At 38.1% G+C, this 67,863-nt stretch overlaps 2 protein-coding genes across 8 annotated transcripts; both read left to right on the top strand.

The window, feature by feature from the left end:
- Window positions 1-21,637: 21,637 nt before the first annotated feature.
- On the top strand, window positions 21,638-31,739 carry DUSP19 (dual specificity phosphatase 19). 2 transcript variants are annotated; one of them, XM_036421496.2, is made up of 4 exons: window positions 21,638-22,032; window positions 26,266-26,312; window positions 28,439-28,473; window positions 31,397-31,533. In XM_036421496.2, exons 1-3 carry the CDS (start codon window positions 21,807-21,809, stop codon window positions 28,469-28,471), a joined length of 306 nt encoding a protein of 101 aa, XP_036277389.1. In that variant the 5' UTR covers window positions 21,638-21,806; the 3' UTR covers window positions 28,472-28,473; window positions 31,397-31,533. The 2 variants fall into 2 exon arrangements, with proteins under 2 accessions (XP_036277389.1, XP_036277388.1); XM_036421495.2 differs by having other exon boundaries at window positions 21,643-22,032; window positions 28,321-28,473; window positions 31,397-31,739.
- Window positions 31,740-34,187: 2,448 nt separating this feature from the next.
- NUP35 (nucleoporin 35) lies at window positions 34,188-60,150 on the top strand. Of its 6 annotated transcripts, XM_036421492.2 has the most exons (11): window positions 36,123-36,240; window positions 38,324-38,405; window positions 39,501-39,671; window positions 42,923-43,050; window positions 45,694-45,751; window positions 45,865-45,876; window positions 52,273-52,414; window positions 55,299-55,368; window positions 56,800-56,928; window positions 58,169-58,333; window positions 59,514-60,150. In XM_036421492.2, exons 3-11 carry the CDS (start codon window positions 39,512-39,514, stop codon window positions 59,589-59,591), a joined length of 942 nt encoding a protein of 313 aa, XP_036277385.1. In that variant the 5' UTR covers window positions 36,123-36,240; window positions 38,324-38,405; window positions 39,501-39,511; the 3' UTR covers window positions 59,592-60,150. The 6 variants fall into 6 exon arrangements, with proteins under 6 accessions (XP_036277386.1, XP_036277383.1, XP_036277384.1 ...); XM_036421493.2 differs by lacking the exons at window positions 36,123-36,240; window positions 38,324-38,405 and adding an exon at window positions 34,188-34,209; XM_036421490.2 differs by lacking the exon at window positions 38,324-38,405 and having other exon boundaries at window positions 36,093-36,240.
- The last annotated feature ends 7,713 nt before the right edge of the window (window positions 60,151-67,863 follow it).

Genomic DNA, 67,863 nt, shown 5'->3' with positions numbered 1-67,863 from the left:
GTCATTTTTAAATCCTTGTAAAAACTGTATATAGCCGAAACCGGTTTGGCTCAGTGGATAGAGCGTCAGCCTGCGAACTGAAAGGTCCCAGGTTCAATTCTGGTCAAGGACATGTATCAATACATTGGTTGCGGGCACATCCCCAGTAGGGGGTGTGTAAGAGGCAGCTGATCGATGATTCTCTCTCATCGATGTTTCTAACTCTCTATCCCTCTCTCTTCCTCTCTGTAAAAAATAAATAAAATATATATTTTAAAAAAAAAAAGACTGTATATAGTTAGACAGTTAGACTACAATGTATACAAAGGGACCAACTTGGGCAAAGAACTATGGGAAAAGACAATAGAAGATTTCACTGTTGTTTAACAGTGGTCATGGAAAGGACAGGCAATAACATATGTACTACATCAGTCCTTCAAGTTCTGTTGTCCTGCATCCAAAGACCTCCAGATATGAAAATTTACTCCACTAAGAAAATGGTTAGGAAAGACAATAGGGAAAAGATGAAGCAACATTATCCCAGGGCCTGTAGTAAAAGAAGTAAAGAGTTCGGACTCAGCCAGAGATTGCAACTTGGTATTGCAAAGGAGTCAGGAGGACAGGCCTGAGTGAAATGTAAGATGTTTCCAGTAGTCAGCAGAAGCGATATCAGAAACAGAACCAATCCGAAAAGTCCAAAAAGGAAACAATGAAAAATTAATTACAGTCTTGATCTTGACTGTTCACATCCAGTTAGATTCATCGTTGAGCCTGCCAGGTCTGATAATGCACTTCACACATGTTCGATTGCATCTGCTCTGCAAAACTAAAGATAGGTTTATCTTTCCTTGTAAAGTCACTTAAAGAACTTCCGCTTCTCTGCAGAGAAATACTAATGTAATGAACAATTTCAGCTTATGATTGGTTTAAATTCTTAATTTCCTTACGCACTCTGAAGGCCTTTTTTTTTGTTTTTGTTTTTGTTTTTTGTTTTAGAAATGAATTGTCCTTTGATTTATACTTAAATGGTAGACGATGGAAAATGATATCAGTGTATGCAAAAATTGGTTGACATTTTTTGTTTGCTCTTAAGTCTTTTTTTAAATATTAGAACGCTACATGGAAAATTGGCAAAATCAGTGGTAGAACACAACCTGAGTTAGAATAGGATAAGCCTAGGATGACAGTCAAGTTCCAGTTAGACACGTAAGATCCATTTACATTTTTACATTTACCTGGTAGTCTACCCCAAAAGTGAACAATCTTTCAAAAATCGGAAGGATAGTGAATACTGTATACTGAACTCAGCCTCCAAGTAGAGGCCCAGACTGGGAATACAAATGTGGGATCATCAGAATATGGATGTTATTTTAAGCCATGGGAATGGATGAGATCATTTATGGAGAGAGGACTTTTTAAAAGGAAAACAAGTTCTAGTTCAAAGCCCTAAGGAATCTAATTTTTAAGGGGGTGGGGGAAGAAAATGAATGCAGCCAGCGAGTGAGACTGAACAAGACTGTGAAGAGGACTAGAGACTGGTACAGTAGCTGGAGGGGCTGGGGGGTGGTCAGTGAGGGATTTTTGTTTCTGTTCCGTGGTCGTTGTCAGGTTATACTGCAGAGAGGGAGAGATTTATAACAGCACAGCGAGAGGGCATAACCAAAGCGGCAGAACCCTTGGTAGAACAGGAAGAAAAGAGATGGAGGGGAAGCAGATGATATTATATATAACCAGATTGATTTTTGATTGTGGGCTGCAGGGAGGGACAAGATAATGATACTGGAGAATTTTATTGAGTACTTGAAACGTATCATGTCCTGTTCCAAGTGCCTTACATGCATTAACGTGTTTCATCTTCATAATAAACTCTTGAAGTAGGTACGTTATCATTCCTACTAAACACATAAGGAAGTTGGGCCTATCATGACAATTGGTAAGGCACATAGCACAGGCTGTTAACCGCCTGATACTGACATAGATCAGTAGAATTGATTCGGGGGAAAATAAAGTTTTCTCACATTTTCTCTATTCTCGATGAAATAGAAATAGTTCATCAGTCTAACAGGGAGGTGATTTGTCAGGAAATGTTAAATGTCCACTTGAGCTTGGTGTCATGTATTAAGTGGTTAAAAGAAAAAAGCCTAAGCTCTGGGGTCAGAATGACAGAGTTCAAATCCTGGCTTTGCCATTCATAGCGGTGTGGCCTTGGACATATGACTAAAGCCCTCTATCAGTAAATCTCAGTTTTTCACCCTGAGTAGAATAATTGTACTTCTCTGACTAGATTGTTGTGAGGAATGCTTACAATAAATTTTAGCATTGTACCTTATATAATGCAATGGGTATAAATGTTGCTTAGCATTGTTATTATTATTGTTGCCATATTCTGCCCAACTGTGTGATTTTTTTTTTTACATTGGTTCATGGCACAAAAAAACATGAAGGGTTGCAGATTTTTCCTTTTCTAGACAAGTGCAATAGGAAGAGTGACGAAGTGCTTAGAGAATAATATAGCTAATTCATTGTGTTTTAGCTGCATTCAACCAAAAAATATATATATTTAAAGCCTACCTAATTATATTAACATTGCTTTGCTTCGCAAACTCCTATTTCAAAGTAATAATTCTGAAAATGACTTTTTTAGACACACACCATAATCATTAAGCTTTTGAGTGTTGATTATGTGCAAATGTGAAGGATAATAATTTTTTCTTATTATAAAACTAGAGGCCCAGTGCATGAAATTTGTGCCAAGAGGAGAGGGGTGGCCCTCAGCCCAGCCTGCACCCTCTCTAGTCTGGGATCCCAGTAGGATCAGGCCTAAACGAGGAGTCAGACAAACCTCTCACCATCCAGAACTGCTGGCTCCCAACTGCTTGCCTACCTGTCTTCCTGATTACCCCTAACTGCTTCTGCCTGCCAGCCTGATCACCCCCTAACCACTCCCCTGCCAGTCTGATTGCCCAACTGCCCTCCCCTGCAGGCCTGATTACCCCTAACTGCTCTCCCCTGCAGGCCTGGTCCATCTCACCTGCCCTCCCCTGCAGGCCTAGTCCCCTCCAACTTCCATCCTTTGCCGGTCTGGTCACCCCTAACTGCCCTCCCCTGCAGGCTTGATTGCCCCCAACTGCCCTCCCCTGCTGGCCATCTTATGGCAGCCATCTTTTGTCTACATGGGGGCAGCCATCTTGTGTGTTGGAGTGATGGTCAATTTGCATATTGCTCTTTTATTAGATAGGATAAACATTATGCTAAATATTAAAACATAACTAAAGTTTAAATGTTTATAATAAGTCAGGTGTTCACTGATGCTTAAATTCAACTTTGTATTTCCACTTAAATTTAAAACCAGTGTTACTTAACCTCCATCAAAGCTGCTACTGTCAAATTGTTTATTTTTGCTTTTAAACTATGAATATAGAATGGCCCCACCTAGGTTGTTTGCATGTTAAAGTTTTATCATTTCTTCACTTATTTCTAATTACTTCAACTGATTATTCTTTTCACAACCAAACCTTAAAGTCAGAATTTATTTAAATTTTCTAAAATTACTTTTTGTATTTATCCTATTCCTGATTGTCTTTATTTGTATAATATTTAAAATGATACTGTAGTATAACAAATAATTTTCAGTTTGTGAAGAGAGAGAAATCATGCTTCCTAACTAGTTTTATACCATTTAGTTATTTAGTATAGTAGATTCTACATTTACAAATTTAAAAGTATATTAAATCAAATGTTAGCATAGATATATATATATATATATATATATATATATTTATATAATATGTACATATGTATGTATGTATAAATACTTTCTTCTGTCAGGTTTTAATTATAGAATAGTTTTTCTTGAATTGTAAACATATAAGTCAAGTTAGACAGAAAATAGTTGTGTCATCTAATAAATTAACATTAAAAAATGCTAGTAGTCCTGTTATCTAATATATTAGCTAAAAATACAACCAATATGAAATAAATAACTTCCCAGACAAAAATTTTTTTAAAAGGCTAAAGAAATTTATCACCACCAAAACAGCACTGCAATGAGTTAAAGGGACTGCTGCAATAAGTCTCAGAAGGAAGGTGGGGAGGATGGGTGGGAAGAAATCAACCAAAAAACTTATATATATATATATGCTTAACCCATGGGCACAGACAATAGTGCAGTGAAGGCCTACAGGGATAGAATGGGGGAGAGGAGGGGTTAATAGGGAAAAAAGGGACATCTGTAGTACTTTCAATAATAAAGATAAATTAAAAAAGAAAACACAGCCCTATCTGGTTTCGTTCAGTGGATAGATTGTCGGCCTGCGGAATGAAGGGTCCAGATTCAGTTCAGGTCTAGGGCATATACCTGGGCTGCGGGTTCAGTCCCCAATAGGGCACATGCAGGAGGCAGCGGATCAATGACTCTCTCGTCATTCGATATTTCTATCTCTTGCTCTCCCTTCCTCTCTGAAATCAATAAAAATATTTTTTAGCCAAAACTGATTTGGCTCAGTGGATAGAGTGTCGGCCTGCGGACTGAAGGGTCCCAGGTTCAATTCCGGTCAAGGGCATGTACCTTGGTTGCAGGCACATCCCCAGTGGGGGATGTGCAGGAGGCAGTTGATCGATGTTTCTCTCTCATCGATGTTTCTGGCTTTCTGTCCCTCTCCCTTCCTCTCTGTAAAAAATCAATAAAATATATTAAAATATATATATATTTTTTAAATAGAAAAGAAAATGCAACCAATAGATTGTAGAACTTCCAAACATTAGAAAAAGAACCTTGGCTATGCAATCAATTTTGGAAATAACACAGAGAGGATGAGAGAGCATCAGAAGAAAGGAATGAAGTGGACAGCTCATTCCCTGCTCCCCACCCCCACCCCAGGGAGTCAAAACAGAAACGTAAACAAATCTGTGATCATGTTTTTCTTCCCATGTTGGTCTTTATAGGCCAAATTAATTCTCCATTCTTACAAAAAAAGCTTTAGTTAGTTTTGGATCGTGGACCCCCATATAAATGTAATGAAGCTGTACATCCTAGCCACAAAAATATACAAAATTTTAGAGTAATTTTAAAGAGTTTGTGGTATCAATAAAGCCTTTCTTATACTCCACAGACTCGAGATTCAAAATCATTCTGAATTGCAGTAAGTCCACCGCAAAAGGCACAGTAGGAGCAATTGTATACCCAAGCAATCCTGTGCTAACTGTCCAGATTTTAACCTGGCATAGCTGTTTAAAAAACACACTTTTTAGACCATCGTCCAGAGGTGTAAAAAGTATCTCTTTCCTGATCAGTCCAACCTGTAACAACCAACTCTAGGGTAATCTTTCACACAAGTGATAGGGTAACCTTTATAACCAACATTTTATCATGACTAAATATCCCACTGTAGATACACTGCTCAAGTTCTCTCTCTATCTGCCTCCTCTGGCGGCCACACCTTTGGCACCTCCAGCAGATGATGGGAAGGAGAACTGAAAGCAGGAAACTCAAGTTGTTTTGCTTTAGTTTCAATTGAAACCTTGACTAAATAGTTCAGTGCAAAAGAAAAATGGAAATTGATGTTCAGCACTAAGCCTTTGAATTGTGTGCACGTTACCATTTGCCTACATATCCCTTTCTCTTGTTGCTGTAAGTCAGCAATTTTCAACTTTTTTCATCTCATGGCACACATAAACTAATTTCTAAAATTCCGTAGCACACCAAAAAATATGAATTATATTTTTTGCCAATCTAACAAAAAAATTTTGATTCATTCACACTGGACAGCTATTGTTGTATTGGCTATTGTCATTTTTTTTTTTAATTTAATCTAAGGGAAAAGAGATCAATTTCCCTAGCTAGTCAGGTATAACATTTTAAAAATTCTTGCAGCACACCAGCTGAAAATCACTGCTATAATGCAGGGTTGGCTGCCTCCTTAATGAAATGCACAGTGCATTAAAGAGATCCTGTGACTTTTGCATATTACATAAAGCAGTTAGTCTGCTTCAGAATAATCGCAGAAAAATGGTAAATTTAGTTTTAGAAACCTGCTGCCAAAGTAGAGCCAGCCAGTTTTTTAGCTTTCAAAGCTGCTATGTATAAAAACAGCACATTTGGAAATCTGTTGCTGGTACATTCTATTCATAAGAAGTAAAACTAACATGAGGAAGAAAGAGACATAGAATATATGAAAAAGATCACAAAAGTGGAAGAAGCAATGAAGAACAGAAAATCCAGTATTGGTTACGTTTTCAAATACCCAGACATTAGTATGTCTTTGAATGATGACAATATACTCTTGTTAATGAAACAAATATATTGACAGAAGGGCAGGTGGAAAATCCCCACTCTACCAGCAGACAATTGACCCTATGTTGCACACTGCTGTTGCTTTTCCAGGTAAGGAAAAAGTAAATATTAATTAAACACCACCACAATCATTTAACATTTCGGCACAAGGCAATAGGTTTAACTACAATTATCAGTTAGGTAAGCTACCTCAAATTCTTTGTGGATGAAGTCATATAAAAACATAATCAAATATTAGAGATTTTCTTCCCTCCATGGGAGACAGACTAGTTTAATTTATGTGAAAAAATTATTTTTATGTCTCTTTTATTTCAAGAGGTATTCCTATCTTTAGTAGAAAGGTTGTTTTTAATATTCTCTTTTTATTAAAAACTGTTTCAAACAAAAGAGTAGAGAGAAGACTATAATTGCCCCCCATGTACACATTAAAATGTAAAGGATTTTAATCTGTCTTAATCTAACCCAGAATTTATTGTGCTATAAATAATAAATAATTCAAATATAAATAATACGATGTAAATATAACCAGCAACTCTTGAAAGAGATCACTTTGAATTATCTTTTAAAATATATTTTTATTGATTTCAGAGAGGAAGGGAGAGAGAGATAGAACCATCAGTGATGACAGAGAAGCATGGATCAGCTGCCCCCGGTGAGCCCTTTACTGGGGACTGAGTCCCAAATCCGAAACCTGCAGTCAGGGCACAGCCACTCAGCCATGTGCCCTGACCGGTAACCAAACCTCAGTCTCCTGGTTCATATGTCCACACTCAACCACTGAGACACACTAGCTGGGCTGAATTATTTTTTTAAAAACAACTATTGTTTCCTCAGAAAGGACCTGGAGTTACAAACCATGCTTTTAACAAGGGGTTCATTTAATTTTCTCATTTCTCAATGGTGATTTTTAGCAACATTTTTAAAGAGGAGACTTAGAATAAATATCAAAGCAACATGCCTAGCAATAGCTAAATCAAGGGGTAAAACTTATTAAGGTCAGCAGCATACGTATGTCTCTATCAAACTGAAGCTAAGCTAACAGCATGTGATAATATCAGGACTGTGTGAGTAGTGCTTCCAAAATCTGGTTTCTTCAAGAAGCAGATGAAGAATGCACCCAGTGCTTTCGCTGTGCTGACTCACTGGGTTGAAAGGGAGAAAGATAAACCACCTACTGAACAATCCACATTCTTTTCTTCCAGGTGAATCACAATTTTTTTTTTTTTCTTTGAGGACTGACAGGCATGAAGCCGCCACCAGGCCTGCGCTACCTGTCCTGTCTATAGTAATATCACCCAGTGCTTGCTACATACATTATGATCTCAGGCAGTTTGATCGTGGGAATTTGATTATGTAAAAAGCTCTCCTTCTGGTATGTGTGAGTGAAACAATTTTTTAGATCAGGATCATAGTGGAGTCTTTTATTGACTAAAACTTTTTCAGTTAGTATTAAACATTTGTTAGATATTTACCCTAACCGGCAAGAAAAGTTTCAAAATCATTTTCATTGACTCAGTAGTAAGTATAGTTCTTCTTTTTTATTTCTAAAGAATGATAGAAGAGTGATTTTGGTAGTTTGGGCTGTAGCATTGGAAAATTTAACTTTTTATATAGACAGGCTTGATTAATATGCTCTTCTTGCCTGGCTGGCATGGCTTGGTGGATAGAGCGTCGGCCTGTAGACTGAAGGGTCCCAGGTTTGATTCCAGTCAAGGGCATATGCCTAGGTTTTGGGTTCCAGCCTCAGGAGGGAGGATGGCAGAGGAGGCAACAATCAGTGATTCTCTTTCATCATTAATGTTTCTATCTCTCTCTCCCTCTCTCTCTCCCTCTCCCTCTGAAATCAGTAAAAAAAAATATTTTTAAAATATATATATACTATTCATGTGATTTCTGTTTAATAAATTTTAAGTTAAGCCTAAGATTCATTGTAAGAAAAAAGCTATAGCCCTACCCTACCAGTGGTTGGCAAACTCATTAGTCAACAGAGCCAAATATCAACAGTACAATGATTGAAATTTTTTTTGAGAGCCAAATTTTTTAAACTTAAACTTCTTCTAACACCACTTCTTCAAAATAGACTAGCCAGGCCATGGTATTTTGTGGAAGAGCCACACTCAAGGGGCCAAAGAGCCACATGTGGCTCGCGAGCCGCAGTTTGCTGACGACGGCCCTAGCTGGTTTGGCTTGGTAGACAGAGCGTCGGCCTGAGGACTGAGGGGTCCCAGGTTCTATTTCGGTCAAGGGCATGTACCTTGTTTGCGGGCACATCCCCAGTAGGGAGTGTGCAGAGGCAGTTGATTGATGTTTCTCTCTCATTGATATTCCTAACACTCTATCCCTCTCCCTTTCTCTCTGTAAAAAATGTTAAATGTATTTTTAAAAATATTTTTTTAAATAAAAAAGCTGTAATAAAATATAGAAATATTAATTTTCTTAATTTTGTATTGTTTGAATATCAAATGCCTTTTCTTTCTATACCACACAAAAAAATCTAAACTATATTTTCTTCATGAATTTACAAAGTGGAGGGAAAAACTTGTCTCCCTAAATTTAGAGCAGCAACACTATACTTAGGAAACAAGATAAAGAAAAATAAAGTTTAAAAATAAATTGCTTTTGTGGTAAAAAGGGCACTTTCATAGAGTGTCTGTAACCCTTTTGGAGATCAATTTGGACATATGTAAAAATAACATTCAAAATATCCATACCTTCTAAATATAAGCATACACTCATAGATTTGAATATTCAAATCCTGGAAATATTCTCTAAGAAAAAAAATCCTAAGAAAAAGAAAATAATTGCACACAATGATACTATTTATAAGAACATGGATTAGATACAACCTAAGTTCTCATAGTTGCAGGAGTTATAGCACACCCACACCAAGAAATGTCTAAGCAAGTTCATGTCAATGAAGAAAACACACAAATATCTAGGTCTTACTGAAACCTGTTTATACATCTGCTGCTGGTTGGGGCTTTAAAGAAATGATAGATAGATAGATAGATAGATAGATAGATAGATAGATATAGAGATATATATTTATTAGAGGCCAGATGCATGAAATTCGTGCAAGGGGCTCGGCCCTCACAGCCACTGCGGCTGCCTCTGCCTCGGACCTTCATCTGGAAAGTCATCAGGAAGGACGTCTGGAAGGTCATTTGGCTGTCTGGTATAATTAACATATTACACTTTTATTATTATAGACTGATTTCAGAAAGGAAGGGAGAGGGAGAGAGAGATAGAAACATCAATGATGAGAGAGAATAACTGATCGGCTGCTTCTTGCATGCCCCCCACTGGGGATCAAGCTCACAACCCGGGCATGTACCCTTGACCGGAATCAAATCCAGGACTTTTCAGTCTGCAGGCCAACACTCTGTCCACTGAGCCAAACGAGCTAGGGCTTGTTAGGGCTTTTGATAGAAGTTTTTGGTGGTCCTCTATTAGCTTTTCAGAACAACAAAAAAAAAGTATGTCTTTATTGGTAGCCTGGGCCCTATAATGAAACCAAGTAGATCACCAGCTTGTTGTGATATGAGTAACACTATAAGTTGTCAGTATGAAGAGTTTTATAGTATTACTTATCCTCAGCTCAGCCTCTGTAGTGGAAGGGAGGGAGTAGATGAAATACTAAACTATTTCTCGGGCCCCATTAAACAGTTGTGCCCCAAGATTAAGTAATTCAGACAAATGGACATGGAATCTTGCTGGCCTGACAAAAAGTCAGGACAAGGCAGACACAGCAGTTTCAAGCTACACTTGGTCTGTGGACAATGACTGACAGAGCTGAACCTTTGAGGTACAAAATTCACCAGCCTGTGGGGACCAAAATGAAAAAACTTTTTATTTTTTATTAGTATCAGAGTACCCACAGAGCCCGATACCTAAACCATCTCTTTTGTGGAATGAAGAGGCCATTGCCAAAACCATCCCTTCTTCAGGCATTTAATGGTGCTGCTCTATGCTTTTAACTTCCTTAATTTAGAAGAAGAAAAAAAATGTAATGGCACTGGCTTGCAAAGGGCTGCTTTCAAAATGTACTTATATCCTAAAGTTAGATGCAAATTCTTCAGCCTCTCCTCTTTTTTTTTTTTTTTTTTTTTTTTTTTTAGCATGGATTAGATTGATAGGCATAAGAGGAGTTAGTATATTTGGGAGTGAGTCTAGGTTTGGACAAGAATAGTGGTGATAGTCTTGGAGGTCTGGGCAGGGTGCACTGTTAGGAGCACCTCTGCTCAGTTAAGAGAAAGAAGAAATGTCCCAGAGCAGGAGGACTTGTCAGCATTCAGATATGCTGTGAGAGAAGATATGTTATTCCCAAGACAGGAAATGAATTTTAAAGGATTTGGGTCTAAAGTAAGGATTGCTCTCAAAGGAAAAGAATGGTGTCACAAATCAGCCTAAGCCGGCTCTGACTAAATTTAGGGAAACTACCTCCTTTTTATCCTTATAAATCTTGGAGCATAGAGAATTTAATGGCCCCAGAGGTTGTTGTGGTACCAAAAGTAGTAAAGATACTAAAATCAGCCTTCCACTTCCCAAGAACTAAGAAGGGTTGGGTAGAATCAGCCCTGCTTTTTACCATTCTCTCCATTGAAACATGTTCTAGCCCAGTCCATTTGAGGGACACACTTTCCCCATCCGTTGGGGGATTTTGACACTGAAATTGCAACAGAGGAGATGTGCAAAATGAGCATCTTCAAAACTACAGAAAAGATTTCCTCAATATAAGAACCTCTTTCAAATTGTTCTCATTTTAGAAAATTAAGACATTCTAAAGGCTCGGAGCCAACATTAATAAGGGGAGAAAAAGACTAAAATATTTTGAATTTATAGGAGTAGTAAATAGTTTTAAAATTATCTTTTGCCGAAACCAGTTTGGTTCAGTGGATAAAACATCGGTCTGTGGACTGGGGGGGTCCCAGGTTCGATTCCAGTCAAGGGCATGTACATTGCTTGTGGGCACATCCCTGGTGGGGATTGTGCAGGAGGCAGCTGGTTGATGTTTCTTTCTCATCGATGTTTCTAGCTCTCTATCCCTCTCCCTTCCCCCCTGTAAAAAATCAATAAAATATATTTTTTAAAATTATCTTTTATCTAACCTAGTAAGGGGAAAGATTGCCTGACTTAGGTTTCAATTGTTTTTAATTCCCCAAGCTCATGTTCTCATAATGGTTCAAGTTGAGTACAGAGATCATAAAATCATATCATTTTAGAGCTAAAAAAGACCTGGGAGATCATTTCTTCCTCTTCATTTTATAGGCAAGAAATCTCAGAAGGGATAAATGACTAAAATGTACAAAGCCAAAAAGTTGCAGGAGAAACAATAAATATAGATAGTCTAATAAGATAAAAACCAGATGGAATGAAATCTTTAGTTTATTAAAGAAATTTTCTTTGCACTTAACCATAGTTTCTCTGCAGGTCTGGATATATGTTTGTTATCCCTAATTTTGTTATTTAAGAAATGGATTAAGGTTTTCACATTTATTTTTTGCTGCTACAATGGAAATCTACAAAAAACGGGGAACAGACTATTTTGGGATCATTGTTCAGAAGTGCGTTTATCTTAGAAATGGTTACCATGGAGATGAGCACATGTTGTGTGACTCTACAGCTTTCGAATTAGATTCTTTTATGCCACCAAGACATAAATAGCCATATACACACATAGATGAACATTAGTCTATGCACACATGCACACTGAAGTTATATTGTTCTTCTCTTTTTGTAAAATAATAATAATAAAATTCCATGCAGTGCTGATCTTTGATGGTGTAAGAACCTGCAACCTCTAGACATTTTTCATGTAATACGGTACAGTGATATAAAAAAAAAAAAACACTTTTAAAAAACATTGTAAAGTAGTCTGAATCAAGCTTAAAGACTAATAACGTACTTGACCTTGAAAAATAAATGACAAGGACATACTTCTTAATCATCTCTGCTTTTTAAAGTAGAAATATAAAATTAAGAAAGTAAAAAAAAAAAAAAAACACAAGTCCAGAGTATATCACAAAAAAATAGTTATTGAGTTATTTTTCCCAAAGTGTGTGTGTGTGTGTGTGTGTGTGTGTGTGTTGTGTATTTATATATATATATATGGCTAATATGCAAAGTGTCCCCTCGAGAGTTCCACTGAGAGACTGGAAGTTTGATTGCTCACTGTGATGTGCGCTGACCACCAGAGGGCAGCTCAGAACAAAGGAGGGACCTTGCCAGCAGCAGGAAGGCCCCAATTGGCCCTGATTGTTGGCTAGACCTGGGGACCCTACCCATGCAGAATGTAATGCACCAGCCCTCTAGTTCAATAATATTGGGCATAGTTATTTGGCTAGTCTTTCTCCCCCTCCCTCTTTCAGTCTAGCTAGCTAGGTAATTTCTTTTTCTTTCTTTCTTTCTTTCTTCCTTCCTTCCTTCCTTCCTTCCTTCCTTCCTTCCTTCCTTCCTTCCTTGTTTACTTTCCTTTCTTTGCCTTTTTCTTTCCTTCAATAAATAAATATTTTAAGCCAAAACCGGTTTGGTTCAATGGATAGAGCGTCGGCTTGGGGACTGGAAGGTCCCGGGTTCGATTCCGATCAAGGGCATGTAACTTGGTTGCGGGCATATCCATCCCCAGTAGGGGGTGTGCAAGAGGCAGCTGATTGATGACTCTCTCTCTCATCGATGATTCTAACTCTCTATCTCTCTCCCTTCCTCTCTGTACAAAATAAAAAAATATATATTTAAAAAATAAATAAATAAATAAATAAATAAATAAATAAATAAATAAATATTTTAAGATGCTTAAATTCCCAAAAGACTGGCCACTTTCAGATGATCACGCAGGTATATATAGGTATATATTCTGAAAAAGCTAATTTGTTTTTATTTATTTTACTTTTTTTGTTCACTTTTCAATAGTGGACATTTTTAATTTTTCAAACAAGAGGAGAAAGCATACTGTGTGAATTTTATTCCCTACATGTACTTTCTTTGCAGCTAAGAAGTTTCCCAAAATATGACTTTATTTCTATGCTTTTGCTAATACTGTTTTTCTTATTCTCTGAATTATTTTTTCTTGGTTGATTTTTCCCACTCCCAAATTAAATTGTAAGCTCTTGGAAATCAGAATCTATTTTTAGTTATTATTAAATTTTATTAATTCTGAAATGCATTTTTCAATATGATTAACTTCCTTGAAGTCAAGATGCATCTTACAATATATGATGTTTTAAACATTGTAGTAGTTTAATTGGCAGTATTTCTTCTTTCTTGGTGGTACATAAAATAATGGTATGCCTTATAATCTTAAATTCCATAAAATATCATTTTGAGGGGCATCATTGCAGCCTTAAATCGAGTATGAGGCTCACTGTAGATACTCCATAAGTGCTTGTTGATTTATTTCCTAGTTTTATGGTTTTGAGCCAAAGAAGTGACTGCAATAAAGGTTACCCACCTATCTAGCATGTTACTAACTTAAGAAAATAAAACAAAGATGATTTGCTTTTTGAGAGAAGGTAGAAAAGATGAAAAAGAATTAGACAAATATATGGAACCTACTTATTTTTAAAAATGTATATCAAAAGGACAGAACTCAAAGTTTCTGAATTATGTCCTAAGCTGTCTTTCTCCAGGTTTTGGAAAGATCTCACTTGTTTTGAGCCATGTGAAATCCTTAAATATCACTACGGACATGCAAATAATTAATATTTGGAAGGAAATATAGAAAGTGTCTGCTTCTGTTTTTTTTAAATATTTTTTTTATTATTCCTGTAACCATGCATACATAAATAAAAAAAATTGTATAATCAAAAGTCCCCAGTGATAAATTCATATGATAAATTCATATAAATTCATAAATTTGCATTCACATTTGCTTTTAATTGAACTAATTTTTTTTTAGATTTTATTAATTGAAATAATTTTTTGAAAATGTCTTTAAAAAGTTCACACAGCAGCAGTACCATAATTATGAGAGAAGTTTGTTTTTTTTCTTTATTCATTTCAGGCTGTGTCTGCATATTTTCAGTGAATTAACAGAACTGAGACTGTTAACTCAAGCCAAAAATTTTAAATGTAAAGTAGATTTTTTGGTTATTTATGTTTTTACTCATATAAGTCATATCTGAATTAAGATTACACTCTCCTGCCGAAACTGGTTTAGCTCAGTGGATAGAGCCTCGGCCTGCGGACTGAAAGGTCCCAGGTTCGATTCCGGTCAAGGGCATGTACCTTGGTTGTGGCCACATCCCCAGTAGGGAGTGTGCAAGAGGCAGCTGATTGATGATTCTCTATCATCAATGTTTCTAGCTCTCTATCCATCTCTCTTCCTCTCTGCAAAAAAATCAATAAAATATATATATTTTTAAAAAGATTACACTCTCCCATGATGATTTTATTATGTAAGATGTCAGAACATGTATTGTAGTGGGACAAAAGTAAGTATTGGAATCCAACTAACCTGAGGTTTAATCCAGGATCCACATTTACCAGCTTTTACATTTCAATCAGTTAATCTCAAAGTGGGATTTTTGTGAGGATTAGAGGTGGCACTTGGAAAATGACTAGCATAGCACTTGGCACAGACACTCTAAATCTGTTAGAAAAATGTGTGGGTGTGGTGGCATGGGATCATATTCCTGGGTGTATTCACTTCATTTCCCATTTTCCCCAGATGTAGGGTCCCTCTGCCCTTGTAAGGTCAATCCTTTATTAATAATGACCTAGCATTTTTCTAGCTAGTTTGGCTCAATGGATAGAGCATCGGCCTGTGGACTGAAGGGTCCCAGGTTTGATTCCAGTCAAGGGCATGTACCTTGGTTACAGGCACATCCCCAATAGAGGGTGTGCAGGAGGCAGCTGATCTGTTTCTCTCTCATTGATGTTTCTAACTCTCTATTCCTCTCCCTTCCTGTCTATAAAAATCAATAAAATATATTTTTTAAAAATAATGTCCCAGCATAAGCAATGCCTGCTCCATGGATGGAATGCTGCCTGCTCCCTCTGGCCTTGGTCTCATATCGTTAGCCTCTTCCTTCTTTTCTGTCAGGACTCCAGGCCTGAGAGTGGTGCTTCTCCCAACCCCTCTGCATCCAGGCAAGCTATGTGTGAAGAAGTTTTGCCCTTAAAGAGCTTTTGGGAAACCACACAATCAACTTGACTCAGTATTTAGCACCTGTTCTTTTTCCCTATGTGTAATGAGCTATGTGACTTAGGCAAGTCAGTTTACTTCTCTGGACCTTGGTTCCTCTTCTGTAAAATGAAGAGTTGAGTTGGATAGAGTCAATGAATAGAATCAGTGTGCCTGATGCTACTGCAGGCATGTTATTATTACCAGTAAGGACTGCAATTATCAATATGCAACATTTTCTTTAGATTGATGTGATACTAAAAGCATAGGCTTTTGAGTAAGAGGAACTCTGTTCAACTATCCTTGTTAGTAGAATCTAACAAACCAATGCAAACTCTGTGACCAAATGCTAGGTCTTTAAGTTTCAAATAAAATGTCCTTCTCTTCAAAAATGTAGATGATATTACCTCCTTCATTGGGTTGTCATGAGGATTGAATTAGATAATGTTTGTATAATGCTGGGACATAGAATCAGTTCTTACTGGGGAGGTTCGGTTTTCATCTTGCTCAACACTATCAGCAGCATATGACACAGCTGAACATACTGTCCTCCTTGAAACATTTCCTTTATTTGTACTCTTAGACCTCTCTTTCCTATAACCTGGACTTCTCCTTCTTAGTCTTCTTTGCTGAATCCTTCTAATCTCCCTCACCCCTAAATGAGGGCACACATTGGGCTTCTCTATCAGTCTTCAGTACTAGATCGTCTCATTCAGTCTCGTGGTTTTATTTTATTTTATTTTATTTTATTTTATTTTATTTTAAATAAGTTTTTATTGTTCATATTATTACAAATGTTCCTTTTTCCCCCCCACCATTGCTCTCCTCCACCATGTTCCCACCCCACCCTCTGCCCTTTCCCCACTCCCCATTGTCCTCATCCATAGGTGCACAGTTTATGTTCAGTCTCTTCCCATGCCCCCCTCTCCCCTTTTCCCCAAGAATCGTCAGTTCACTCCCCTTCCATACCTCTGATTCTATTATATTCAACAGTTACTAGTGTTCATCAGATTTTTTTTTAATTCCCTTGGTTTTTAGATTCACTTGTTGATAGTTATGTATTTGTTGTTCATAACTTTTATCTTTGTTTACTTTCTCTTCTGAAAGAACCCCCTTCAGCAATTCATATAATTCTGGTTTGGTGTTGATGAACTACTTTAGCTTTTTTTTATTAGTGAAGCTCTTTATCTGACCTTCGATTCTGAGTGATAGCTTTGCTGGATAGATTATCTTTGGCTGTAGGTTACTATTCATCACCTTGAATATTTCTTGCCATTCCCTTCTGGCCTGCATGGTTTCTGTTGAGAAGTCAGCTGACAATCGTATAGGTGCTCCTTTATAGGTAACTACCTTCTTTGCTCTTGCTTCTTTTAATATTCTCTCTTTGTCTTTTGCTCTTGGAATTTTAAGTATGATGTGTCTTGGTGTGGTCTTTTTTGGATTCCTTTTGTTTGGAGTTCTGTGCGCTTCCTAGATTTGTAAGTCTAATTCTTTCATCAGGTGGGGGAAGTTTTCTGTCACTATTTCTTTCAGTATGTTTTCCATATCTTGCTCTCTCTCATCTTCTGGGACCCCCATAATTCTGATGTTGGTTCGCTTGAAGTTGTCCCAGAGGTTTCTTACATTATCTTTAATTTTCTGGATTCTCTTGCCTTCTAGCTTCTGTGGAGGAGTGTCTTCTGACTCTGTATGTTCCAAATCTTTGACTTGATTCTTGCGATCTTCCATTCTGTTTTTAGGACTCTATATAATATTTTTTATTTCAGAGAATGTATTTTTTATTTCTTGTTGATCCCTTATCATTTCTTGTTGATCCTTTATCATTTCTTGATGACTCCTTATTAATTCTAGTTGATCTCTTTTCATATCCACATAGGTCTTATCCATCTTTTCTAGGAAATTCTTGAAAAACCTTATAAGCATAGATTTGAACTCTATATCCAGATGCTTTTTGTCCTCCATTTCTTTCGTTTGTAATCTATTTCTTTGTCACATTTCGCAGTTACAGATGGGACGGGGTTTCAGGGTGGAGCCTGCAGCTTTGGCTTCCGTCAGCCCCGCCCTATGCGGGTCCTTCAGTGCTCGCTGCCGGCGCCTCTGAGAGAAAGGTGCCCTCGATTTTCGCCTGCTGCCAAACAATCTATGCTCTCCCACAATGAGCCCGGTATTGGGGTTCAGTTCAGTTGGAAGTGGAGTTGGAGGTGTGCGCGCCTCCGGGACCTCCTTTCACCTCTCCCCGAGGTTCCACCTTACAGCCCGGCTCCCTATGGCTGAGCCAGGGTCCCTGGGGTCTGGCCTAGAACTGGGGTTCAGAGCAGTCGGGGGCCCTGCACAGTAGAAGTGTTTATCTCCTTCCCGCTAGGGAACGCCAGGCACTCAGCCTCCCTCCTCTCCGGCTCCGTCCTCTTCATGCACAGCGTCTCCGTACCTTGGGCTTTTCCAGCTCCTCCGCACCTCCTTCTGGTTTTCTCCTTGCTTCTCGCTGTAGAATTTCCAGTCAGTCAACCTTCCTGTAGTTCTGGGCAATGTCTGTTTTATATTTTAGTTGTTTTTTATTGAAATTGTTGTGTGTGGCTGCGGCTAGGTGTTCACCTGGATGCAGTCATCTTGGATCTAGTCTCGTGGTTTTAAATGGCAGCTTTAAGCTGATTACGACAGAATTTATATCTCAGCAGAGATTTCTGCTATGAAGTCCAGATTCGTATGTGCAGCTGCCCACTTGGCATCTCTTTTTGGTTGAATAATAGGCATATTAAACTCAACATGTCCCAAACTCAACTTTTCATCTCCACATCATTCCTTTCTTGGTAAATGACAACTCTACTCTTTAGTTGCTTAGGCCAAAAAATTTTGGAATTATCCGAATCTCCCTCATCAGTCTACTAATAAATCCTGTTGTCTTGCTTCTCATGTATCTGAAATATGATTACCAGTTACCTTCCTGCTGTTGTCTTTCTACAATAGCTCAAGGCTCTGTCATTTTCCATTTTCACCATTGTAATATCTTTTAACGAATCTCTCTGCTTCCATTTTACCCCATCTCCTCACAGCATCCAGAAAAATCTTTCTGCGGTATAAGCATAGTATCATGTCACTTGACATCAATTGAGTTTCTCTGGAAGCAGCCTGAAGTAGAATTTAGCATGTAGAACTATTTTAAGGAGTGTCTTAACATATGTAGATCCCAAGGGCTAAGATGGCCAGGCCTTTATGCTCCCTCATAAAGGAGGATAGGGTCTGGATTGGTCAGACAGAGAATTCAGGATGTTATACTGGCCCACTGACAGGATTGGCCAACCACATGATGGACTTTAGAACTAGAATGGTGTGGAGAGCGACTACAGCGTTCAGACAGGATCAAGCCTTGGATCAAGCAAAGCCCTCCCAAAAGGCTATGGTTGTAAGCTTGACCTTATAGTGGGACCCTGCAGTCCTAGGTAGCTAAGGAATGTGGGTGGCAGGGGTGCAGCAAGTGCTGCCTAAACAATGTTTGATAGAGTTCAGAGAATGGCAACAACAGGAAATAAGCAGATTTGAAACTGGCAAGAACATTGTAAACATCTTGCCCTTGTTTTGCTTTGTGTGATCTGACTATAAAATAAAGCTTCAGCTTACAGCTGTGTCACTGTTTCCTCATCCACCCACAGTGATCCACCTGGTCCCAACTGTATTCTCTTGTCTGTCTTCTTTAATCCTTCACGGCCCCTACTCAGGTTCACCCCTGGCCATGCTGGACGGGGTTCAGAATGGCCCTTCAGAACTGCTTCAAGTAGGGCTAAGATGGCCAGGTCTTTATGCTCCCTCATCAGTCATTCATGCATGTGGTCTCTCCTGCGAAGGGCACAACCTCATGCAGGGCATCCCTCTGCCAGCCAAAAGCACTTCCAGACAACAGGGAGTATCTGGATGGTACCACACAGGATCCATGACTCCTCTACCCATTTCCTTCCAGTTGTTTCCTATTTCACTCAGAATAAACCCAAAGTCTTTACCATGTCTCTCTGACCTCATCTCCTACCACTCTTCCCTTCACTCACCCCACAAACCACATTAGGGACCTAGAAGTTTCTTGAACTTCCCCTTCTCCTACCTCTCACCATTATGCTCCTATCTCCAACACTTGCTATTTCTTCCTTCTGCAAAGTTCTTCCCTGCAGATTTCTACAGGGCTGGCTCCTTCACTGTATTCAGGTGTCTGCTCAAAATTTGTTTCATCAGAGGAGTCTTTTCTCACTAACTTGTAGCAAATAGTACACCGCCCTTTCACCCTTTTCCCTTAGTTCACAGTTTTCCTGCATAATATGAGCACCATGGCATGGTGCATTGTCTTGTGGGAAGAAGGCATTTCCATGATACGCCATCAACATGATAGGATGAACTTGATCAGCAATGATACTTAGGTATGTTGTGCTATTCAGACGTTGTTCCACACGAATTAAAGGGCCCAAATCATGCCAGGAAAACATGCTCCAAACCATAGCACTGCCCCCACCAGCTTGAAGGGTTGTACTTATGCATGTGGAGTACATGCTTTCATGCTGTTTCCTTGAAATTCTCACTCTGCCATCTGCATGATGCAACTGAAAACGTGATTTATCAGACCACATGACTTTTTTCCAATGATCGACTGTCCAATCCTTGTGTTCCTGTGTGAATTGGAGACGTTTTATCTTGGTAACTGCAGACAGCAAAGGTGTTTGAATAGGCCTTCGGCTTCCATATCCCATACAATACAGTGTACGGCTAATTTGTCTACAAACATCAGGTGGTTATAATAATCTGGCCACTCAGTGTATATAGTAGGCTTCTATAGATGTAATGGAATAATGTATATAAAGCATCATTAAACACCAGATGGATAACATTGACAATCTACTTATAAGCATAATGCCTAGCTCAATAGTTGGTCATTATGTTTTTCATTTATGATAAACATATGGAATGATTTGCGGTTAGAGTTGTTTTTTATGAACCTGTGATTAAGTTATGCAAATAAAATTTTCAACTCATCATTTTAGAGTGTGCCCTGCAGAAAGCCTGGGCTGATATATCAATGTTTTTAATAGAGAGAAAATTGTTAATTTTACATTAGAGAGTTTCAACCCAACAAAAAATTTTTTTAAATATATTTTATTGACTTTTTACAGATAGGAAGGGAGAGGGATAGAGTTAGAAACATCGATGAGAGAAACATTGACCAGCTGCCTCCTGCACACCCCCTACTGGGGATGTGCCTGCAACCGGAATCGAACCTGGGACCTTTCAGTCCACAGGCAGACGCTCTCTCCACTGAATCAAGCCGGTTTTGGCCCAACAAAAATTTTAATGTATGGTGTTGGAGAATGTTTCCATTAAATCCAATGTGGGGAAAGGAAAATTCCAAAGGAATCTTATGATTTCTTTTGCAGGAAAAAAAAAGTCATCCTTTTGCAATCAGAATCATCATTCTATAATTGTTTTGCAAATTTGGATGTATGAATTTCTGCAACTCTGTGGAAGGACTTGCTGCAATGCTTCTTACAGTGTGTGTATCTATTTACTGCATAAAAGGCCCTTCGGCAGTTATACTGATGGTTGAAAACGTAGAAGGGAAGTCAGAAAATACATGTTTAAGTTCTTGTCAATCTGTATATAGAAACAATTTAAAAACTTTAAAGAAAAATACCTTTGCAGAATTAAATTGCCATTTCACAAATAGTGTGTGTGTGTGTGTGTATATATACATACATACATACACACACACACATATATATATTTAAAGTATTACATATAGTAGTACATATATCTCCTTTTTACAAATAGTTCTTAATCTAGTAAACGTTCCTCTAGGCAATAACAGCAACAAGAGCAAGTAGGAAAGTGAGAAATACCTTCGAATGTCTGCTGTAGCCCCCTGCGTTAGACTAAAAGCAGGCGGACAGGAAAGGCTGCTAAGCAGGGAGGTTTGCACTACAATACAAAGCGGGAGCAATACCCAGGCCAACCCATATCACTCACTACAAGTGACATCCGCCCAACTAGACAGAGCTCGAAATACCAGCCCTCTCTCCAATTAAGTCTTCTATTTCACCATTCTGCGTGAAAATAAAGCTGGACTTAAACAGCAGCAGGGAGGAAACACTAGCGGATTCCTTGAACCTGCAAGGAAAACGCAGGCTTCCCATTGGCCCAAGGGCGTCCAATCGGCGCCCGCTTCTCAAGGGCCAATCAGAGTTTGTCTTACATTGAGACGCAGGGGCGGGGTAGGGGAGGAGCCGGAAGTCCCTGTCTCCCGGGTGTTGCTGCTATTGTGACCGGGAGGGCTGTGCGCTCCTGGGCCTCCACTTGTTACCTGAGCTCTGAGGGCCGAGCAGTTCAGCCCTGCTCTGTGCTGGCTGGGTTTGCCTGTATTTGTTCCCAGTCACTGCTCATGTAATGCACTCCCTTAGCCAGGAAATTAAAGCATTCTCCCGGAATAATCTCAGGAAGCAATGCACCAGGGTGACAACGCTAACTGGGAAGAAAATTATAGAAACCTGGAAAGATGCCAGAATTCATGTTGTGGAAGAAGTAGAGCCGAGCAGTGGGGGTGGTTGTGGTTATGTGCAGGATCTTAGCTTGGACCTGCAAGTTGGCGTTATTAAGCCATGGTTGCTCGTGGGTGAGTATATCGATTTGTCACTGAGTCCTCTGATCGTATTATTTTATTGCTTATCTTAATCTATTAATAGTTTGTATTACCTGCTGTCCTGCCGAAGAAGTTAAAATGTTCCCCTTTTTGGGACACGGGACTTCCATCAGCTAGACAAGTTTCTGCCCCCATAGAAAGTATAGGTTTTAGTAGCACAGAGCACCTGGTATTTGAATTTTAGGAAAAGTTTCTTCCTGTTTTTCTCCCTAAACTCTGGAGAATAACACATTAATATGTGTGTGTGTGTGTGGGGGGGGGGGTTATTATAAAAGAATATGGTTTTTAAAAATCAAATGAAAAATAATGCTTTTATTAGGAAAAACTTCGTTTCAATTTAAAATTATAGAATAGTACTTGAAATAGTCAAGTGCTTGTTTGCCTGTTCTGCTGTTAAAAACCGTAAGGAAGGCATGCTTCCTGTGACCACATCTGTCCATTATAGTATGTTAAGGAAAAGGTGGGCTTTATTTTATAGCTATGAGTCTGATGGTTTTATGACTTTCTGTATTATGGAAAATGCTGATTTTTCTATCCAAAGATTAGTCCACGAATAGCAAACAAAGCACAGTTATAAATGTATAAACTTGTAGCTTGGCAAGACTATGGTACAGTAGTCTTAAAAAAAATAGTAAACAATTTTTTCAAGTTAGTTTGAATTATTTTTCATTTATGAGTAGAGAAATTAAGAATTGGAAAGATGAATAATTTGTCAGTATTTATGCAGCCACGCCGTTCTTGAGTGAAAGCAGTGGGCTGGGAGTCAGAAATAGCCAAATACAGCATCTCACTCCTTTTAAAAACTCTGAAGTAGTGATCATCAGCTCCATTTTTCAGATGAGAACTGGATTAAGATAAGTAAAGTAATTTGCACAAGGTTAAAACACCAGTATTTAATAACTGGACATCAAGCTCAAGTCTGATTGACTCCTGCTCTTTGTGAACAAATGGACTCCCTCAGGGAGTCCAGGTTTTCGGCTCCTCTGTGCCTCTAGCTTAACTAGATGAGCTAGAGCAAGTCATCTTTCCTCTCTGGTAAAGCTGAAGTAACAGAATCTGCTTCTCTCACAGGATTGTTCTGAGGTTATTGTAAAAGGGTTTTTGTGTTGTGTCTGTGAAAGATTTTTGAAACCAATTGCAGTATACATATGATTTATGATTGTGTTGTGTATTATATGAATTGTTACATGAGCTATCTTTAAATTCACCAAATAAATACCTCCAAGTAGTTTCTGCAGTAGTGAAAAATAAAGTGGGTTTATCTAGCTAGTCTGGAGACTTCACCCAGGACTTGCACACCTAGGAAAGGATATATATCCAGGCACATTTTTCAGTTATTTGGCTCCTACTGTAGTAATAATGGTTTGAAATTACTGGAGAATTTTAAATTTTGCTTATTATTACTTTTTATCTAGACGTATCCAAAGTGAGTTGATCAAGGTAGCGTTCTCATATTGGCATTGGGATCCTTCCCAGGACCCTGGAGAGTTTTGGGGGGCTTGTGAAACGGGTCCCTATTTGGTCCCCTCTCTGGACCAGGAAATGGGATCTTTTCATGGGGCACAGCCTCCTTTCTTCTGAGAGGAAGAGGGACCTTCTGCTTAGTTACAAGTGCCTATTCCTGAGGGACCTTGGGTGGTTCCATCTAAAGTTCTTCCACATGAATGATGCAGGGGTTGTTTCGGACCAGACTAGGTTTCTTGCTGGAGATGGGGGTTGTTTCTAGGTTGCCTCCAACAGCTTCTTTCACCTCTTCAAAACTACCCAACTCCAACCCAGCACTACCTGCCAATTAATTTTTTTGTTTTTGGTGGAGAACAAAGACAATGAAGAACTAAATGTAATACACATATTTATATAAAATATAATCTGTCTTTCTAAAATATAAGTTTAAAATATATTCTGTCTTTAAAAGTGTAATCTGTCTTTTTCAGTTAGTTCATGAATTCAAACAAGCATCTACCTTTCAAAAATCTCATATAGGCCCTTGCACTATCTGACAGGTTGCTAAAAGATGTTAGTGAGAATTTTTGTCCTAGGCTTTGCAGATTATATTTTTCCAATAAGGACTTTGCTTCAGTTGAACTACATTCGTAAATGAAGAAAGTGTTGTCCTAGCTGGTGTGGCTCAGTTAGTCGGGCACTGAAGAGTCACTGGTTTGGTCCCAATCAGGGCCTATGCCCAGGTTGCAGGCTCCATCCCCAATGTGGGGCATGCAGAGGGCAGCCAATCAATGATTCTTTCTCATCATTGATGTTTTCATCTCACCCACATTCACTTTCTCTCTGAAATCAATAAAAAAAAATATTTTAAAAAAGAATACTAAATTCGTATCAACATACTCATATTCTGAAAGTCACTTTCAAAATATGGCAGACAACTCTGAAGTATAATAGACCTGTTCCTTTTGGTGTGTGTGGGGAGGAGGGAGGGTGTGTGTGTGTGTGATGGAAATGATCAAAGTATCCAGTTTTGATAAATATAATAATGACCGTTTAGGGTGAAAATAGGAAAGAATTTCTATTGTATGTTTCTTTTTTCTTTTTTCCTTTTTTGTAAGGACTTGTCAAAGTAGAATTATTATTTAAAAAATGAATACATGTTAAACCATCACATTTCAACTTATTTTTTTTCAAATAATTTTTTTTGATCCCGTTTCCCCTCTCTGGAGATGGTAAGGACTTCTGATAGAGAGCTTAGAATTTTTTTAATTATGGAGTATTTCAAATGCATAGAAAATTTCAGACAATACTGTAACAGGCAATTGTGTATCTACCATTCGGCTTTAACAAATGTTAATATTTTGATAGGCTAACTTTTAAGCAAAATAAAGCTCAGTGAGGAGCCTGTGAGCTTTGTATTATCAAGAGAATATTGACCAACCAGCCCACTTATTGGCCTTTCAGCTACCTAAAACCATGTCAGAGAAGTTGGCAGATTTCCCAAATAGGTAAGGCAAGAAAAACATTGTTTATGGAAATAAAATCTAATTCAGGAAAGCAAAATACTTGATTAATAAATATCCTATTTTTTCATTGTATTTTTCCCCCCACTTTAACTAGTTATTCACTTGCAAGAATTTGCTTACTAACTAGAATCATTCTCCAAGTGTGGGAGATCTGGGAAGCAAACTTTGACAGGAAGAAACTGTAAAAGGTACAGCTCTAGCGATGCACAGAATGTGGGTGGAATTCTATAGACCACAGTGCTTGCTTTAATCTACTTGGTGCTCCCAAACCAGCCGGTACAAGTCTTTTTAAATATATTCTTTTTATTTTTAAAAATTTCAAAACAAATATTTTTGTAAAAAATACAAATGACAAAAAGAAGGAAAAGAATCACCTATAATCCTACTTTTAACATTTTGTTCTATATACTTCCAGTCCCATTTTAAGCATACACATTTTTGTTATTATTATACAAAAATGGATGATGGTATATTGTAACCTGCTTTTATTACCTAATATATTGGAAATATATTTCCATGCCCTATCTAATATCGGTATATATTTCACTACATAATTGAACCATCTTTTATTTAACCTAATTCCTATTATTGGGCTTTTTTTAAAAAAACAAAACAAAAAACACCTAGATTAAAAACAACCTATTATTGGGTTGGTTGTTCTATTTTTGTGGTATCACAAACAATACTGTGATAAACATCCTGATAGCTGATCTTTATAACATCCAGAACTTTTAGGACAAATTTCTAGAAGTGGGAAATCACAGTCCAAGAGTATACATGCACAAGATAAATATAAATATAAATATAAATATAAATATAAATATAAATATAAATATAAATATAAATATTTATTTAATATATTTTATTGATTTTCTACAGAGAGGAAGAGAGAGGGATAGAGAGTTAGAAACATCGATGAGAGAGAATTATCGATCAGCTGCCTCTTGTACAACCCCTACTGGGAATGTGCCCGCAACCACGGTATATGCCCTTGACCGGAATCGAACCCGGGACCTTTCAGTCCACAGGCCGACACTCTATCCACTGAACCAAACCGGTTTCGGCACAAGATGAATATTTTTATAAGCTATCATAAAATTGTCTCTCAGAAAATTGGAATAAGGTCCTCCCAAGTTGTTGTTTTTAAAATAAATAAATAACAGAATTGTTGCAAAAATTGGAAAAAAGTCAGGATGATTATTTTCATATTCAAGGTGATATGACTTATTTCTTATAGGGTCACAAGATGCTGCTCATGATCTGGATACACTGAAAAAGCACAAGGTAAAAAAAAGTTTCCTGGCACCATGTATAAAAAGAGGAAAATATGTTTACTGAGGATAATAATACAAAGCCAAGGTGTGAAGAGCTATTGGAGAACAAAGTGTTATGGGACCAGAAGGAATAGATTACTGAACTTGCAGTCCCCTTGCCCTGATCTAAGTATGGCCTACTGTGTCATAAGGTCTCAGTTGAAAAGTAATACCTTCAGAAAGCCCTACCCTGACCCATGTTGCTGCCTCCCAACTCGCCGCATTGCCTCATTGAACTCTTTCAGAGAATTTATTCTCATCTCAAAATCTTATTTTAAGAGCAAGGATCTTACTCCTTGCTCATTTCTATATCTCCTGAACATAGAAAGGGGCCTAGCACTCACTTATTTCATGGGTGAGAGGCAGGGTTTCTTTCAAATCACTTTGTTCCAGCTTCCATTAAAAATTGTTGCTCTTGTCTGGCCAGTGTTGCTCAGTAGTTGAGCATCAACCCATGAACAAGGAAGTCATGGTTTGATTCTTGGTCAGGGCACGTACCTGGGTTTCAGGTTCAGTTTCCCAGTAGGGAGCTTGCAGGAGGCAGCTAATCAATGATTCTCATCATTGATATTTCTTTTTTAAAATATTTTATTAGTTTTTTACAGAGAGGAAGAGAGAGGGATAGAGAGTTAGAAACATCGATGAGAAACATCGATCAGCTGCCTCCTGCACACTCCCTACTGGGGATGTGCCCACAACCAAGGTACTTGCCCTTGACCAGAATCGAACCTGGAACCTTTCAGTCTCAATGCCGATGCTCTGTCCACTGAGCCAAACTGGTTAGGGCTTATCATTGATATTTCTCTCTCTCTCTTCCTCTCCCTTCCTCTCTAACATCAATAAAAATATATTTTTTAAACTAAGACATATGCTAAGAAATAATACAATGTTTCTTGACATGTTATGACAAGAAACAGTGACTTGTTTTTCTTGTCTATGTAGCCTTTGGATTCTCTTAAAGGACTTTCCATGGCTCCTTCCATATGCTTGGTGAGCTCTAGGAAAGGGCTTGAATGCATACGTGGAGTAGGAGGTTGCTTATGTGCATCATTTGAAAGAAAATATTTCATAGCCATCCCATGTTTCACCCACACTAACTCACCAGAGCCTTTGGGTTTGATAGTTTCAAAAGCTCACCAGGTGATTCTAATATGCATCCACACTGGAGAACCGTGTGCTTACAAAGAGGAAATAATTATCAAAAGGGAAGTTTGTGCTGCTGACACACTTCCCTTAAGCTTTTTATATGGACATCCATTAACTTATTAAATATTTTAAGTACTTTCTGTGCCAAGGTCACTGCTCATTCACAATGCTTACTTATAATAGTGAATAAGTGCCCTTGCCAGTTTGGCTCAGTGGATAGAGAGTTGGCCTGTGGACTGAAGAGTGCTGAGTTTGATTCTGGTCAAGGGCACATGCCTGTGTTACGGGCTCAATCCGAAGGGGGATGGGGGAGCTTGCAAGAGTCAGCCTATCAATGATTCTCTCTTATCATTGATGTTTTTTTTTCTCTCTCCCTTCCTCTCTGAAATCAATAAGAATATATTTAGGGATGGGGTGGTGGGGGAGAGGTCAAGGGGGGAAATAGGAGACTCATGCAATACTTTAAATATAAAGAATTTAAATTTAAAATAATAATAATAGTGAGTAAGTTAAACTCCTGGTGGAGTTTCTAATACAATGAAGGAGACAAACAATCACTAAGGAGTAAGGGTATCATAGGAAAAGTAGAGAGTGCTATGGAAATACATAGAAATAGCGCCTGGGTGAGGGAGGAAGCATCAAATCAGGCTTTCTTGAGGAGATATTATTTACGTACACATCATGCTTAAATTGTGTATTCTTGTTGCAGATCTCAACATCCCAGCCTCTTTGTAATTAACCTACTTCATGAGAATTTTTTTTAAATCATCTTTTTTTTTTTTTTTATCTTTAAGGTGACTCATATTTTTTTTTTTTTTTTTTTTTTTTTTTAGGTGACTCATATTCTCAATGTTGCATATGGAGTTGAAAATGTTTTCCTCAGTGACTTTATATATAAGAGCATTTCTATACTGGATCTGCCTGAAACCAATATCCTGTCTTATTTTCCAGAATGTTTTGAATTTATTGAACAAACAAAAATGAAGGTAAGTTTTGTTTTGATCCAAAGTTCTTCAAAAGCAGAATTTTTAAAATATGGGTCCATTACTTAGCTTTTTATTCTTTTTGTAGTAAATAGGTAAAGAACCATTATGAAATCTCTCCAATATTTCATGCATTCCTACAACTATTTAGTTCTCTAATTGCTCTTTTCTCAGTGATATATTAATTTTTAAAATTAATTTCTCCTCTTCCTATGCCTGTGTACATATGTACTTAGATTTCCTCTAACAGTTTATCACTCACCTTCCAACTGATCAGTTTGTAAGCAAATCAGGTGGACTGCAGGATAAAGATAGCTCTAGTTCTGTTAATATATTTATGAAAATTAATAAGCATTTATTTTTGTGGCCACAGTAGGGATTGTGAATCTGTGCATTTTTACAATAGAATTTTAGGGTGCTCTGAGGACTGAATGGGTATTGCTTTTCTGAGATTGTATGAAAATGCTGATAAGAAGCTGTTCATTGGGTCTCAGACTATAGTAGAAGACCAGCTGATTGTATAATATTCGATCTTAGTCCTGGATCCAAGTCAACATGCTGACAGGCTGGGCTTCTGCTTTGGTCATTACCCATAATTAAACTGAAATGACATGATTTATAATCAGCATGTAATTCTTACAAACTTTATGTGAGATGAGTAGATGGGAATGTAGAAGCGCTTACAGAAAAAAAGTTAACTCTCCAGGAACACCTGATTATTAATGACAGTTAACATTAGACCCAGTTTAATTGAATTTTGTCTAATGATCTCCTTTCTGCTTTTCTCCATTCCTTCCTCCCTCTTCTCCCTTCCTTCCCCCCACTCATATCAATAAAAACATATTTTTAAAAAAGTTCATTTGAAAGTTTTCATCAGATATTATTCTATGATTTTAAAATATCTTCAATCTCATCAAAATGAACTACTGTACAAAGTGACAAAAGTTTCATATGTGTATAATGACTATTTGTGTTTTGCTTTTCTTGTACAAAAAGTTAATATCCGGAAATGACTAAAATATATATATATATACTAGAGGTCCGGTGTACGAAATTCATGCACTGGGGGCTGGGGAGTTCCTCAGCCTGGCCTGTGCCCTCTCGCAGTCCAGAAGCCCTTGGGTATCGGGCCTACGCCATCAGTCGGACATCTTTAGCGCTGCCACGGAGGTGGGAGAGGCTCCTGCCACTGCTTCTGCACTCACCAGCCTGTGAGCCCAGCTTCTGGCTGAGCAGTGCTCCTCCTATGGGAGCGCACTGACCACCAGGGGGCAGCTCCTGCATTGAGCATCTGCCCCCTGGTGTCAGTGTGCATCATAGCGACCAGTCCTGCAGTTTGGTAGATTTGCATATTAGCCTTTTATTATATAGAATAAGAAAAACAATTTAAATTGTCTTTTAGATATGAGGATTTTCAAAATACAATATAACTAATTTTGTTGTGGATCACTTGGATTTCTTGAAATGACATGCACTTGCAAATTTGTTACAACAGATCTAGGAAAGGAATTTTGTAACAGATTTATGAAACTGAGAAAACTGCCTTGCAAAAGTAAAATAAGTCAATGAGCTATAAACATAGTATTGCTAATGTATGCTTTGGGTAGAAAGGTTTTAGTTCTAAGTTTTGTTTTTTATCCCCCTTCCTCTGTTTGAATCTTTTACCAAAAAAAGAATCAGGAAATTAAGTAACTAAAATGTTTAGTTCTGTAGTGTGTCCCACAGTTCACTACATTCCATTCAGAACATTAACTTTTTAAAAGCCTGAAACAAGCCAACCTGTATCAGTGGCGTTCCATCAGATCTATCACATTCATTATTAATGCAATATTACCCCCATCAGCATTGGTCTTAACACTGTGTCTCTTTTCACTTGCAAAGTATCATTTTCAGGTTACCTGAAACTTTATTCGTTTATTGACCTCATGCTGGTGTCTAGTTACCTTTTTTACTTCACATTGTCATGAGCTATTTGTGTCATTTTACTACATCATAAATTTAGCTTATTTAAAAAAAAAGTTTCCATCACCATTTATCCCCCCCTATATCCTCCTACACCTCAATCCCGCCCCAATCACTAGACTTCCCTCCAGAATTTATCTAAAGATAGAAAATTGTTTTCCTTGCTGATCATTTTACACAGAGATTTCCAAATTAATGTCACTATCTTTATTGGAATACTATGTGTACATGGAATATCTCGGGCTTCCTGTTTAGTTATGATTATGTTTTCTTCATTAGGCTTTTTTGTGTACTTTACTGGATTATTTCAGTTTAACAAAGGATGCTGTTTCAGAATTCCAAAGACCTCATCAAAGCACTTCAATCCTAGCATTTGGGAAGAGGAGGTGTTGGTCGACCGATTGATTAGTTTTTCCATTCTTTCCTTACAATGCATTGTATTTTGATAATTGAATAAATTGATAGGATGAATATCTATATATATAAAAGGCTAAGTGACTGGCTCACTGGCCAACTGGCCAATAGGTATGATGTGCACTGACCACCAGGGGGCAGACGCTCAACACAGGAGCTGCCGAGTGACAGCAATTTTGCGAAGTGCCCTCTTGAGCTCTGGGACCCCTTGGGGAATGTCCGACTGTGGGTTTCAGCCCCATCCCCACAGGACAGGCTGAGGGACCCCACCTGCCAGAGGGACCTCACTTCCTTCACAGATGCCCTTCACACCCTAGCACCGCCATAGGTGCAGCTGGTGGGGGAGGGACCACTCAAGGTTGGCTCCAGGGTATGTCCAGCCTGTCTCACCCAGTCCTGCCCCGCTGGCCACCTTCTAATTAATTTCCTTTCAGTGAGCACTGGGCCTCTAGGTTTTTTAAAATAATTTTTAATAGTATAAGAATGTAGTATTGATTTAATAACCTTCCTTAAGTTAATAATGAAGAGTTTTGTTTGATTTTTATTGCAGGATGGAGTGGTTCTAGTCCATTGCAATGCAGGGGTTTCCAGGGCAGCTGCAATTGTAATAGGCTTCCTGATGAATTCTGAAGAAATCTCATTTACCACTGCTTTTTCTCTGGTGAAAAATGCAAGGCCTTCCATATGTCCAAATGCTGGCTTCATGGAACAGCTTCGTACATATCAAGAGGGCAAAGAAAGCAATCAGTCTGACAAAATGCAGGAATTAGAAGGAGACAACAATTCATGAGTTACATCCTAGCAGGTGACGGACAACTAGTTTCTCAGTTGACCTCTATAACCACCTTTCTCCTTTTTTTAGAGAATAGACTAATAAAAACTTGTTTTGTTTTGTTTTTTGTTTGTTTGTTTGTCTTTTTGTGAAAATGAAGGTCAATGGATTGTCCTGAAATAGCCTATAAATAATTTTATTAAATTATATCATGTTTTCTTTGATATTACAATGTGTGATTAAATGCTTCTTTGATTTGCTAAGGAAGAATAACAATGTATTACCAATAATTGATTTCTGTAGAAGGAAAAATGCTTAAATTTAAAAATCTATGTTAGAGCATGGGAAGGTTAAATCAGTGATTAAGACTTTTCTATTCCAGCAACTGTATCTAGGATGGAAAAAACTTGAAATGCTACTTGACTTACCATTTCAGAAGGAGATAAATTTCTTCATAAATAATTTAAGATTAAAAACCAATACTGTGCCCTAGCTGGTTTGACTTGGTGGATAGAGCATCGGCCTGCTGAAGGGTTCTGGGTTTGATTCCAGTTAAGGACTCATGAGCGGGTTGCTGGCTTGATCCCCAGTAGGGGGCGTGCAGGAAGCAGCCAACCAAGGAGTCTCTCTCACCACTGATGTTTCTAACTCCCTCCTCTGAAATCAATAAAAAAAAATGTGAAAATAAAAATATCACCAATACCGTAAACCTTCCAAAAGAGGTAAACAAAATGTGAAGGTTTATACAATATTTACATAGTGGTTACAGTATTCACAAAATGTTTATGTCCTTTTGTACCCACTTTTTATTTTTATTTTTAAAATTTAATTATATACCCTGCATTTATTTATAAGTTTTTGTGTGGATTTTTTTCTCTTGCATTATTGTGAGCTTATGGTTCTTAAATTAGATGCATTGTGTGTTTTTCATCTTTGGGTCCCTAGCATTCTGGTTTTTTTTAGTCCCAGGCATAATTTTTTTATCTTCTTGGGTCTGTGGAAAAACATTTTCTACTGAAAATTTGTTTTTTAGTTGTCATTTGTTCAATGATCTGTTTTCTAGTTCAATATCTTACTAGATAACATATTTTAAGGAAACAAGAGTTTGCTTTTATAAGAAAATTTAAATATATTGTTAGAAAGCCTAAAATTATTTACAATTGTACTGTGGCCAGAGGCTTTGAATGGTTCATTTTAAAAAAATAAAGATCCATATTGTCAAGGCTGACCTCCACATTGCAAATTTGCTTAGAGCCCTAACCAGTTTGGCTCAGTGGATAGAGCATCAGCCTGTGGACTCAAGAGTCCCAGGTTCGATTCTGGTCAAGGGCATATACTGTGTTTGTGGACACATCCCCAGTAGGGGGTGTGCATGAGGCAGCTGATTGATGTTTCTCTCTCATCGATGTTTCTAACTCTCTGTCCTCCCTTCCTCTTTGTAAAAAATCAATAAAATATATTTTAAAAATAAATAAGTAAATTTGCTTAGATATATTCTTTGACTTATTCAAAATAAAATGTACTTAAAATTAATATAATTATGAAATGATTTATTTAATAGCTTTCAAGCAACCTTTCATGACTCAGAATATATCATAGCCATTAAGATTTTATTAAGAAAGTCGGCTCTTCTTAAAAAACATTCTAGAGAGCTAATATATTCCCATGTGTAAGTTGGAAAGTGCTCATTGAGCACAGCTGTGCATTTGAGAAAGCAGGCCTTCCTGTGCTGCCAGAAGCAAGCAGACATGATAAATGCAAATTATGTTTCCAGATTGCTTACAGCTTGATAAGATGCTATCACATGCAAAACTATGAACTTTGCTTCTGTTGAGAAGCAGTATAAATGTAATCAACCTGCAGTGAGTTGTCAACCAAGCCAACCAAGGCAGACAGAATCCTCTTAAATGAGACTGGTGGTGTTTCTATAGTCAGTATTGCTGAGGGTTTGCAGGGTGAACCTTTTCCATTCACATGAAAGCATATATTTAAGCACATTTTCTTTTGCTAGGTGCTGTTTAGTTTTCAGCCATTAAATGTAACATGAAGCTTGAATAGAATTTGTTCATAATGGGTAGTGTATTATTTATGCCTGTATTTTGTGTGCTTAGCTGTTGCCTGTAGTGATCTGGTTATGGTGCAAGCTCACATTTTCTGTGTCATCTACAGAAGTGCTTTGAGCATCTGTTTTATTTTATCTTACACAAGTGGCCCGGTGCACGAAAATTCATGCACGGGGGGAGGGGTGAGCGGAGGGGTCCTTCAGCCCGGCCTTTCTCCTCTCACAGTCCAGGAGTCCTCAAGGTCGTCTAGAAGATGTCCACCCTAATTAGCATATTACCCTTTCATTAGTATAGATACCACAGAATGGGTGATTTATAAACAACAGAAATTTATTTCTCAGAGTTTGGAGGCTGGGAAGTCCAAGATCAGATTTGGTGTCTAGCGAGAGCCTGTTTCCTGGTTCACATATGGTAGTCTTATTGCTGTGTCCTCACATGGCCGAGGAGGTGCCCTGCCCAGGGGGGATCGAACCCACGACCTTTTTGGTGCATGAGACAATACTCCAAGCAACTGAACCTTTTTAACAGATACATAATGTTCTTTTGCTTGGCTAGATAAAAATTTATATAGAAATTCTTCATTGGTGAACCTTTCTTACGACCTTAATTCTAAAAAGGGAATTGCTGGGTGTGGTGGGAAAGATATTCCCCCAAAGATATTCCCACACTAACTTCTGGATCCTTTATGAATGTTTTCTTACACAGCAAAGGCTCGTTTACAGATGTGATTATTAACTTAATCACCACCACTAGTCATTGGAAAGGTAAGATTATCCTGGATTGTCTGAGTAGGCTTTAAATGTAACTACTAATAATGTCGTTATAAGAGGGAGGCAGAGGAAGATTTTACTACAGAAGAAGGCCATGTGATGACAGAAATAGAAGCAGTGTTAGAGACATAGATGTTACTCAGCTGGCTTTGAAGGGAGAAGACAGAGCCTCTAAGAGCCGGGAAATATGGTTAGCCTCCAGAAATTAAAAAAGGCAAGAAAACATTCTCTTCTGGAAGAAACCAGTTTTGCTGACACCTTGAAATTAGCCCCATAAAAGTAATTTCAGATTTCTGGCACCCAGAATTGTAAAAGATAAATTTGTGTTGGTTTAAGCTGCCAACTTTGAGGTAATTCAGTATGACCTCATCTGAACTTGATTACCTCTGCCAAGACCTATTTCCAAATAAGGTCACACATTCACAGGTACTGAAGGTTAGGACTTGAACATATCTTTTTGGGGACACAGTTCAACCCATACACTTGTAAAAGAGAGGAGAGAGGAGAGAGGAAGGGGGGAGAGGAGAGAGGAGAGAGGAGAGAGGAGAGAGAGAGAGAGAGAGAGAGAGAGAGAGAGAGAGAGAGAGAGAGAGAGAGAGAGAGAGAGAGAGAGAATGAATTCATTTAAGTAGTTTTAAATTTTGATCTTTGGGAACTTTTCATTTTTTTCCGGGATTGTGATTGCCTCACTCAAATTACAAAATTCTTGCTGGATTTGGGATTTCAGGAAACCCCAGAGGAAATAGGGAGGGAGGATGGGTGGGTTATTTTGAGGATCATGAGTTTGGTATGAACCAGAGAACATCCACAACATATACATGTAGCACATCACTTTTATAAAGTTAGTGAGCAAAACTAAGCAATTTATTTTTGCGCACACATATATAAAATGTGTGTGTGTGTGTGGTATTTTAATACACTCTGAAGAAAAGCAGAAAGTTGGGGCCGGGAGGGTAGGAGGACAGTCGGGATCCTAGGGGGAGGATTCCGCGGTATGATGGGTGGCACAGTGTTTACTGTTAGCTTCCATTATTTACTATCTTTTGTATATAAGAAAACAGCAGGCATCAATTATGCTCTATTGTAAAACTGTGTCTATATAACACACTTTTTGAAATGGCATAGCGACGACAGCAAATATGCGCTGAGAATGAGCTTCCAGCACTAAGGCCAGAGGAACGACAATGGGAAGGACACCCACAGCTTCTCCAAAACCCCTTTTCCAGGGGTTCCTTGGAAAAGCTGACAGGTGGCAGAGCATGGGGGTAAACTCACGTTAGTTAAGAAACCGTGACTATAAGCCAAACCAATGGACGTGAACACCAGGGGGGTGAGGGCATGAGGGAGGGTGTGGGTGGGTTGGGGGGGGATTGATGGAGGGATGAGGACACATATGTAATACCTTAATCAATAAATACATTTTTTTAAAAAAAAGAAACCGTGAATAAAAGGACTTCTTCGAAATTCAATCACCAAAACATCAGGAGACTCAGGGCGCGAGCCAAAGCATCCCAAGCATCGCAGTTCCCACGCGGGTTCTCACCTCCCCGGTGAAATCTCGCGAGAGGCCGCGTCTGCTCAGAGGCCTTTGCCCGCTTCCAAAAGGACGGCCCCTGCGCCCCGAGCTGACGGGCGGCGCATGTCCGGAAGTTACGTCACTCGGCGAGGTAGCGCGCTCCTACCCGCGGGAGCGTTTCCGCCATTTTTGAAAATCGGGAGTTCCCGGAGCTCAGGGTAGCCGCCGCCGCGATGGCAGCCTTTGCCCTGGAACCCCAGGCCACCACGTTGGGTAAGTGAAGAGCGGCCCTTCCTCGCCGGCCCCGCGACCCGCGCCGCCGGCCGGGACGCGGGCGGAACCGAAAGGCTGGAGTCACCGGGCTCTCGCCTGTGCCGGTGTATGTCTCGAAGGGGGGAGCCCTCGGACCACCCGCCTTGTGCCCCCTTCACGGCAGCCCGCCAGGCGTGCAGGTACCGGAGCCCCCGCCCCCCGCGTCCCGGATGGGATGCGGGGATTGTCAGCGGGAAGGGACCTGCCCGCCTGCACGTGGACGGGGTGGGCGGTGCCCCGGAGGCTGGTTGCCAAGCACCGCGCTCCGGTCGCCTGGGCTTGTTCCTGCTCCATTTCATCCCGCTCCGGGCCGCCGGCTGGAGGAATCTGTTTTATTCAAGGAAGTTTGAGTCGTGCAACGTTAATAAACCAGGGGATGGCATCCTTCGAGGTGTTGACCTTAATAATAAAGGAAGCCCGGAGTGCGCGCCTTACTCCCAGCCTTCATCTTGGGAAAGGGGCCAAGTGTGGTTAGGTCTTTTCCTCAAGTCAATCCAGTAATGAATTTTTAAAAAATGCATTCCCATTGCTGAACTATGTCATTAAAAAACCCCAAACAAACAAACAAAAACCAGGATGTCGACTTCCTTTTTGTCTGCTGAGTTCTGGGACTTGGGAGACTTGTGGACATTTTAAAAATAAACCGTTTACTATAGAGATCTTTTCGAAAATTAGGTTACAAACTTTCTGAGTTTGGGAAGAGAGCAAGCGTGTTGTGTTGTCTGTAGAGTGAGTTTTTGTGGGAGTGTTTTGTTTGCTTTTTTGTTTTAGATTGAAATGGTATGTAATGCTTTGCGTGTCATTACAAAATAAATTTGTTTTTTTTAGAATAGAGTAACGTGAACTGTGTTAGTATTAGTCATAAACTAAATGCATAATGTCAGTGCAAATACGCACTGTGCTACATTTAAATTTATGTACAGCCGAAACCGGTTTGGCTCAGTGGATAGCATCAGCCTGCGGTCTGAAAGGTCCCAGGTTCGATTCTGGTCAAGGGCATGTTACCTTGGTTGCCGGCACATCCCCAGTGTGGGGGGTGCAAGAGGCAGCTGATTGATGATTCTCATCGATGCTTCTAACTCTCTATCCTCTCCCTTCCTCTCTGTAAAAAATCAATAAAATATATTTTTAAAAATTATGTACAGATATTGGCCTAGGTATTTGTGTTTTGCGTTGTTAGAGATCAGAAAACTGCTCATTTCTAGTTCTATAGTTTTCTGCTTAAAAAAAAAATTAGACATATTTGATAATAAAGGTTCAAGTCGATATACTGCAGATATTCTAGGTGAGGAATAAACGTTTTCCCAGAACCTAATGTATATTAAATGTAAGCGTTGTGCCCTAGCTGGTTTGCCTCAGTGGGTAGGGCGTCAGCCTGCGGACTGAAGGGTCCCGGGTTCAAGTCTGGTCAAAGGCACATGCCCTGTTTGTGGGCTCCATCCCCAATGTGGGGCGTGCTGCTGGAGGCAGCCAATCAATGATTATCTCTCATCATTGATGTTTCTATCTATCAATTACTCTCTGAAATCAATAAAAATATTATTTTAAAAATAAGCGTTATTCAACCAGCAGTGCTACTGAATAAGATGACAGTATTTATTTTAGCAATACAGACTGTGAAATGGAAGCTAGCTCTCTTTAAGTGAAATCTAGCCTGCAGGGTGGTTAGTGACAGTCTGATAGAGTTCTTTTTGCCCTTACTACTGTATCACCGTATATATCCAAATAATATCAGAACTTTTTTTGACTTGTTACAATTGCTATATATTTTTTCTTCTGTTAAATATATATTTTTTCTTTTGTTAAAGAAGGTAGATGGCGCTACCTAAAACTTTTATTACTGAATATCTGTTCAGAAAATGCTTTTGGTTTGACTTTAGTGTTTTTTCTTTGGAAATATGTAATTATATCAGAATAACATAGTAACTAGCACTTGAAAATAATTACAATGTAATTAATAGTTCTTTCTTCAGTATTTGCTTTTCTTTTCCCTGAATTACTTTGTCTTTTTCCTCTTTTATGCACTTGCATTGCTAATATCTAGGTTTATTATAACAAGATATGAGGAAGCATAAACGTGACAGCATTTGGATAGCAAGAAACACATTTTTGAGGCTGTTTAGAAGTTAAGTAATAGTTAATAAAGATCATATAAATAACATACAAAACGTTTACTATTTCTAATTGCTATGAATCACATTTAGGCTTTAGTTGAAAATTAAATTTTCATTAGCAGAAATTGCATATTCTACATTTATACATTTGTCATTCAGTTTTGGCTATTATAAAATACTGTTATAATAATAACTAATATTTGCTGAACATTTGCTATATATTCAGTACTGGGTCAAGTGCTTTACTTGCTATAATTCTAATCAAAATCTGTGAGTGGGAGATGCGATTATGCCCATTTTGCTGAGACACTTGAGCGCAGATCTCTGACTCCAGAGCCTGTGTTTTTCTTACTGTGCTATTTTGCTGTAAAATGAGAGTAAGTGAATAATAAAACCTAACCTGTAAATTGTGAAAACTAATTTCAAAATGATGATTGTGAAGTATCTGTTCCCTTTTTAAATTGGATTTATATCAGGAATACTTATTGATTATTCATAATTTTAAAATACATTATTTTTAAAAATAAAAACATTTATTTCCAAATATCTTAAATATGTTTCTTAATTGGGATGCTAATCATTACTATTATTTCATATGTGCTCTAATGTATACATAATTATACTTTTATTACAAAAAATATTTACAGTTTTTGTGTGTAAGGAAGAAAAAATGGGACATACAGTAAGCTAAATGTTGTATTTGATTTGTGTAAGTAACTTGTGTATCTTGTCCTTATTTTGTTTGTTGCATAGTAGCCGACCCAGAAATGGAAAGTTTTCCTGTATGTATTAGGGATTTTTAAAAATATATATTTGGAATGTGCCTTCAATAAACATTTTGCTTTAAAAAAACTAAACTCTTAAATTTAAAAATAAGCGTTGACTCTTAAACCTGTGAAATGTTAATGAAAACAGTTGTCAAAGATTAATATTGTTAATACAAAATATTCAGTTTTCTCTAATAATAATTTTATTGGTTTTTAAAACATTCAACTATGGTTTTTATAGTAATTAACAATATTGATTAAATTTTCAAACTTATGCTAGATCCTTGTATCTTTTTGTTAGCTATTTTAATATTAAAGTCCTTATTTCTGATTCATTTAGGATCTGAACCAATGATGCTGGGTTCGCCTACATCTCCAAAACCAGGGGTTAATGCCCAGTTCTTACCTGGGTTTTTAATGGGGGATTTGCCAGCGCCAGTGACTCCACAGCCTCGATCAATTAGTGGCCCTGCAGTAGGAGTAATGGAAATGAGATCACCTTTAATTGCAGGTAGGTAAATTGCCTAAATTAGTTTTATAGTAACGTCAGTATATATACTAGAATTTTGATGCAACATTCACTTTTGTCAACCCATTTATTAATTTAAAGCATGAAGTAATAGCTCTACTTTTTAATACAGGGTTCTAAGAATAGAGGTGTAAGCAGTATAAACTACAGCAGCCCCTACCCTTATCCTCAGGGGTTAAGTTCCAAGACCCCAGGGGATGCCTGAAACCACAGATAGTATCAAACCCCATATATACTGTGTTTTTTTCCTATGCAAACATACCTATGATAAAGTTTATAAATTAAGTAAAGAGATTAACAATAACACAATAAAATAGAATAAGTCTAATACGCTGCATGTGGTTTTCTCTCTCAAAATACCTTATTAACTGTACAGCTGGGATACATTGGACAAAGGGATGTTTCAGGTTGGATAATGTGAGATTTTATCATGTTACTCAGGGTGCAATTTAAAACTTACAAATTGCTTATTTTTAGAATTTTTCATTTAATATTTCCAGACTGCAGGTAATTAAAAGTGCAGGTATCAAAATCTCAGTAAAGGAGGGACCACTGTATTATAATTCTAAGAACCACCCATTAAAAAACATTTTTATCCAATCTAAGATGCCATTAATTGTAAAATTCACCATTATTTTACATACCACTAAAAAAAAAAAAATATAAGATGCCAAGGCAAATTTTTTTTATCAATCCCTTTTTTAGGTTGTGGGTAGGAGGGGATATGGTCATTTAACTTCAGCTGAATTCAACTTAATTAATCTTAAATATAATAGCAAACATTCAGTCAAACCAAGTATAACTTGAAAATTGGTAAATATGAATTCTACTTCTAGTCAGAATTATTTAAAGTTCTTATTTATAGTATGTTTAATGAAAATATTTATTTCACAAACTGGGAAAGCTTTTTACACAGGCTATTTAAATCGTCAGCATAAAACGATATATATATATATATATATATATATATATATATATATATATTTAATATACCGTGTTTCCCAAAAAATAAGACATCCTCCGAAAATAAGACCTACTTACAGGTTTCCTTCTGAGTGAAATATAAGGCATCCCCCCGAAAATAAGGCCCCCCTAGGCTAAACATGAGAGATTTGGTCCACTGATTCTGAAAGAAATGGAGTCACAAGAAATTCACCAGGAAATTCAGGAATTGGATTGTTATGATGATGTTCCAGAAAATGATGACATGATTGTCATTGAATAAATGAGTAAATTCTTAATACTGTAGGATTCACAGTTTGCCTGGTTTATGTTGACAACTACCGTACTACCGTACCCTATACAGGTAATAAATTTTCTTTATTTTCATTTAACAATAAATGTGTACCGTATTCTTCTTCATGGAAAAATAAGGCATCCCCTGAAAATAAGACCTAGCACATCTTTGGGAGCAAAAATTAATATAAGACACTGTTTTATTTTCGGGGAAACAGAGTATTTCATTGATTTTTTTTTTTTTTTTTACAGAGAGGAAGAGAGAGGGAAAGAGAGTTAGAAACATCGATGAGCTGCCTCCTGCACACCCTCCTCTGGGGTCGTGCCCACAACCAATGTACATGCCCTGGACTGGAACCAAACCTGGGACCTTCCAGTCCGCAGGTCGACGCTCTATCCACTGAGCCAAACCGGTTTCGGCAGCATAAAATGATATTGACTAAGTACTAGTTATATCTTTTACAGGATGCCTTTAACAAATAAATATTTTAAAAGATAACTGACATTTAATGATTGAATTCCAAATGTGAGATAATATTCTTTTAGTAAATGTTTAAAGATAAACTCTTCTTACTTTAATTGTCTTTAAAGTATTATTTTGTTTAAAGTGGTTATATTATTTATATATATATATATAAAAGAGCAGAGGGAATTATAAATTATATTTGAAGTGATTAACTTAAAAACATTCTGGACAGATTTTGGGGTTGTTTTTTTTGGTATATATTTTTCAAATGTATTAATATTGTAGCTACCATATAGTGAGTACTTATGAGCTAGGAAGTATGCTAAGTACTTATTTATTTTTTTCTTTTAGCAAACTTGAGGGATAGGTAGTATCTCAGTTTTTCAAGAGGAAACAGGCTAAATGCAATAAAGAAATTGCTGAAGCTCACGTTACTAAGTGACAGCAGGAGGTTGAAGTCCAGGTCAGTCCTGTTCTGAAGCCTGGAGTTTAAACAGCTTATGCTATACTGCCCAGGCTCAGGCATCAGTCTCACAGAGAAAATGGGCTGCTTCACTGTTTGCCATTGCTGATTCTCTGACTTATAAAGACATTTTTATTCTCTCAAAATCGGTTCTTTTTAAAATACCTTTATTGTGTACTTCAGTCATTTTTTACTATGAGAAACATGAATGGGATCTGTTTAATTCTGACAAATTCCACATTATGGGATAATATTTAATCAAGTCTATACAGAATGGAGTTAATACCTACTTTCAAATAAAAAATAGGATCAAGTTTTGTGTTGAAATGCTAAATAAGAATTTTCTAGGGAAAGCAAAAGCTACATGTATTTACTAAAAACTAAAATTTCTATTTACTTATTCTGGAACCTTTTATTCAAAGTGCAGTCTGTGGATCACCAGCATTGCATCAGTAGGAGCTTATTAGAAATTCATAATCTCAGGCTCCACCCCACAAGTTCTGAAACAGAATCTGAATTTTAACAAGATCTCCTGGTGACTTTCATGTGTATTAAAGTTTGAGAAGCACTAGGAGACAAGAATTTAAGTCAGTACTTTAAAAAAAATTTTTTTAAATCTTATTTCTCAGCAAGCTGCTCCTGAGCAATTTCTGCAAAGCAACTCCCTGTCTCTCAGTTTCCTCAGTTGTTAAATAGCAATCATTATTAAGTCACAAGATTGTGGTCAGGAGATTTAAGTTAAATAGTAATGGCAGGGGTTTGGCTCAGTGGTAGAGCGTTGGTCTGTGGACTGAAAGGTCCCAGGTTCGAATCCGGTCAAGGGCATGTACCTTGGTTGCGGGCACATCCCCAGTAGGGGGTGTGCAAGAGGCAGCTGGTCGATGTTTCTTTCTCATCGACGTTTCTAGCTCTCTATCCCTCTCTCCTCCTCTCTGTAAAAAAATCAATAAAATATATTTTTTTAAAAATAGTAATGGCAGTATGATTATTATTATTATTTTTAATCATATCAGAAAGATGGAAGGCTTCTTTGTTTTTTCACCTGACTATATTTTTTGTACATTGTAGGTGGGTCACCACCGCAACCAGTTGTACCAGCTCATAAAGATAAAAGTGGAGCTCCACCAGTTAGAAGTATATATGATGACATTTCTAGTCCAGGACTTGGGTCAACACCTTTAACCTCAAGAAGACAGGTAATACACATACCCTCACGCATATCCACAATTGATAATTTCATGTTTTTAGGTGGTTCTACCATTAAGCTCAATAATTTGAAATTTTCTGAGTCTGTTGTAGTGTAACTTTGTTGCACAGAATAAGCATTAAGGACATTTATCATAGAATCTACTTAAATTGTGTTTATCATGAAATGCACTTAATAATGTAATAGAACTCCAGATTATTTTTTCGTGTAGGTAGTTCTGTGGTTTTTATAGGTATGCCTTTATTCGCCTATCCATGTCCCAGCGTACTTAATATACATGTAGAAATGTTTATGGTTTAAGTTATTCCAATTTTTTAAAAAGTTTAATATTTATACATAATTCTGTGAAAGAAAAAGTAAAGATTCAGGGTTTTATCCAGATGTAAAGTACTTCGTAATGATTTGAAATCTTTGTTTTAGGAATTATTTTATTAATATAAGACCACTATCCTTTTAGAGCTTTGTTATTTAACTATTTTACTAAAAAACACTGCCTCCTACATATTTATGAGCTAACTAGTGGCCTGGTACATGAAATTTGTGCATGGCGGGGGGGTTCCCTCAGCCCAGCCTGCGGCCTCTCCAATCAGGGACCCTTTGGGGGATATCTGGCCATTGGTTTAGGCCTGATCCAACAGGTCGGACATCCTTCTCACAATCTGGGACTACTAACTCCTAACTACTCACCTGCCTGCCTGCCTAATCTTGTCCCAAACTGCCCTCCCTGGCCGGCTTGATCCCCCCCCAAGGGCCTCTGCCTCGGCCCTCACCACCATGGCTTTGGAAGGAAGTCAGACATCTGGAAGATGGCTGTTCGACCTGGTCTAATTAACATATTACTTTTTATTAGTATAGATAGATTATATAGGATAGGATTGCTTAAATGGTGGGGGAGCCTTTTACATCAGGAGGAGATGCTTATATGACTTATATTATATATAAAAAGTAGTATTCCAGACTTAACAAATCTGGAATATTCTGTTTTGGGATATTTTTCTAAAGATTGGTAAGTAAATATGATGTTCAGTTTGGTTTGAGAACCACTGGCTTAAAGTTTATGTTTTCATTGCTCCACTGACAATACATGAAAAGAAAGGTAGTCTATAGTAATTGCTATGTTTAAAAGGCATGGATCATAATTTGTAGAGAATGTTTTTAACTTGAAAGTTGGTTAGAATATTATAATTAGGTTAAAACCCAAATTAGATTTGCCTCCTGAGACTTTGCTCAGCCTCTCTCTAATTATAAAAGATGTTGTTATTACGAATTGACAGTACATTTTGTATCTCTCCTAACGTACTTTCAACATTTGGTTCTCAATGCTAGGTGATAAAATCTGGTTGCGAGATTTTAGATTTCCTTAGTTCAAGCAGAATCTGTTTTTTTAAAAGTCTGTATAGCACCAGTTTGTCTCAGTGATAGAGCGTTGACCCACAGACTGAACGGTCAAGGGCACGTATCTGTACCTCCATTGCAGGCTCGATCCCCAGCCCTGGTTGGGATGCTTACAGAAGGCAACCACTCGATGTGTCTCTCTCACATAGATGTTTCTGTCTCTCCCTCACCTTTCCACTCTCTCTAAAAATCAATGGAAAAATATCCTCAGGTGAGAATTAAAAAAAAAAATCTGTATATTTACTTCTAGAGACTCTTGTCATTCTTGATTTGGTATTGTTGTTTTATTGAGTTTTTACAGAAAGGAAGAGAGAGGATAGAAAGCTAGAAACATCTATCAGCTGCCTCTTGCATACCCCCTACTGAGGATGTGCCCTCAACCAAGGTGCATGCCCTTGACCGGAACCGAACCTGAGACCTTTCAGTCCGCAGGCTGAGGCTCTATCCACTGAGCCAAACCGGTTTCGGCTGTTGTCTTTGTTTATAGAAGGACTTTTCTCACATTTAAAAGAACTGCTATTGATCACTTTGTAATTGTCTACCAGTAGCAGCAAAGGTATGCTGTCTTGTGTAGACTGATTTGAACCTATAATACTTCATGGTCTGTGCTTGTTTAAAAATAAAATTTTGCGCCAAAACCGGTTTGGCTCAGTGGATAGCGGTCTGTGGGCTGAAAGGTCCCAGATTTGATTCCAGTCAAGGGCATGTACCTGGGCTGCGGGCACATCCCCGGTGGGGGTTGTACAGGAGGCATCTGATCGATGTTTCTCTCTAATGGATGTTTCTCGATCTCTCTCTCCCTTCCTCTCTGTAATAAACCAATAAAACATATTTAAATAAATAAATAAAAATAAAATTTTGCCATCTTTTTGTTTTTCTATGTGAGCTCGGTGATTTGAAGAATTACCATTACCTGTGTTAGTTCAATTATTGTACCTTAGGAACTAAAACCAAATAGCAGTGTTACTTCCTATTAAAAATAGTATCTTTTTCCCACATGTGGCTTTACTTAATTTAAACAAATGGTATGATAATGGTCTAGCATATTTTCAATTAATACTGCTCAACTGAAAGAAAAAGTTGGGGAGTACTGTTTGATAGTGAGCTAGTTACAGGCATCTCCAGGAAGTTAGATGTTCAGTTGTCTATTGAATGAAGCCCTTTAGCGCTAATTGTGTGTATGTTATGGTTAGAACTTTGCATTTTTACCTTAACACTTTCTTCTGTTTTTATGTAGCCAAACTTATCAGTAATGCAGAGTCCTCTTGTTGGAGTTATGTCGACTCCTGGAACAGGTAAGCAGTGCCTTTTAACGCCAAACACCGTTCTCCACTTTTTTGAATGAAGATAATATAAGACCTTGATTGATAATTGCCAAATTTATTTCTATTATATTTCAAACTTGGAGACTTTTTCAAATGTAAGTAATTTCTTTCAGAAAGGAAATACTTTGTATATTGATTCTTCTCTGAATTTAAAGGTAAGATGTGAATTATATTCAAAATATTAACAATTTTAAAATATATTTGATAATGTCTCCTAAGTAAACAAAAACTATAATAAAAAAGGCCATTGGAATTGGGAAGAAAAAGAATATATAAAAAAGTGAATAATAAAAGTTTTTTTTAGAGATATTAATGATATTTATAAATCTGTCATTAACTACTAACAGCCACTGGTTATACCTAGTTTTTTGTTTTTTTGTTTAAGATTAATGGTATTTTTTATCACATCAACATCATCATTAGCACAACTCTTCTTACATACTCATATATTTATAGCCTGTCTATAATGTTCATTCAGCAAATAATTGAGCACGTGATTATGTACCTGAGAAAATGAACAAAATAGAAAATCCTTGCCTTTATAGAGCTTACATTTATTTATAGAATTTACATTTATAAGTAAAATAAGTAAACAGTTTGCTAGAAGGTAATACATTTTATGGAGGACAATTAATCAGTAAAGGGGAATAGGGAGTGAGTTTACAGTTTTTAATAGGATGGTATATTAATTTTCTATTGTTGCCATAAAAATGGCCATAAACTTAAAGGTGGCTTAAATAATACAGATTGATTATTTTACAGTTCTGGAGGTGAGAAGTTTGAAATGGGTCTCAGTGGGCTAAAGTTAAGGCAATCATAGGCTGTGTTAATTTATGGAGGCTCTAGGGGAGAATCTGTTTCCTTGACTTTTCCATCTTCTAAAGGCTGCCCACATTTCTTTGCTTATGGCCCCCTGCCTCCATTTCAAAATTTGCATCTCTCTGATCATTCCTCCTAGTCACGTCTCCCTCTCGCTTTTAAGGACCCCTGTGAATACTTAGGGCCATTCTGGATAATCCAGGTAATCTCCCTATTTTAAGGGCACTGATTAGCAGCCTAATTCCATCTGCAACCTAATACTCCTTTGCATATAATGTATTCCCAGGTTCCAGGGATAAGGATGACACTTGAGGGCAGGGCATTATTCTGCTTTCTATAGATAGGGGTAAATAAACATTTACTTAAGTAAGGGAGGCAGGGAAAAGTGTCACAGACAGGAAATAACCAGCTCAGAGGCCCTGAAGTGGGAGTGTGCCTAGGGTGCTAACAGAAGAGCCAGGAGGCTAGTGTGAAATGAACTGGGTAGGGGAGAGAATAGTAGGAAATGAGGTTAAAGCGGAAATGGAGGCTGATGTTACAGACCTTGAAGGTCATTGTAATGACTGGTTTTTACTTAGAAAAGGCGGGAAACAAATAGAATGAGACTGCTGCTGTGCTGAGAACAGCCTTTGGGGTAAGGGCGAGAGTTGAAGCAAGGAGACCAGATAGAAGGCTACTGCATTAATTCAGGTGAGGGATGATGGTGGCTTAGATATAAAGGAGGCGGCCCTGGCCAGTGTGGCTCAGTTGGTTGGAGTGTTGCCCCATGCACACTCCAAGCAACAGGTCAAGAGGCCATGGTTTGATTCCTGGTCTGGGCACATGCCTAGGTTGTGGGCTTGATCCCCAGTAGGGGATGTGCAGTTGGCAGTTGATTGATGTCTCTCTTCCTCTCTCTAAAATCAATAAAAACACTTTTTTTTAAAAAAAAGAAAAAGAATTTAAAATGAACCAAATCAACAATTATATAACACAAATGTAATAAACACCCAGGTAAAACATTATGTCAGAATGCATGACAAAAGCAGTATCCAAATACAGATTTTGGTTAACCAGTTTGTGAATACTTACTGGCAGTGTCCTTAAAGTCCAGATTTCTATTTCCAGTTTATTCAAAGCTACTTAGGCTTTTTCTGTTATGCTCCTTTACTCACAGCCCGATTCCAAAGCCACTTCCATATACTTAGTTGTTACAACAGTACCCCACTTGTACCAATATATGTATTTTAAATTGCTGCCATGACAAATTACACAAGCCTTTGACTTAAACCAATACACATTTATTATTGTGTTTCTATAGGTCAGATGTCTAGACACAATTTGGTTCTTTCTTTAGAGCTCACGTGTCAATAGGGCTATGCTCCTTTCTGGAAGCTCTGGGCATGAGCTGCCTCCAGACTCATTCAGGGTGTTGGCCCAATGCAGTTTCATGTGGTGGCAGGACTGGGGTCCCTGGTTTTTTGCTGGCTGTCACCTGCAGGTTCTCAGCTTCTCGGTGCTGTGCTCATTCCTTGGCTCGTGACTCCCCTTCCATCTTTAAAGATAGCAGGTGGTAGATAAATCTTTTGTATGCTCGGTATCTCTGATCTTTCTTGTTAGATCTTTGACTTGACTTTTCTGCCAGCTGCTGCTAATTCTTGATTTTCTGTTTTCAATATTGCTATATTTAAGGTGATTGGAGATGTTACATCTTATCTCTCCCACATTATCTCAATACAATTATATCAAACTTTATTCCTTCTGTATTATTTTTATATCCTTATGACTGTCTAAAGCATTGTCAGTGCTGATTCAAGTAGTATAATTTATCCTTTCTGTAAGACTTTTTTTTTTAGTTAATAATTGTCTCTTTCCCCATTTGTCTAATTTTCTATGTGCCATTTGCTCCCCCCCCTTTTTTTTTTAAGCAAATGTTCTTTTGCTGTTATATATCTCTGTCTTTTTTTAAATGTTCATATTGTCAAACACATTTTTAAATTTGATTTAAACTGAGAACATCTCATAGCCTCTTTTGGCTATTTTCTGTTTCAGCATGGTGTACAGCTATCATCCTAAGACTTGCTTTAGCAAATTTCTAGAGTTTAGCTTTTTTCTAGATAACATGCATTCTTCTTAGTTTATTTCTAAAAATAATGTTTTGATGAAGAACATATTTGAGTAGCTTTCTAGGAAAGCTTGCATGGGAAGTGAAATTTAAGACCTCATTTCTGAAATCCTTTCTTTTTCTGTCTATACTACAATAGATTGCTAACTTGGCTAGGAATAGTATTTTACATCAAAGAATTTTGGAGGCATCATTCCATTGTCTTTTAGCTTCTAGTATTCTATAGAAGTTATGTGCAGTGTGGATTCCTGAGTCTTTGTATGTGGCCTGGTTTTCAAAAATGTAAGATCTCTGTAGTTAGTGTTCCCAATTTCACAAATATGCCTTGGTTTATTTTAGAGTGATTTTACCTTGGACTTTTCTATTTGTTCTGCTAGGGAATTAACAGATTCTTTAATAGTTCTGGGAAACTTCCCCTTTTTTTGGAAATTTCCTTGGAAATTTCCTTGTACAGTGTTGATAATTGCTCTCCCTCTGTTTTCTTGAAATTCCTTCTAATTATGAGCACTGTAGATTTTTTTAATTTTCTACTTTTCTCCCTTACTTTATCTTTTTATGTATATTCTACGTTCTCAGAGCTGTTCTCAATCTCAGTTTCCACATCAATGATGAGAGAGAATCATCGATTGGCTGCCTCCTGAACACCCCACACTGGGGATCGAGCCCGCAACCCAGGCATGTGCCCTTAGCCCAAATCGAACCCAGGACCCTTCAATCTGCAGGCCAGTGCTCTATCCATTGAGCCAAACCGGCTAGGGCAGTTAATTAGATTTTTGCTGGAAGATTGTTATTTTATTCTAGAGCCTCCTTTCCAACTGCTACTGCATTACAAAAAATAATGAAACTTAGTTTTTGAGGAAAAGGAATCTAAATGGCTCAGAACTCAACAAGTCCAGTCACTATTTTGTTTTTTTAAATTTTTCTTTGACCTTTTGAGTGTTATATCTTGAAAGTAACTTGATTCTCCAGTCCTCCTTTGTTATGGGTTAATAGTGTGTCACTGTGAGACAATATTAGCTTGTTTAAGAGAACTTTTTATATGATTCTGAGGAAAACATTCTGTATTCATTAATATAAAAATAAAACTTAATTGTAATTCTTTTTGCATCTCAGCTTTGGATTGGAATAGTAATTTTATTATTCATTTCCTAATAGATTTGTTCCCTGTAAATTCTTATGTTAGTCATGCATTTATAAGGCATATAAGAGGTACTTGACACAAGATCAGCATTTACCAAAATATGTGTTTTATTGAGGATAAAATGTGGTCAAGTACGGTACAGGAAATTTTAGGTCAAATGTAGTTACAAATATTTTTTTATTGGATAATCTTTGAAAGCTTTTTATATGTAAATTTTCCATCAGGACAATATAGTATATGGTCTTTTATAAAACTTTTACCACAGTACCTCTTTTTCCCCCTCTGTAAAGTATCTTTTTTATTTCTTAATAATATACTTTAGCAAATCCATTTGACTATAAACACTTTGGAAAGACTTAGAGTGATTTTCAACTCAATTGGGAATTCAGAAAAAATGATAAGGCATCTGGTGTATATGTATAGTAAGAAGGTGTTGAGCAGAGAGCCTTCAGAAAGTTAGTAAACATGGAAATTAAACCATGTGCAAGGTCCTATAGTACAGTGTTCTTTTAAAAATTGAAGACCAAATTGCTTTTAGATGATAGCTATTGATACTTAGCATTAAAATAAAAACTGAAAACATTTTAAAGTTGTTTTCATTTAAAAATAGTCTGTTTCACCCTGGCTGGTTTGGCTCAGTAGATAGAACATTGACCTACAGACTGGAGGGTCCGGTTCAATTTCAGTCAAGGGCATATGTTCAGGTTGCAGGCTCCATCCCCAGTAGGGGACATGCAGAAGGCAGCCAGTCAATGATTCTCATCATTGATATTTCTCTCCCTTCCTCTCTGAAATCAATAATATATATATATATATATATATATATATATATATATATATATATATATACACACACACACACACACACACATATTAAATAAGTAAATAAATAACCTGTTTCATGCAAACATAAATAACCTTTTTTTAAAAAAATATATTTTTATTGATTTTGTACAGAGAGGAAGGGACAGAGATAGAGAGTCAGAAACATCGACGAGAGAGAGTCATCGATCAGCTGCCTCTTGCACACCCCCTACTGGGGATATGCCCGCAACCAAGGTACATGCTCTTCACCGGAATCGAACCCGGGACCTTTCAGTCCCCAAGCTGACACTCTATCCACTGAACCAAACCGGTCCCGGCATAAATAACCTTTTTAAAAATAAAATAATTTTTCTACAAGAAAAGATTTTCATGAGAAGAATGACATTGTTTTATGTTTTTCAAATATTTCTTTTATATATATATATATATATATATATTATTATTTTTTTTTTATTATTTTTTTTTTTTTTACAAAGAGGAAGGGAGAGGGATAGAGAGCTAGAAACATCGATGAGCTGGAAACATCGACCAGTTGCCTCCTACACACCCCCCCACCAGGGATGTGCCTGCAACCAATGTACATGCCCTTGACCGGAATCCAACCTGGGACCTTTCAGTCCACAGACTGACACTCTATCCACTGAACCAAACCGGTTTCAGCTCAAATCTTAACATCTTACTTAAAATACAACTGAATTCTCGTATCTGCTTCTATATTCTATCTGAATTGATTGAACCACATCAAATAATATTTTAGAAAAGTCCAGTGTATTCTCATGAGTAGGTTGGCATGTTGGACATGTAGACATACTCATTAGTTGGTATCTGTCATTGAAGGATAAGAAAAGAATCAGACATTTTAGATGGAAATGACATGAACAAAAGAAAACCGCATTCGCATCTTAGGAGTTAGGGTAGGGACCATTTAGTGGCATAGCGGAAAAATAAGGGTAGAACGTTATAGTGGAGACCTGGGCATTTGGATTTTCTTCTGTGGGTAATGGGTTGTTTACTGAATATTCCTTTTTTTTTTTTAAATATATTTTTATTGATTTCAGAGGGGAAGGAAGAGAGAGAGAGAGAGAGAGAGAGAGAGGGAGAGAAACATCAATGATGAGAGAGAGTCACTGATTGGCTGCCTTCTACACGACCCACTGGGGATCAGGCCCGCACCCGGGCATGTGCCCTGGATCGGAACTGGACCTGGGACCCTTCAGTCCACAGGCTGATGCTCTATCCCCTGAGCCAAACTGGGTAGGGCATTCCTGAATATTCTTAAGGCAGAGATGCCATCAGGAAAGGTTTGGAAGATGAACCCGACAGAAGTCTTTGAAATTGACTGAAGATTCTTCTGGTGTAGGCTTAACCAAGGATTAATAAAACATTTGGAAAATCATAAGTTATTCTTACTTATTAATGACTTCTCAAATTGTATGGTATTATAGTATAAAATCATCATTTCAGAACAGTTGTGTATTTTAAATTATTTAGGCATTTGCCAATTTTTAATAATTTTTTTTTGCCTTTAAAACTAAAAGCTTTGATTTAAAAATAACCAAAATGTTTATATTGGTAACTAACTTACTAAATATATTAATGTAGGGCAAAGTATGTTTAGTCCAGCAAACATTGGTCAACCACGAAAGACAACATTATCTCCTGCGCAGCTGGATCCTTTTTATACCCAAGGAGATTCTCTGACTTCTGAAGATCACCTTGATGACACGTGGGTAACTGTGTTCGGGTAAGTTTTCTGGATCGTTTACCGTTAAAAAAATGATAGCCCCTTGTCAGCATTTTTTACTGAGTTTTCTCAAATATACAAAAAATTAAAAGAATTGCACAGCAGACACTCATATACCCACCACCTAGATTCTGCACTTAACACTTTGCTGTATTTATTTTTGTTGGTGCATTTCAGAGTAAGTTGCATACATCAGTACAGATCACCCTGACACTTCACCATGTTTATTATTATCTAGTGTTTAGATTATTTCTCTTCTGTGTATTTTCTGGACATTGGAGCAGGGTTGCTCCGTTAGACTACGAAGCTCCTTTTTATCTTTCTGGTTAGTGACTGTTTTCTCTGCTTGATAGTGGACTTAACCAGTTTGGAACTGACAAATTTATGTCACAAGTATACATATACTTTCTAGTCACGGAATATTGAATATTAATAGAAATTGTGCCTGGGACATCTAGATGCATTTTGAATAGATTTTTTTAAATTTATATTTATTATTTAAAGTATTACAGATATTTTGTTTTTTTCCCATTGACCCCTCTTCACCTGCACCCTCCCCACCCCCAGGCCTTCGCCACACATTGTATCTGTGGGTTATGCATATCTATATATCTATATCTATCTATCTATCTATCTATCTATCATATATATATCTATATCTATCTATCTATCTATCTATCTATCTATATATATATGAAAGCCTAAGCGACCATTAACGACAGAATGACCGGTCACTGTGATGCACCTGACCACCAGAGGCAGGTGCTCAATGCAGGAGCTGCCCCTAGCCCACAGACCCTGATTGCCAATGGGGCTTGCCGGCCAACCTCCCTGTCCCTCCCCTCGGCCAGCAGGTCCCAACCACCCAATCGGGGCCAGGTCCTGGGCTGGGTCAGGGAACTAGGGGTTGGTGGCAGCAGACACAGGTGGTGAGGGGAGGAGGAGGCGGGAGGCGAGGAACCTGATCAGTCCTGATTGCTGGCCTGGCTTAGGGACCCCACCCATGCACGAATTTCTTGCACCGGACCTATAGTATGCATATAAATTGTTTGGTTAATCTCCACCTACCCACCCACCCACCTCTGCCTTCACTCTGAGATTTGACAGTCTGGTCTATCCTTCTATATCTCTGGGTTTGTTTTTTTATTTATTTTGAAATATATTTTATTGATTTTTTTACGGCAAGGAAGAGAGGGGGATAGAGAGTTAGAAACATCGATGAGAGAAAATCATCGACCAGCTGCCTCCTGCACACCCCCTACGGGGGATGTGCCCGCAACCAATGTAGTACATGGAATCGAACCTGGAACCTTTCAGTCCACAGGCTGCTCTATCCACAGCCAAACCGGTTTCGGCCTTTTTTTCTTTTAAGACGTATACTTTCTTAGCTATTTATTTTTTTTGTTGGTTTTATTTTTAATAAACCTCTATATGAGTTTAGTTGCAGGAATTGAAACATTTCTTCTAATGGGTAAAATATTTTGATCATTTATAGAGAAATACATCAGAGTCAGCATGGTATACCTACCCGTTGCTTTAGGGTGATTCTTTTAATATTGGAATTTTTCTACTCAAAGTGGTCCTAGACTCAGAATTATATCTTATTTCTGAAGTACCTTCCTCGCAACCATTTTTTCCTCCTCCATTTGTTAGCCACCCTGTCTCATTTTTTGTTTTTCTTTAGGGTTAGAAATCATATTCAAGCTTATATAGCATAAAATAAAATTCCAGTCCTGAGTGCAGTGAGTATTTTACTCACATAGATTTTAATGTGTGGTGTTATTTATTTTGGGGGACTCAGATTTTTTCATTTTTTCTTAATCCTAGTTCCAGATAACTGAATTCCTAGCTAAGGAAACTCCAAATTTTCAAATTGAAATAGCTTTTTGGACTATATAAGTATTAATTTCTTGTAAAATATTCAAACCATAGAGAACTTGTAAAGAAGAAAGTAAAAGTCACTTAGAATGTTCCCATACAGAGTATATGGTTATTAAAATTTTAGTAACCATCCTTTTAAATGTTTGTGTACAATTGATACTGGCACTGACTTGTTATTTTTTTTGTTTCAGAACTAAATTTATGAATTTTCAGTATATAAGGATATGACTATATAATTTTAAATTCTTTCCCTTTTAATAACTGTAGTATACTTAAATATTTCTGTGTCTCTCTCTTTCTCTCTCTTTCCCTTTTAATAACTGTAGTATACTTAAATTTCTCTCTCTCTCTCTATCTCTCTCTCTCTCTCTCTCACACACACACACACACACACACACACACACCACACACACGACCCTTGTAAAATAAATTATATACAGAACTGCAATTTTATTCGGAGGGCTGTGATAGTGGTATTGAGAGAATTTCAGAGGTTTCAGGGAAGGAATCTGAAGAAACAGTAGAATGACTGAGTCAAAACTAATCTTAACATTTGTTTTGGGCAATGGGCAGTGATAGATTTAGCTGAGGGGGGAAATGCAATGATCATGGATTTCCTGTGGTTCTAGACCAGCGATTTTCAGCTGGTGTGCCACAGGAATTTTTAAAGCACGCAATGCCTGACTAGTCAGGGGCACTGACCTCTTTTCCGTTATTTTGTCAAATAAAAAAAAAGGACAATGGCCAGTACAGTAGCCATCCATTGTGAATCAAATTTATGCCTGTTGGGTTTTTGTTTTTTTTTGTTTTTGTTTTTGTTTTTGTCAGATCAGCAGAAGACATATATCTTGGTGTGCCGTAGAATTTTAGTAGTTTATGTGTGCCATGAGGTGAAAAAGGTTGAAAGTTGCTGTTCTGGACAGTTGGAAGGAATTTATTTTGAAACACTTTTAAGTGTGGTGACTTGCATTCATATTTATTGTCGGACAACTCTCTTTTTCAGGTTTCCTCAGGCATCTGCTTCCTATATATTATTACAATTTGCACAATATGGGAATATCTTAAAACATGTGGTAAGGCTTAATTCTTTTTCAGTTCAAGATTTAGGCTGAGGACAGATAGGCCATGACTAGAGGGAAACTTTGCTACTGAATTTTGTTTGCTCCTACTTTTTTTTTTTGAGTTTTCATGGAATATGTCTGTTAGAGTCTAAAAGGCTGGAAATTGTATAATATTTGTAAAAAACAGAAAATAAGCCAGAGAACTATAATTTCAGGCTTCTCTCCAACCCTTTTCTTAATTAGTTTATAGACTTTTAAAAACATAAATTATGCTAAATATTATATTACTGTTTTCCAAATTGAGCTTGTTTTATTAGAGATAAAGGAAAAAAGAGGCGTGGTTTTTTTTTTAATATATTTTATTGATTTTGTACAGAGAGGAAGGGAGAGAGATAGAGAGTTAGAAACATCGATGAGAGAGAGTCATCGATCAGCTGCCTCTTGCACACCCCCTACTGGGGATATGCCCGCAACCAAGGTACTTGCCCTTGACTGGAATCGAACCCGGGACCCTTCAGTCCCCAAGCTGACGCTCTATCCATTGAGCCAAACCGGTCTCGGCAAAAGAGGCGTTCTTGACTTACAGAGTTCTTAAGGCTTTTTCGCTTATAGAGAGCTTTAAAAAAAAAATCCTTATCCAAGGATATGTGTGTGTTTTTTTAATTAATTTTTAAAAAAATATATTTTCTTGATTTTTTTATAGAGAGGAAGGGAGAGGCAGAGAGAGTTAGAAACATCAATGGAAGAGAAACCTCGATCAGTTGCCTCCTGCACACCCCCCACTGGGAATGTACCTGCAACTAAGGTACATGCCCGTGACTGGAATTGAACCCGGGACCCTTAAGTCCGAGGGCCAATGCTCTATCCACTGAGCCAAACCAGTTTCGGCAATTAGTTAGTTTTTTGGTGGTGGTTTTTTTTTTTTAGAGAAAGATAAAGAGAAGCATCAGTTGGTTGCCTCTGTATGGTCCTGACCAGGAATTCAAAACCTTCTGGTGTACAGGACGGTGCTCCAGCCACTTGGCCAGGGCTTTGTTGTTGTTACCTTAGCCTTGCACAAGTTATAAATAATAATTTTTTTCTATTACTAGATATTGATTTACTTAACTTATATACAAAATCAGGTGATGAATACAGTTTTAAAATTTCTATAGCCAGTATTGATAAGACCTTTTTACTAGAAACCATTATCTTTTGAGAATTACTTTATTTTCAGATAATAATTTGTCACATATTCTATATATTAGAGACTTGAGAGCTAGATAGAGATTATTGAAATTGTTTAATGGGATTTATGGTGAATCCAACTATATAGCCTTTTATAGTGCATCAAACAAAAAATGGAAGCAGATTTATCTTCATATATTTCTATTTTCTAATGTAATTCATTGAGTTTAGATTTTATATATTTTACATTTTAAGAGACAGCTTTATTCTTTGCAGATGTCTAACACTGGAAATTGGATGCATATTCGTTATCAATCTAAACTGCAGGCTCGGAAAGCCTTAAGCAAAGATGGGAAGATTTTTGGCGAGTCCATCATGATTGGTGTAAAACCTTGTATAGATAAAGTAAGCTATTGCTGATGTAATCCACAAGAAAAGCACAAATCTAAATATTGACATTGGTGGTTATGTCACTTTGCTTCAGCAGGCCTCTTTTTCTTAGTTTGTAAACTGTGACTATGTTATTGTACTTTTTTCTTGGTAAGCCAAATATGTTTAGCACAAGACTTTAAAATTTAGAGGTAATCCATCCTAACTATTTCATTTTAAAGATAAAGATGAGTTGAAGAGGACTTAAGTAATTTATCCAGAGTTGTTAAAGGTGAGGCCTAGATTTTACTCTAGGTCTCTTAACTTCTAACCCAGTCTCTGGCTTATGCAAAGCAGCATCAAATTATTTAATTACTTTAAAGGAACAGTGCTATTTCAGAATTAAATACTTCACATGAGGGTTAATTTAAATGGTGGAAGCTTTTTATTTCTATTTTAAAATATTTAAAATTTATATATTTCTTTACTTTATAAAACAATACTGAGCACAACTTAGTTTTCTTTGTGACATTAAAGTCATCCTGATTCTTCTTTTTTTAATAAAATACATGTTTATTGATTTCAGAGAGGAAAGGAGTAGGAGAGAGAGAGAAAGAGAAACATCAATGATGAAAGAGAATCATTGATTGGCTGCCTCCTGCATGCTCCCCACTGGGGATCAACCCCGCAACCTGGGCATGTGCCCTTGACTGGATTCGAACCTGGCACCCCTCAGTCCACAGACCAACACTGTCTACTGAGCCAAACCGGTTAGGGCCTGATCATTCTTTAAGTAAATAAATGGGAAATGTACTACCTCCCAGGGACTGCTTGGAGATTATATACACACTAATGCACAAAGTAAACATGGTTCTTGGTGCTCATAGTCTAGGATCACTGGTACTAGATGTTTGCAGAGGATAGATGAGAATTTGGGGTTATAGGTACTAAATGGCATTGGACTTTAATTTTCCTTTCCCCAAAGTCTTTTTTTCTTCTTCTTACTGATTTTCCATAGTGTTTGTTAGGAGATTCTTACTCTTATGAATCTATATCGTTTTGAGGATGTTTGAAGTCATTGGAGTTAAATTTCTGGCTGAACATTAGATCTCAAATGCTAGCCAAAAAGCATACATTGTTTAATCAAACCAAAAATTATTAAAAATATTACTTAGATCAAATAGAGTATATCTTTTAATAAAGTTTTCTTTGTAAGTAGGATGTAATAATGTATTATGTTTATAACCAGAGAAGTTCTTTATCTTTGTTCCTCTAGAGTGTTATGGAAAACAGTGACAGGAATGCTGTATCATCTTCATCTCTAGCCTTTACACCTCCAATCAAGACCTTAGGAACACCATCCCAGCCTGGAAGTACTCCTAGGATATCCACCATGAGGCCTCTTGCTACAGCATACAAAGCTTCTACCAGTGACTATCAGGTATTTTAAGGGTTGGATAAAAAGAATGTACTTTAAAGGTTGAAGTGCTTGCTTAGCATGTTTGACTTTTTCATTGGATTGATTTGTATGCCATTAAATATTTCCCACTGAAGTGATTGACTTGATGAAACCTATAAACTTTACATTTTTTCATTTCCTATTTTAAAAATTAGAATTTTGGTCAATTGGAAACTTACCTTGAATTTTTTTAAAAAAATTCTTTGCTATTTTAAAAAACATTTTAATAGTCTAATTTGTGTTTGGTTTTTTTTCTAAGTTATTTTGGCACATGTGAACCTTTCTGGCATGAGGGAATATTAAAAAACCTATTAAATTGATAGTTAAATCTGATGGTATCACAATTGAAGAGCTTTCAGTTCTGTTGGAATAGAAAACATTGACCAGTTTTCATTTCAAATTTTCTCATTTTAAAAATGTTTGAAGGGTAAATTTATTTATATTCATTGAAGAGTAGGAGTATTATGACTCATCTCAGTATGTTATTGTCCCCTAATTAATAAGGCAGGAGTTCTGAACTTGCCTAGCAACAGACCTGGGTTCTAAAACAGCAAATAAAAAAGTTGTCAATTTAGTCTTTTGACTTTCTCTTGAAATTTGGAGATCATTCTTGAACTAGTGACATTTTTTCCCTTTAGTTTCTTCTTTTTTTAAAACCAATATTTTAAAGCCCTCATCTCTAGTAACTTTTGTGTTTCTCCAGTTTTCTAATTTAAGTAGCAGCTGTAATTTGCTTTGCCAAAGGAATAAGATTTTACCGTTTTTAAAAACATAAAGGCCCTAACTGGTTTGGCTCAGTAGATAGAGCGTTGGCCTGCGGACTTAAGGGCCCCACATTTGATTCCAGTCAAGGGCATGTACCTTAGTTGCGGGCACATTCCCAGTAAGGAGTGTGCAGGAGGCAGCTGATTGATGTTTCTTCCTCTCAATGTTGCCAACTCTCTATCCCTCTCCCTTCCTCTCTGTAAAAAATCATTAAAATATATTTTAAAAACAAAACATAAGGACATCTTAACCAAAGCTATGTTTTAACCTTTAAATATACAGCTCATTTCTACAAATGCATTTTAATGTTTGGCTCTATTAAATTAACCATTAACTCTAGAATTAATTATGATATTGAAGAAAACATAATCTTAACAATTGTGTTTTTTCAAAATAGGTCATTTCTGACAGACAGACACCAAAAAAAGATGAAAGTCTTGTATCCAAAGCAATGGAGTACATGTTTGGCTGGTAGTATACTGAGAGCTGAGAACTCAGCCAACTACAAAGGAAGAGGCTGCTGCACTAAAACAGGGCACCGCCGGTTTGTCTTCGGTTAGTTATATAACCACTCTCGGCAGTGTTGGACAGCTATCTCATACTTCTTTTAGAAGCCTTTCTCTTTAAGGACACAGCATATTTGTAGCTCCCACTTTAAGAGATGCTTGAGACATGTTTTAAAGAAACAAAAAAAACCTCTGTAAATAGGATTTTGTGTTTTCTGTGGTAATGCATGTGTAAACACAAAATGTTCAACATTGGTAACTAAATTATATAATTGAGTGCATTGAGGCTTTGTAGTCATGAGTTGGTGGGTGAATTTCATGAAGGGGAACTGAACAGCTGCTTCTAACAAGACACAAAGATTGTTAACAATTTGAATTATGGCCTTTTAATTTAGATAGTATTTAATATTTTAATTATCCTTGTTTGTATATGTCTTATCGTGGATTGTCATCTTTCCGTATTCTTAAACCAAAACAGTCTTTTAAAAGACCTTCTAATGTTCTTGATAATAAACTTTGCCAATTATATGTATCAAATGTTTTTGAAAGAATGATTTATTACAAAAAATTCTAAGTGCCTGCTGAAATAGAGCAAATCTGTCATGAACTGTTACATACCCATAATCCAGCTTTAGTAACCACCAGTATGTTGTCATACTTTTTTTCTCTACCTCTTTTATTTTGTTGAAAGCATATCTCAAATGTGATGTCAGTTAATCTAAAATACTTGAGGCTATATCAAAAAAGACATTTCCATATGTGAATACAATGCCAGTATTATACCTACAGAATTAATCATGATTTTTTAATATCTAATATCCAATTTAAAATTTTCCCAGTTGACTTAAATGTACTTACAGTTGGTGTACACATGTATTTGGTTGTTTAGTCTTTGGAGAGTCTTGAAATCTAAATCAGTCCCCTTACCCCCAAACACACAGCAACTTATTGAAGGAACCATGTGTGAGTTTCCTGTAGCGCCTCATGGACTGAATTTGGTTGTTTTCTTGCTTAACTTGTTCATTATCTATCCTGTATCCTACAAGCATGTCAAACTTGTGGCAGACGAGTTTCACATGCTTGCCAGAAGTTAGCTCTAGAGAGGATTAATTAGATTATGGGGTGGTTTTTGTCTGTTTTTTAGCAAGGGTATTTCACATTAGTATGGTGTACTCTCAGATGAAATCAAGAGGCACCTAATTCTGATATTCCCCCTTTTAATGATGCTCAGGTTGGTCCTGGCCACATGGCAGAAGAAGCCTTACACCTTCATTGGAAAGTCCCCTGTCACGTTTTTACATCATTTTTTTAAAGCATGCATTAATGACACGTGTAAATCAGTTATTCCACTAAGGTTTGGAAGGATGATTTTTCCAAATATATCATTCCCGATGTATTTATCATTTGGAATTCTTTTAAATAGAGGAACTTTGATCCATCCATGAATGGCACTATTTGTCTATCATGGAATACATATGTGACAATGTAGAATAAATATTTAGTCCTTTCTCTTTATTAGTTTTCAGAGTAATTTTTGGTGCCCTAGCAACCTCCATTGGTGTCCATTGGTAATTAAAAATTTTCTCCTTTTCATTATCACTGTGAGCTTAGGACTTTTTTTTTTCTTAATTTACCGTTTCAGTCATCATTCATTTGTTCAGATTATCCCCTTTGGCTGGTGAGAACCTCATCAAGGTGGTTGTTACGTGTAAAGGGAGTTTTTAATTGAAATATATTTCACCATATTACATGTGTCTAGGTAATCTGCATCTTTAATATAGCTTTATAGAGAATAACTAAAATAACACATTGTATGGAAAGTTTTGATATGCTTTTTAAATCCCAGGCAAACTACCATTGAAGACTTCTTTAGTTCTCTAAGATAAAGTGATTCTAAAGAAGGTACTGGCATGTATGAAAATCAATTTGTTTCATTTATAGAGTACTTTTTCATCTAAAATTTTTACATTTTTACAACTTAAATAATTATATTTCATTACATGTAGGACTCAATTATTTAAGATAGAACTGGCTACTAAATCACGTTAAACTCGCATTTGAGATACACACACTTTTGTAAAAAAAAAAAAAAAAACAACTGGGTTTTTTGTTTTTTTTATTTTGTTTTTGTTTTTTATTTATATAGACCTCTGTGGAGCATGAAGTTTATCTGACTAAAAATATGCAATATTAAATATTCAAACAATATGTTTGTTTGTTTTTTACTTAGCATTATATTATGTGTGTCTTTGTACCCATCACAGCATTTATTCAGGGAGTCAGGAAATAACATGTGCCACGGCAGCATGTTGAACACCGCACACGTACCCAGTGTTATGTCTCACTCATGTCCCAATAATAAATAAAATTACTAAAAACCAGGAACAAAAACGAAAAAAGTGCCCTGTCCAGTTTGGCTCCGTGGATAGAGTGTTGGCCTGTGGACTGAAGGGTTCCAGGTTCAATTCTAGTCAAGGGCATGTACCTTGGTTGTGGGCATATTCCCAGTAGAAGGTGTGCAAAAGGGAGCTGATTGATGTTCCTCTCCCATCGGTGTTTTTAACTCTGTCCTCCCTTCCTCTCTAAAAAATCAATAAAATATATATTTTAAAAAACACATGAAAAAAAGCTATGAAATCTCAGAAAGTAAGTTGCCTTACTTTCCCGTACTTTATAAAGCAACAGAAGGAGCAACTCTGAGCTAGAGAAGTTATCCTGAAACAAGTCTCTTTCTAAAAGTTCAGAACAGCTCATTTCACACCAAAATAAGTAACATAAACTACAATATATAGTCCTGCAAGATTTTTACATCCTTTATCCAAGCATGTCAGAAAGGCATGCCCATAAAGACTGTACCCTATTATTTAAAAGTAGGTTATATGATGTTTCAAAAATGATTAAAAATGTGAAAGAATACCAAAAACCAGAATACAGAAAATACTATAAATAAAGGGGAAAAATAATTTAGAAACGAAGACTAAACTAGAATAAACACTAAGGCTCAGAGGCCGTCTCCATAGCCGCGGGCCTGAGTGGGCTGCCCGTTTGTGGGCAAGGTGCCCTCTTCTATGTGAGTAGCGCACCTGGCAGAGTGTCCCCGCAGCGTGTGGAGGGCAGAGCAGAGGACTCTGGTGCTAGAGGCTGCTTCCAGGTCCTGGCCACCAGGCCCCAGCCTGTGCCCCGAAGGGATCTGTGCTGATAGAGCGGCAGTCTCAGATGCACAGAGGGCCCCAGAGCCTCCTGTGACCATGGGGACCACACACATCCGCGGCAGAGACCACCCCGATTCCCAGTCCAGCTGTGCTCCATGCCGGCTGAGGGGAGCCCCCGCCGCCGTGGCCTGGTTCTGACCTGGGACATGGGGATGATGCGTGGGGCTGGCTCCCAGTGAGCAGGGGCTGGGTGGCGAGGTGCCTCCTACTCTCCGCAGTAACAGGACCCGGCCAGCAGAGGGCGACAGCCCCTGCCTCCTCCCAAGGCAGGCAGCTGGGGACTGGGCTGGGCGGACAGCACAGCTGCTTCCTCTTGAGGAGGACTAAGGGGGAGGCTGTAAGATGGCTCTGGAGCCAGCGGGGCATCCAGTAGTTGCCCTGTGAGGCCTGTTCTGCCTAACCACCCCACCGACCGGTCCCCTCCGGTGGCCGCAGAGCTCAGGCTGAGCCCTCCAAGACCTGGGGCAACCTCCCCCCATCCCACCCACACTGCCTGCCCCACCTCCAGACCCGGTCTGAGGACCCTGGGCTGAAGGCAGGACCTGGGGAGCAGGTGACCGGCTGGGGCCCGGGCCCAACAGGTCCCGGGAGCTACAGGGGAGCGCTGAGGATGCTGTGTGCTGACTGGGGGCCCAGGGGACGCGAGATGCTGCCATGGGGGGGTTGGGGGGGAGAGGTCACAGGTCAAGGGGACAGAGGCTCTGGGCACCCAGGCTTCCATTTTCCTCTGTCCTTTTCCAGCTGTGTACCTCAAAGGAAGAAGCCCCTCGCCCCGTCTGTGCAGCCTGTAGCTTCACGCGTGGGCAGATGCACAGTGGGGGTGGGGCCAGCCGGAGAGCTGAGAGGCTCACTTGATGGAGGTGGGGCCACCCGATTGGCCAGAGGTACCCACCTGATCAGGAGGCTGGGCCCTGTGATTGGCTGGAGGTGCACACGTGATCAGGGGGTGTGGCCACGTGGACAGCTAGGCTGTGCACATGATCAAGAGGCGGGGCAGCATGATTGGCTGGAGCTGTGGGCGTGTTAGGGGTGTGGCCACCTGGACAGCTGGACGTATGCACGTGACTAGGGGGCAGTGCCGCATGATTGGCTGCAGGTGTGGGCATGAAAGGGGCGGGGTCATGTTATTGGCCAGAGGTGTGCACGCGGTCAGGGCACGGGCCCTCAAGCGCACAGGTGAACAAGGTGTGGGCTTCTGTGAGGACGGAGGCGGAATCAGGTGAGGATGGCGGGAGAGGCCAGGCCAAGAGGAGGGTACCATGGAGGCATGGGGCCAGTAGGAAAGGAACCCCAAGAGCTGTTGGTTTTAGATCTTTGTTCTTTTTTTTAACTTAGTGAAAGTGCACGCTGCTTTGCGTGGTGGTGAAATCTCGCAAGATGGCCGCTCACTCTGAACACCAGTCCTCCCTGTTGAAATCTCGCGAGATGTCTCACCCTCTCGCCCTGCTCAGGCTGCCTGAATGCCAGTCTTCCCTCCTCAGCTTCAGAGTCTCTCCACAGTTGAGTGTCCCGCCTCTGGCCGAGTGCAATGATGGCCGCAGAGCAGAAGAGCAGTGGCTCTGGCAATTCAGATATACCCCGAGAAGCGGCCAAGTGTGTCCCTTCCGTGAGTTACTGCCAAAACCTGTTTGGCTCAATGGATAGAGTGTCGGCTTGGGGACTGAAGGGTCCTGGGTTCGATTCCGGTCAAGGGCATGTACCTTGGTTGCGGGCATATCCCCAGTAGGGGGTGTGCAAGAGGCAGCTGATCGATGACTCTCTCTCATCGATGTTTCTCTCTATCTCTCTCCCTTTCTCTCTGTACAAAATCAATAAAATATATATTTTTTTAAAAAGAAAAGGTGAGTTACTGAAATAAGATATTTTGAAAGAGATCACACTGACTTAACTTTTATTTATTTATTTATTTATTTATTTATTTATTTATAGAATGAACTCTCTCTTTTTTTTAATAAATCTTTATTGTTCATATTATTACAAATATTCCTCATTTTTCCCCCCTCCATTGCTCCCCTCCACCAGGTTCCTACCCCATCCTCTGCCCTTTCCCAACCCCCCATTGTCCTCATCCATGGGTACACAGTTTATGTTCAGCCTCTTCCCACACCCCCCACTCCTCTTTTCCTCGCGAATCATCAGTCCACTCCCCTTCCATACCTCTGATTCTATTATATTCAACAGTTAATATTGTTCATCAGGTTTTTTAATTCCCTTAGTTTTTAGATTCACTTGTTGATAGCTATGTGTTTGTTGTTCATAATTTTTATCTTTATTTTCTTTCTCTTCCAAAAGAACCCCCTTCAGCAATTCATGTAATTCTGGTTTGGTGGTGATGAACTCTTTTAGCTTTTTTTTATTAGTGAAGCTCTTTATCTGGCCTTCGATTCTGAGTGATGGCTTTGCTGGGTTCTTGCTATTCATCACCTTGAATATTTCTTGCCATTCCCGTCTGGCCTGCCTGGTTTCTGCTGACAATCATATGGGTGCTCCTTTATAGGTAACCACCTGTTTCTTGCTGCTTTGAATATTCTCTCTTTGTCTTTTGTTCTTGGAATTTTAATTATGATGTGCCTTGGTGTGGTCCTCTTTGGATTCCTTTTGTTTGGGGTTCTGTGCGCTTCCTGGACTTGGTCTATTTCTTTCACCAGGTGGGGGAAGTTTTCTATCACTATTTCTTTCCGTATGTTTTCGGTATCTTGCTCTCTCTCTTCTTCTGGGACCCCCATAATTCTGATGTTGGTTCTCTTGAAGTTGTCCCAGAGGTTTCTTACATTATTTTCAACTTTCTGGATTCTCTTGCCTTCTTGCTTCTGCGGAGGAGTATCTTCTGGCTCTTTATATTCCAAATCTTTGACTTGATTCTTGCGATCTTCCATTCTGTTTTTAGGACTCTGTATAACATTTTTTTATTTCAGACAATGTATTCTTTATTTCTTGTTGATCCCTTATTATTGCTTGTTGATCCCTTATTATTTCTTGTTAATCCCTTACTATTTCGAGTTGATCCCTTTTCATACCCTCATAGGTCTTGTCGGCCTTTTCTAAGAAATTCTTGAAAAACCTTATAAGCGTGGTTTTGAACTCTATATCCAGTCACTTTTTGTCTTCCATTTCTTTCGTTTGTCATATGTTTCCTTGTCTCTGCATTTTCGCAGCTTCCCTGAGTTGGTAGACTTAAAAGTCTCTGTGTTCAGCTTTGATGGGGCGGAGTTTCAGGGTGGAGCCTACAGCCTTGGCTTCCGTCAGCCATGCCCTATGAGGCTCCTGAGTCTCAGTATTCCTCAGGGTCCTTCAGTACTCATTGCAAGCACCTCTGAGAGAAAGGTGCCCTCGAGTTTCGCCTGCTTCCAAACAGTCTAGGCTCTCCACCAATGAGCCCGGAACTGGGGTTCAGTTCAGTTGGAAGTGGGGTTGGAAGTGGGGTTCAGAGCAGTCTGGAGCTTCTGTCTCCTTCCTGCTAGGGCAATCCAGTGGCACACTGACTTAACTTTTAGTATAACGTTGTTAAAATTGTTCCATGTTAGCCCTGCTCAGTGTGGCTCGGTTGTTTGAAGGGTCATCTGCGTCATCTGCTGCATCTAGAAGGTTGTGGGTCTGATCCCACAAAGGGAGTGTTTCTCTCTCCCTCCTTCTCTAAAAAAAAATTGTTCTGTGGTATTATTAGTTATTGTTGTTAATCTCTTTGCCAAATCTTAAATTAAACTGTATCATAGGTATGAAGGCAGAGGAGAAAACACGGTGTTTGTATAAGGTTCAGTACTAGCCCCCGCTTCCGGCCTCCAGTGGGAGTCTTGGATATCCCTCGTGGATGAGAGAGAGGCTATTTTCATTTTTATTTCATTCAAAATATTTAAAAGTTTTCCTGAGCTTTCCTCTTTGACCTATGGGTTGTTTAGAAATGTGTTGCTTGCTTTCCATGTATTTGAGGATTTTCCAGATACTTTTCTCTCACTGATTTCTAGTTCTGTTAGGGTCTAAGAATGTACGTCAGATAAGATTTGTTTTATGGCCTCAAACGTAGTCTCTTGTTGCATGTTTCATACATACTTGAGAACTGGCCCTATCTCAGAATGTTGCAGAGTAGTACAAATGGAAATGTGTGAGAGGGTATAAAGAGGTAAGTCACACAGAAAGCCCAGTGACTCATCTTGTGTCCATTTCCCCTTGCAATGTGATTTCACAGCTTCTTGCATCACAAACTGGGGTCTGTTTCCCCACCCCTTGAATCTGGGATGACCTAGTTAGTCGCTTTGGCCAATGGAAGTGATGGAAATTATACTGTAAAAGCCCCAATCTAAACCTCAAGAAGCCTTGTGTTCTTTTCCTTCTTGAAATCCCGCCATCAGTGTAAGAGCAAGCCTGCGTTAGCTCCCAGAGGCTGAGGGAGCAGGTGGAACAAAGCTGAGTCACCCCAGGTATTTTGAATCAGCCCAAACCTGGCGGGATTCCCAGAGTTGCCTAGAGGTGACTGCCTGAGACTAGAACTGCCTGGCTGACTGACAGACTTAGGAGCAACAATAAATCGCTGTTATTTTAAGACTCTACTTTTGGGATATTTATTATGCAGCATTATTGTGACAATTGATTCCTGGCCCATGCCTAAATATAGTTAGCCAAAGTATGTTTACATGGAAATAGATGCTAAAAAACGAGTTACAAAGACTTTCAGGTAATTAATTTCAAGGGATCACAAATTACTTAAAGGGCTTAGAATAGTGCATAGCATGTAGTAAATATTTATAATAAGTAAATGTTAAGTAAGCTATTCTTAGTGTTAAAGATAGACTTCCTATTAGTGGGATATTACAAAGCTTATGTACTTAAAAATTACTTCATAAAGAGGTCAGTCTTCAAGAAATAATTTTACTAGTGAGTTGGATAAATCTAAATTTATTTTAAACTTTTTTCCCCCATTTCCAATCTCTGCACTCAACTCCGCTTGGATATGTAATACACATCTCAGATGTGTAAACTTCTTCTCCGTTGATAACAGCATTCTGAGGTTGTTCAGGCCAATGACCCGCAGAGC

Source organism: Pipistrellus kuhlii, unplaced genomic scaffold (assembly GCF_014108245.1).
Source record: "Pipistrellus kuhlii isolate mPipKuh1 unplaced genomic scaffold, mPipKuh1.p scaffold_m20_p_7, whole genome shotgun sequence".
Classification (NCBI taxonomy): Eukaryota; Metazoa; Chordata; class Mammalia; order Chiroptera; family Vespertilionidae; genus Pipistrellus; species Pipistrellus kuhlii.
The sequence above is the reverse complement of the archived record's forward strand: the minus strand, read 5'-3'. Positions and strand labels throughout refer to the sequence as shown.

Coding starts and splice junctions, on each gene's coding strand:
- DUSP19 (XM_036421495.2), top strand. CDS start 21,807: ATGCACTCCCTTAGCCAGGAAATTAAAGCATTCTCCCGGAATAATCTC. Junction 22,033..26,265: donor TAAGCCATGGTTGCTCGTGG/GTGAGTATATCG, acceptor TATTTCTTATAG/GGTCACAAGATGCTGCTCAT. Junction 28,474..31,396: donor TTGAACAAACAAAAATGAAG/GTAAGTTTTGTT, acceptor TTTTTATTGCAG/GATGGAGTGGTTCTAGTCCA.
- NUP35 (XM_036421490.2), top strand. CDS start 36,201: ATGGCAGCCTTTGCCCTGGAACCCCAGGCCACCACGTTGG. Junction 56,929..58,168: donor TAAAACCTTGTATAGATAAA/GTAAGCTATTGC, acceptor TTGTTCCTCTAG/AGTGTTATGGAAAACAGTGA. Junction 58,334..59,513: donor CTTCTACCAGTGACTATCAG/GTATTTTAAGGG, acceptor TTTTCAAAATAG/GTCATTTCTGACAGACAGAC.